Source organism: Primulina tabacum, chromosome 17 (assembly GCF_025594145.1).
Source record: "Primulina tabacum isolate GXHZ01 chromosome 17, ASM2559414v2, whole genome shotgun sequence".
NCBI classification, from domain to species: domain Eukaryota; kingdom Viridiplantae; phylum Streptophyta; class Magnoliopsida; order Lamiales; family Gesneriaceae; genus Primulina; species Primulina tabacum.
Genome location: NC_134566.1, coordinates 28,816,593 through 28,887,441, shown reverse-complemented (window position 1 = coordinate 28,887,441; position 70,849 = coordinate 28,816,593). Strand labels below are relative to the sequence as shown.

Sequence of the window (70,849 nt, the reverse complement as noted above, 5' to 3'; positions counted from 1 at the left end):
ATATATATATACATATTGTAATTAACAAAAAAATCAAAGAAAATTATAAAATAAAAAATATTTAACCATTAAATTCTATTTTGCTTGTAATCAATAAATAATGTAATGCAATTATAGTATAAAACTAAATTTTTATAGATTTCCAGTTGTATTAATTTAAATGTTAATAAAATAAATTAATTTTAATAATATACATTAGTAAATTTCTATTTATTTTTAAATTAATCTAAAAATATGTTATAATTTGATCTTTCAAATCGTGTATGTAATTGTTAATACATGATTACTTAGTTGCTCTCTTGCAATCAACCCGTTTGTGAAAATTACGACATCTGAATTCAGTTGAAACGATGAATTTCAGTTTGGTTTGTACGGTGATTTGGTGATAATCATTCAGTTTAGATAATCAAGTTCACCATTTATGCAGTAAATTTACACGTATGCATGCAAAGGCACACGCTTAGAAAACGCTGGGATGCACTATGCAGATAGAAAGAACATTATTCCTTATTGAGATAAGAAGAAATCAGAGATTGAATCTTATGGCCAAAAAGTTGGCGGCACGCTGATTTTGTTGAGAGTGTGAGACTGTAATTTCCAAGTATTTTGACAGTTCTAGAAGATGGGCAAATTCTGCTTAGTTCCTCTACCTCTAGTTAAACTGAAATAATTGAACTTATCTTTAGTCCTGCGGTAGAGCTAGCAATCTCATCCTTGGATCTTGAAGTGGTCCTACTCTTCCATCATTATTAAGGCCGCTAAGTTCTTATAACAATGATGCTACAAATATTGTGAGAGTAGGTATCCGGCAAGTCAACTTGTGGCACGCTGATTTTGTTTTGTTTTTAAATGTATATGACTATGATTAGATTTTAAAATTTCTGCTTTAGGTCATCACCAAGACCTGGAAGCATCACAAAATGTTCAAATTTCTGCTAGAAACTGAATAGGCTATTTGCCACGGTAGTTAATTTGGATGAAGCTGCAGATCGTCAAGGTGTTCTTGGAACGCATGGACAGCCGGCTTTTTCATTGTGACCTTTGTGGTCACAGGCAGATGTTTTACACAATAATTTGTAATGGAATCACATTTAATTTCCTTAAAAATGCCCAGGTCATGGAGTTTGTAGTATGGTAACGATGAGTGAGGAATGGAATGTAGATGATGATCATGAATTACCCGCAGGTCTCTTGTTGTTAGACTGATGCGATCCTAGTGAAATGGATGAGCAGGATCGGGTGCTCCACCGGATAGAATCAATAATGTTGTTTAAGAAAATGAGCAAGGTAGATGGCTTCGATCGTGACCTGCAAACAATAAAAGGAACTCGTGAACGGGCTGCCGGAGGGGTGTCCGACGTGGCCATTCCGATGCTTAAGTCAGCAAGTTGAAGATGAACACAAGCGAATATATGTGAGAATATATGTGAGTGCTCGAGAGTTCAAAGAATTCAGAATCCTTTAAATGAGATGCATACCAGCTATATATAGGAAGGAAAATCAAGGATTACCTCGATTTGCGCGTACACCTACCACTCATAGCCTTTGATGTTGACTTCCTATCAAGCCACCCTACCTCTGATAGCTTTTCTGACACGCCAAACCCCTATAGTTCTGACAGATAAGATAGCACTCGAGTGCGGCACTTTTATCGAGGTAGCCCGGGTAAAATGCCTCCCGGAAGCTTATATGAGAGCCTGGGCTTCTGGTTGCCCGGAGAGTTGAGCCTGAGCTTGCACCTGCCCGGCTTCAGAAGAATCCATCATGCATAATGACCCTGATTTGGGAATCCATTTGTTATCCAGGGTCATCCATGACCCGGGCTCTTATGAGGGTATCATCACCCATCCTTTAAATAGTCGGGCTAGAGTCATACTCGCTGTCCCGATCAGTCATGCTTGGATTCCCAAAGAGATAATCAATCTTGTTTTATAAAAGCATCGGGGGCTTCATGTCTCCCACAGATGGGATGAGGTGTCGGAGCCTCATGTCTCATGGAATTGAGATAATATACTGGGGCCTCGTGTCTCCCGGAATTAAATAATGTGTCGGGGCCTCCTGTCTCCCGGACTTTAGATAATATGTCGGGGCCTCATATCTTCCGGACTTTGAATAATGTGCCGGGGCCTCATGTCTCCCGGACTTTAGATAATATGCCGGGGCCTCATATCTCCCGGACTTTGAATAATGTGCCGAGGCCTCGTGTCTCCCGGAATTGAATAATGTGCCGGGGCCTCCTGTCTCCCGGGCTTGGGAATGGTCGAGGTGTGGTTCCCCGAGCCAGGCTGTAGTGCCCTGCGCTTATCAATAACCGAGGTGCGGAGCCTTGGGTTGGGGAGCATGTCCCGGGACTTGGGAATGGTCGAGATGTGGAGCCCCGAGCCAGGGTGTAGTGTCCTGGACTTATCAATAACCAAGGTGCTGAGCCTTGGGCCGGGGAGCATGTCCCGGGACTTGGGAATGGTCGAGGTGTGGCGCCCCGAGCCAGAGTGTAGTGCCCTGGGCTTATCAATAACCAAGGTACGGAGCCTTGGGCCGGGAAGCATGTCACGGGACTTGGGAATGGTCGAGGTGTAGTGCCCTGAGCTAGGGTGTAGTGGCCTGAGCTTAGATAATGGTCGAGGTGCGAATCCCCGAGCCAGGATGCGGAGCCATGGACTTATCAATAACCAAGGTGCGGAGCCTTGGGCCGGGGAGCATGTCCCGGGACTTGGGAATGGTCGAGGTGTGGTGCCCCGAGCCAGGCTGTAGTGCCCTGGGCTTAGATAATGGTCGAGGTGCGGAGCCCCGAGCCAGGGTACGGAGCCCTGGACTTATCAATAACCAAGGTGCGGAGCCTTGGGCTGGGGAGCATGTCCCGGGACTTGGGAATGGTTGAGATGTGGTGCCCCGAGCCAGGGTGTAGTGCCCTCGGCTTATCAATAACTAAGGTGCGGAGCCATGGGCCGGGGAGCATGTCCCGGGACCTGGGAATGGTCGAGGTGTGGTGCCCCGAGCCAAGGTGTAGTGCCCTGGGCTTATCCATAACCAAGGTGCGGAGCCTTGGGCCGGGGAGCATGTCCTGGGACTTGGGAATGGTCGAGGTGTGGTACCCCGAGCTAGGGAGTAGTGCCCTGAGCTTAGATAATGGTCGAGGTAGGGAGCTTCGAGCCAGGGTGCGGAGCCCTGGACTTATCAGTAACCAAGGCGCGGAGCCTTGGGCCGGGGAGCATGTCCCGGACTTGGGAATGGTCGAGGTGTGGTGCCACGAGCCAGGGTGTAGTAACCTGGGCTTAGATAATGGTCGAGTTGCGGAACCCCGAGCCAGGGTACGGAGCCCTGGACTTATCAATAACCAAGGTGCGGAGCCTTGGGCCGGGGAGCATGTCTCGGGACTTGGGAATGGTCGAGGTGTGGTGCCCCCAGCCAGAGTGTAGTGCCCTGGGCTTAGATAATGGTCGAGGTGCGGAGCCCCGTGCCAGGGTACGGAGCTCTGGACTTAACAATAACCAAGGTGCGGAGCCTTGTGCCAGGGAGCATGTCCAGGGACTTGGGAATGGTCAAGGTGTGGTGCCCCGAGCCAAGGTGTAGTGCCCAGGGCTTAGATTGGTCGAGGTGCGGAGCTTCGAGCAAGGGTGCGGAGCCCTGGACTTAGATTGGTCGAGGTGCGGAGCCCCGAGCCCTGGACTTAGATAATGATCGAGGTGCGGAGCCCCGAGCCAGGGTACGGAGCCCTGGACTTAGAATATGGTGTCGGGGCCTCATATCTCCCGGACTTTCAAGAATGTGCCGGGGCCTCATGTCTCCCGAGCTTTAAAGAATGTGCCGGGGCCTCGTGTCTCCCGGACTTTAAATAATGTGCCGGAGCCTCATACCTCCCGGGCTTAAGATAATGTGTCGGGGTCTCGTATCTCCCGGACTTTCAATATGATGTCGGGGCCTCGTACCTCCCGGGTTTTAAAGAATGTGCCGGGGCCTCATACCTCCCGGGCTTAAGATAATGTGACGAGGCCTCATATCTCCCGGACTTTAAATATGATGACGGGGCCTCGTACCTCCCGGGCTTTAAAGAATGTGCCGGGGCCTCATACCTCCCGGGCTTAAGATAATGTGCCGGTGCCTCCTACCTCCCGGGCTTTTAATCTTTTTGCTCCTCCTGCTATATTAGTTTTATTAAAAACCAAATAACTAACCTGAAAATATTGAATCCGAATTCATTTTCGGTAGAGTGAAACTTTTCTTGTTGAGCTAAATTAGGTGACTAATATAGCAGTATGCTATTGAGTGCATAGCAAATGCTCTTCCACGCCACTCCGAGATAGCTGTTTTGAATGAAAACCATATCTACGTCTTGAGCTCAAGTTCCCACAGACGGCGCCAATGATGCAATCAAAAAAATCATACCCAATAAAATACCTTGAAACGATTATCACGAACCAATTTCTTCAACAAACCGAATCAAACCGCTTCAGAAAGATAACTGTGTATCAAAGAAAAAAGGTGAGATGATACCCTCATAAGATCCCGGGTCATGGATGAACCGGGATAACAAATGGATTCCCAAATCAGGGTCATTATGCATGATGGATTCTTCTGAAGCCGGGCAGGTGCAAGCTCGGGCTCAACTCTCTGGGCAACCAGAAGCCCGGAATCTCATATAAGCTCCCAGGAGGCATTCTACCCAGGCTACCTCGATAACAATGCCGTACTCGAGTGCTATCTTATCTATCAGAACTACAGGGATTTGACGTGTCAGAAAAGCTATCAGAGGTAGGGTGGCTTGACAGGAAGTCAACATCAAAGGCTATGAGTGGTAGGTGTACGCGCAAATCGAGGTAATCCTTGATTTTCTTTCTTATAAATAGCAGGTATGCATCTCATTTAAAAGATTCTGAATTCTTTGAACTCTCGAGCACTCACATATATTCTCACATATATTCGCTTGTGTTCATCTTCAACTTGCTGACTTAAGCATTGAAGTGGTCACGTCGGACACCCCTTCGACGCTCATTCACGAGTTCCTTTTATTGTTTGCAGGTCACGATCGAAGCCATCTACCTTGCTCATTTTCCTAAACAATATTATTGATTCGATCCGGTGGAGCACCAGACCCTGCTCATCCATTTCACTAGGATCTAGACAATTTTTTGTTAAATGAGGACCTTTATGTTTAATTTACCAATCAATTTTTGTCCTCCACCTTTTGTTTGTGAAAAGGTTCATATATCAATACATGTGACCTTTTGTTGTGCTAGTGTCATTGACTAAAGGTAGATTAGGACGTAATATTTTGACTCACTTGTTATAAGTTCTTGAGAGGACTATATAATATAGTTCAGTCGGGAATAATTTTCTATTATGGCGTCAAATTTGAATTTGCAAACAATTATGTGAATGTGTCGTACAAAAGTGGAAGAGTAATATGTCTTCAATGTGTTGAAAGGCAAAAACCAGAAGATTTATGTTTGCATCAGTTCCTGAATATTTTTCGGTATGCAAACAGAGGTGCCACTGAAGCAATCAGTGCCGAGTACTCTGTTAACTGATTCCGTAGGATGATAGCCATCCCAGAAAAAGTGTTGGTCTGGATCGGGACACGCGGGAAGCCCTGGAATGCATGCTGATGTCCCATTCATCAAAGCTATGCAGCATGGGTTACTTGTATCTTTCAAACCTAAAAGTTAGACAAGATAATTAGTGGATGGTTGATTGGCTATACTCACTTTCTTGGACCCATCCCTGTGGACATGCTTTGTACATATAATATGAGTAGATTTGAATTTAGTTACCGTATTGAGATGGGTTGAGGATCGCATCATATCCTAGCCGGTGACCCTGGCCAAGAATAAAAGATGAGCCTTGGAGTGTAGATGTTAGATTTTGAAGCAAGGAGGCTAACTGAAGATTAAACATGATTGCCATCTGATTCAACTTCTCAACGCAGGGTCCACTGTGTTTGTATTGCCTAATAATGTGTGGAATGCACCCAAGAGGGCCGAGCTCGAACATCACCACCTTCCTTGCTCCCAACTTGTACAACCTCTGCAATGAGAAAGTTCAGTAGTTTGTGTATTTTCTTGATTATTTGTACGAGGAACATACACATAACCAGAGGAGGACTCATGTTTTCTGATGAGCATTGACAGAGTATTATTCGATGTTACCTGGAGGTGTAGGGAGAGTTTATTTATAAGAATTTTAGCGAATGATTGAGGACTTGTGGTGGAGTCATATTCTAGTGGGGAGACAATATCTAGGACCGAATTCGTGATACTTCGAGGATCGATCAAAATGTTGCTTGATTCATTACTGTATTGAGCTGCAAAGTAACCGAGGTAGTCATTGCTCCCAATCGTGATCACAAATAATGACTTTGATAAATAGTTTGAAAGCTCCTCTGGATTGTTGTAGTATTTAGGCAAATCCATTTCAACTGTTCGTTGAAATAAGTTGATTTGGTCACTTAGACTCAGGCACTTTCCCTGCAGACAACCACAGTTTACATGTTAAGAAAATTAGTGAGATGAATGGATATACACTAATGTAAGAATAGACATTCCCACGTATCTATATCTTGAGACGGATTGATTTGACTCATAATCGCTAATGAAAAGTAATATTTTTAAAATAAAAAATATATATTTTCATGGAACGAATCGGTTTAAAGAACGGTACCGCTTCATAGGAGTTTTGTGGTAATTATAAAATCGGGCAAGAGTTTTTTTGGAAGTAATGATATGTTTTATTTTTAGAAAAAAATGTAATTTTGCTCTTATACATTTGTCTCTTTGCGATTTTGGTTATCTATGTTGTCAAATTTTAGTTTTAGTCTTCTGTCTTTTTTTTCTTGCAATTTTAGTTCTTTCTCTAGCATTGCGTTGATATGGTAGTGATATATACTTTGTCACACTAGCACCCCGTGCAAAAAATACTAAAATCGCCAAAAACTGAAAAGAAATTCAACAATATAGAAAATCAAAACCCTACATATTCAAACAAATAGGACCGAAATTGAAATGTTGGCTTATTTTTGTTCTTGTTCCTACTTGTTTGGAAATTATTTTTTCATTTTTGCTTCACGATTGTTGAAATAAACTAAAAAGAATATTAATGTTAATATTTTTCTTTTTTATTTGCAAAAAGCATAGTAAATGTAGTGGTTAATACAAATTTAAATAGTAAAAATTGTATTCATAATTAAAAAGAAATATATAATCATATATTACATAAATGTAATAAATATGATATTCACAAATTTATAAAAAGGTGTATCGAGGCACTATAATATATTGATTTCGTTAATATAAAAGTAGTTTCGATACATTTGGATACTTGAAATAATTAGCAAAAATCTATATATATATATATATAATTATTGAAATGGAAAATAATTAGTTGTTGAAAAAATTTACCCAATCGCGTCCAGTTTGAGGAAGAATTCCACATGATCCAGAGGCAAAATTCAGTCCTCTCAATTCCAATTCACCTCTTACATTTAGCAAGCCAATTTGTTCAGCCAACTTCAAGCATTTTCCCTGAAAAAGTCAACCCCACGTTACAAAAATAATTATTTAAAAGAATATCGACTATTTTACATAGGCAATCAATTTTTTTAATTATATTTATATATATATATATATTTCAAAAAATTAGTAAAATAGTAAATTTATAATCATAAATATATAAACAAACTTTTATTTACCCCGTTTTCGATTCCAGGAAGATTAACGGCACACGGCCCTGTTAATCCGTCAACCAAGCTCACATATGGAGGAGGAAATGGCAATCCAAGAAACTCAGCTGCCAAAACAAATTAAAATTCATTTTACTAATCAAATACTTATAATTTACTTCATTAATTTTTAGCAGCAAGATTTATAGCTACTAAACAATCGAGATATCGATTTTTTTTTTTTACATAAGAGGATTGTTGATCGAAAAGACATTCGTTTTGTTAAAATTACCTATAAAATCGACGGTGGTTTTGCCGTTGGTGAATCTTCCGGTGGGTCCTCTCTCGAAGTTCATACCATAGGGGGGATAATTCACCTTGGATAAAGTTGGCAACAGATTATTATTGCCACTGTCGAACAGAGAATCGCCGAAGGCATACAATGCAGGTGCTGAAGGAGATTTCTCTGCCCTTCCGAGACCAAAAACAAGAAATGCGATCAACATTGTAGATATCAAATATTTATTCATTTTACTCTAAAGTTTCATGAACAAGAAAAATGAAATTTGAGTTTTGGAGACTTTCTTGAAATGAGTTATCAACGCATAAAGACGGGGAAATCATGTGCTACCTAGTTGGAATAATATGTGAATTTATAAATGAGTAGATCACGAATCTTTATACGTGAGACGGGTCAACCCTACCGATATTCACAATAAAAAGTAATATTCTTAGCATAAAAAGTAATAATTTTTCATGGATGACCCAAATAAAATATTCGTCTCACAAAATACGACTCGTGAGACCGTCTCACGTAAGTTTTTGCTTATATATATATATATATATATATATGTATAGAGAGAGAGAGAAGGTACTTTTTAAATGGATAAATCTTAACAAAAAAATGTTATAGTATGTACTTTTTAAATGGATAAATCTGAACAAAAAAATGTTATAGTAAGAGGTAGTTGTGTCCTAATCCTTCAATTTGACTTTAGCATTAGGACAATGGCTAGCACTTCGAGGATTCTGAAAATATTCTTGCGATATTGAGTTTTCACCGGTTTATTTCATCCTACCTATGTGGGCATTGGCCCATGATAGGATGAACGGCCAAGATTTGTCCATGTATATATAAGGACCCACTTTTTTTTTGAAATTGTATGTGTGACAAGATTTTATCCGTTGAAATTGAAGTGAGGGTAATGCCCACATAGGTAGGATCTCATTAACCGTTTTCACCCACACCTCTTTTCCAACGGTACAATAGCACGTAGCAGCTTCATGTTATATCGTTGACAGATTACTTGTTATTTTCCTCCACCGATATTGGTGGATCCAATATATATTTATATCGACTAAGGAATTTATTCAATTCGAAGGGGGGAAATAACAACAAAAAATTTATATGTCAACTTGCTCTCGATTATATTGGCTCTTTATCTTTGTTTTTACAAAAACTTATGTGAGACTAGTCTCACGGATCAATATAGAAAAACTGATCTCTTATCCGACACATATCATGAAAAAGACCAAAAGTATTATTTTTCACTATAAATATGAAACGGGTCAGCTCATCTTACATATATAGATTCGTGAAACCGTCCTATAAGAAGTTTGCTCCTTAGTTTTAAAGGGTACTTTTAGGTTAAATTTTTTGTAATAATCTCGAAAAACGACTAATTTAATTTATTAACTTTATACAATTTACAAAAGTGATTAATATAATAACACAGAAATACCAAAATAAGACTCTGATATCCCAAAATTGACGATACGGTATTCATGTTCATATATAAAACAGAAATTATGTGTATTAATCCATTCAAAATGCGATGATAATGATTGATGCTCTTCCAAATTAGGCCGATACGTGTATGAGGTTATTCAAAATACACTGATAATCAAACATGCGAATTGTGTCGGGGGCGGTGCTATGAGAGGACCGGGGCATAGAAATGTTTGATGGTCGAGTTAAGTACAACAAAGGATTTTTTTTTCTTCGCCAAACCTCCCTTATAAAACATCGAAAATGCACACTAAATAGGCATTCTAGATTTTATCATTTTATAAAAGTTGCATGAACAACTCTCTGCACCATCTGAGATCATGCGAACTGAAATATTTTGATGATATATTATACAATAATGATCAAAATGACCAGCGAACAAAACGATTAGAAATAAGATTTAATTTTCTACGAGTCATATTTAAGGTTCACTAGACTAGTTCGGTTGTTACCTATGCTAACAGAACGCTGCAAGATCGAGCTGGATTACACATATACAACAATTGGCAGCATCCGGTTAACATATATAACATCCGAAGTAGTCTAGCCAGCCTGAATATGACTTGTAGCAAATTGAGTTTTCTTTCTAACTTTTTGTCCGCCGTTCATTTTGATCATTATATTCTATGAGATATTATCAAAATATTTCAGCTCTCAAATTTTCATGTAATGTAAGGGATATTCGTGCAACTTTTATAAAAAAAATTAAGGTATAGAATTCTTATTTAATTTTCAAACGAGAGAAGTAAGCATTTTCAATATTTCACGGGAGAGTTTGGTGCAAATAACTTGACGGAAAATAAGAATGGAAAACAACTAGTTTAAAAAAAGTTTTTATACCTAAGTATTTATTGGTAATTGGTATAGAAAGTAGTTTATTTTCTTAGTATGGATCCCGATATATTTTTTCCTTATCCACAAGTTTTTATTTGCGTCACAGGGATTTTCCTAGTGTGGCAACAATGTTATTTTTTCTTATCACACAAATTATACATATATTTTGGATGTATAATATAATGCTCCCGTTTTTCATGCGGAAAAACTATTGTCATTATCTTAATTACCAATGATATTGTCAACTCTTTGATTTTGTGATTTTCTAATGAAAAGTTCAACTTTTTATGTAAAGAAATTGTTTGGCGTATGGTACGAGATAATCAAAGCAACCCATTATATAGCTAAATATTGATCTTGATGATGCAACGGATGGGACAGTTATGCAAATAAAGGAATGATGGTATCCTAATCTTGCTAAGTCATTATATTTTACTAATAATTTTTTCGTCTTATATTGTGACATCGTAAATCTCACGTTAAACTATATGTGGCCATGAGGAGCTACACCACATGGGTGTCAATGAGTTAGACTTTTAAGCGGCGTGTAGACCATCTCACTTATGAGCGTCTAGAAGAATTTATGAGTGAGATGACATAGACTCCAACAATTTTGTTTTTTAATATTTATTATTGTTTCTATTTAGTTATATATTATTATATTTCGGCTAAGGTCATTTAATGCGGGAAGAGTTTTTTTGTGGCGCAGGGGAAATATTATTTCCAATTTTAATTGATATATTTTATTGACTTAAGTTATTTCTCTAATATTATGTTTTCTTGTTAAATTAATTGAGTTTCATATTTAATACGATTTTGCCTTTCTTAGATAATGAGATAATCATTTAAATAGATTCGGAGATGTGATATTTGCGATAATGAATTGATGAGATATGGTAGTAGTGTTTAAAAAGAGTTTATTCCTAATAAAACTCTTATATTTCCTTGTGAAATAGGTTTTCTTATGGAATGAAACTCCACATCTATAAATGAGAGACCAAGACATCATTGAGTTTCTTCTTCTTATCGGTCAATATTCACTCACGTGTGCACGTTCAGGAATTCAGAGAAAACCTTATTCAAGAGACGTGCTGTGAAGAGTGTGATAGAGTGTTGCTGTGAATGTTGAGAACATCTGCGGACAACATCTGGGAAGAAGTTGGCCGAAGATTGCTTCTCGTGGATCTACTTTTTAGCAACACGTTTTTGCTTTCTTGTCTTAGTTTTATTCTGGTTATTTGTTTTCTCAACTTGTTGAGGAAATTTATTTTTGTCATAATCACTAGTGTTTGGTTTTGTAAACAATTGATTTTTCTAGTGATTATTTTTTGTCATAAGACACCGCACAAGTATTTATATTTGTGCAAATTTGATCTCGTCTATCTATTTATTTAAATTCAATTTGTGTTATAAAATATAATATTCCGCTGCATGTTGTTCGAGATGTTGTAACATCTGGAACAACATTTAATTCTGACAAAACACAAATTCTCTGTTTTACATCCTATAATGATATTTTTATTATTTGTGGTATCTGTCGAACAACACGAGTTCTTACAAGTGGTATCAGAGCCTACTCTTGATATACTAAGTGTTGATTCTGGTTTCTGTTTTGTTTGACAGTGAATAAATCAAATGGACACTTCATTTGCAAGTGCAGCACTTCGACCACCAGTCCTAGATGGTACCAATTACAGCCTATGGAAGGTCAAAATAAGATACTACATAAAATCTATAGATGAACGGGCATGGCAGCGCGTCATCAATGGATGGACTCCACCAGTCACACTAGATCAAGAGGGTGACAACTTGCCAAAGCCTGAAACTGACTGGACTGCTGATGAAGTGCAAAATTCCAACTACAACTCAAATGCCTTGAATGCTATATTTACTTCGGTTGACATGAACATGTTCACTTTAATCACAAACTGTACTTCTGCTAAAAGTGCATGAGATACTCTCCAAAGACACTGTGAAGGCTCTGAGAGTGTGCGACGAACCAGATTAAGGATGCTCACTTCCAAATTCGAGATGATGAGGATGGAAGAATCTGAGAACATACTCGATTACGATTGTCGCCTACGGGAAATTGCTAATGAAGCATTCAGTATTGGAAACTCTATCTCCAATGAGCGTCTAGTTAGCAAGGTCCTCCGTTCTCTGCCCGAAAGATTTAACATAAAAATTTGCTCAATAGATGAGGCTAAGGACACCTCTCAGATGGCATTGGAAGATCTTATCAGTTCACTACGCACTTTTGAGATGAACCTGGACATGCAGAAGAAGGACAAAGGGAAGACAATTGAACTCCAAGCTTCAAATGACTTCTACAATGAACTCCTTCAAATATCTCAAGAAGTCAATAATTCTGATCTCTGCGAGGATTCTATCTCCTTTATCACTAAGAAATTCGGTGATTACTTGAAAAGAATCAGAGATAAAAAGAAGGATGCACAACCATTTAAACCTCCAAGTTTTCCTGCACCTGAAAGGTCACAAAAGAACCCTGCCAAGCAACAATTTCAACCAAGGAATGAAGGCAAGAGACAATACAATTCAAAAAGATATGATTCGGTGCAGTGTAGAGAGTGCAAGGGATTTGGACATTATGCCAATGAATGTGCTAACAGATTGCGAAAAAACAAAGGCTACAATGTGTCTCTAAGCGATGAAGAATCCGATGCTGAGGAGAAATCCACTGATGAAGAAAATCAAACCTCCTTGACTGCGATATTGACAGAAAATCGCAGACTGCAGGTGAACCCTTTAGGTGTTGCACTAGGTGTTGGCACACCTGGCCGCAACATCTGCAAAAATTCAGTATGCTTGAAATCCATAACTTCTGGAAATTTGAGTGGATATGATGAATCAGAAGATGATGATGAAGGAATCACTCTTGAGGGTGTGCAGAAGCTTTATGAAGAGCTGTTTGAAGATTGGACCAAAAGAAACAAGTTGAACTCAAGTCTTATGAAGGAGAACGTTGAACTAAAAGCTGTAGTTGCCAAACTTGAGGTAATCTTGAGCAAAAAGGATTTGGAACTTGGAAAGACCAAAGAAGAACTTCAAAAGGCAACTGAAACCTTGTCCAAGTATAATTCAAGCACATCCAAGCTTGATTCCATACTTTTGATGGGAAGAGATGATAAAAAGGGCCTAGGTTTCAAAGACAGTGTGTTTGAAATTGGTGAATCTTCCAAGTCAACTATTTTTGTAAAAGGAAAGGCCGATACATCCACACAACCACAATCCATGTCGCCTATCAAAAGCTCTCCACCAAAAAGACAAACTGGGACATCCATTCCTAGGAAAAGAAAACGAAGGTACGTATGTCATTACTGCTTTAAGCCTGGTCATATAAGGCCCTACTGTTTTAAACTCAGGGATGATCGCATGAATCAAAAGTCAAGTCGGATGTTGCCCCGAATGTTGTCCAACATTTCCCGCAACACCTCCCATCATCAACCTACAGTAAGACAGGTTTGGGTACCAAAGGTAAAAATTCACTGCAATGTTGTTTATACTTCATTAAAAACTAACACTGCAGGTCATTGGTACTTTGATAGTGGAAGCTCACGTCACATGACAGGATCAAGAGAACATCTCATCGATTATGTTGAACAAAATTGTGGTAGAGTGACATATGGAGGGGGAGCTAAAGGAAATATTGTGGGAAAGGGCACATTGAATGTTGAAGGACTACCAAAGCTCCACAATGTGCTTCATGTTGAAGGACTAAATTCAAATTTGATAAGCATAAGTCAATTGTGTGATGATAATTTGCTTGTTAAGTTTGATAAACATACTTGTGAAGTTTTTGATGAAACTAATTTGTGCATTATGACAGGTACAAGGTCTTCAGATAATTGCTATCAAATAAGTGAAGAATCATCATGCAAGCATGTGCAAATCACCGAACTTGACCTTTGGCATCAAAAAATCGGACATGCAAAGAATTTGAAAATTCTTTATTCTCATCCTTTTGTGACAAGAAGGGAATCTCACATGAATTCTCGGCACCAAAAACCCCACAACAAAATGGCATTGCCGAACGTAAGAACATGACTTTGCAAGAAATGGCAAGGGTGATGCTAGCTTCAAAGAATATCTCAAAGCGTTTTTGGGCAGAAGCTCTTAATACAGCGTGCCATATTTCAAATAGGGTCTATTTAAGAAGTGGTTCAACCATGACTTCTTATGAGATCATCATGGGAAAGAAGCCTAATCTTAAATATTTTCATGTGTTTGGCTGTGTTTGTTACACTTTGAATGACAGGGACCAACTTGCAAAGTTTGATGCAAAGAGTGATAAGTGTTTGTTTTTGGGATATGCCACTAATAGTCGAGCTTATCGCATGTTTAATTTAAGAACTAGGACTATTATGGAATCCATTAATGTTATATTTGATGATTGTGCAGATCTCAAAAAGAAAACTACTGAAGATGACGTTGAAGACCTTCTGGACAATCCAATTTCACTGGAAAATGCAGATGTTGTCCCAGATGTTGCAACATCTAGCACAACACGTGAAACTAAAGTCACTGAACCTGAAGAAAATCATAGTGATGATGATGCAGTAGATGATGGATCATATATTCCGAGCAAAATTCAGAAGGATCATCCATCATCCCAAATAATTGGAAGCGCACAAGGTGATGTCCAAACTCGAAAGAAAGAGAAAGTCGATTACCGAAAAATGGTTGGACTTGTATGCATGAGTTCGGCTTACTCACAGGTTAGATTTTCATGCTTTGTGTCCCAAATTGAACCTAAAAATGTCGACGAAGCTTTAAAAGATGAGTTTTGGATTAATGCTATGCATGATGAGCTTGAAGAGTTCGTTCGGAATGATGTTTGGGATTTAGTTTCACCTCCTGACCATGGCAATATAATTGGAACAAAGTGGGTTTTTAAAAATAAAACTGATGAATCAGGGAACATCATTCGAAACAAAGCAAGGTTGGTTGCTCAAGGATACACACAGGTTGAAGGGATTGATTTTGATGAGACCTTTGCACCTGTTGCCCGCATTGAGTCAATCCGACTTTTGCTAGCTATTGCATGCTTTATGAAAATCAAATTGTTTCAAATGGATGTTAAAAGTGCATTTTTGAATGGTTTTTTGAGTGAGGAAGTACATGTTAGACAGCCTAAAGGATTCAAAGATCCACACAATCCGAATCATGTGTACAAGTTGAAAAAGGTCCTCTATGGGTTGAAGCAAGCACCACGTGCTTTGTATGGCAGACTGACTGATTACCTACTTGACATTGAATTTAAACGAGGTGAGGTAGATAAAACGCTCTTTATTCAAAAATCTAAAGGTGAGATTCTTATATGTCAAATCTATGTCGATGATATCATTTTTGGCTCCTCATCCCAAAATCATGCTAATGACTTTGTTGAATGCATGTTTACTACATTTGAAATGAGCATGGTTGGTGAATTACACTTCTTTCTTGGTATGCAAATCAAACAAATGCATGATGACATCTTCCTGTGCCAAAGTAAGTATGCTAAGAATCTAGTCAAGGAATTTGCAAATGAAAACACCAAACACACGAAGACACCTATGGGCTCAAATGAAAAATTATCTAAAGATGTTGCGGCCAAAGATGTTGACAACACCCTTTACCGCAGCATCATAGGAAGCCTTCTGTACTTGACTGCTAGAGGCCCAGACTTAATGTTTAGTGTTTGCTTGTGTGCTAGATACCAATCTAATCCTAAGATTTCTCACTTAAGAGCCGTAAAACGTATCTTACGATACATAGCCGGAACCATTGACTTAGGATTATGGTATATGCACGAAACCAACTCAAATCTAGTAGGGTTCTCAGACGCTGATTGGGCTGGGGATTTATGCGATAGAAAAATTACTTCGGGTGGCTGTTTTTTTCTTGGAAATAACTTGATCTCATGGCATAGTAGAAAACAAAATTGTGTATCACTTTCAACAGCTGAATCCGAATATGTAGCAGCTGGAAGTGGTTGCACTCAAATTTTGTGGATGAACCAAATGATAACAGACTATGAGCTTAAGAGTGAACCCTTACTGGTGTACTGTAACAATTCTAGTGCAATAAATATTTCAAAAAATCCAATACAACACTCTCGAACCAAACACATTGACATTCGTCATCACTTTATTCGAGATCTAGTAGAGAAGGATTGATTCGGATGGAATTTGTTGATACAAATAATCAACTGGCCGACATATCCACCAAAGAATTAGACTTTGAGAGGTTCTCCAATCTTAGGAAATCTCTCAGCATGTGTTCTGTCTGATCATACATAGATGTTGTCTCAGATGTTACAACATCTCGGACAACATCTAACATGCATGTGCATTTCTAGGTTTCAGACATATTGCATTTTCATGCATTCTATGATATGATGTGTTGAAATGATGTTGCTTAATCTTCTGTTACACTTACAATTCCTTATTCTATCTTAATTGACACACTTGGATATGGTTAACAATCTGATTAAATCACAAAGTAGTTGAAAAATGTTCATGTACTCCATGACATTGTCCCATACGAAAAGTGACTTGAAAAGATTGAATAAAAAGCAAAATCAATCATGAATATGCTCTGTATCAGAAGAAAAGATGGAAAAAGCTACCTAAAAGAGTCAAATGAAGACTGTGCTTTTAGTGTGGAGCTACCTCTTCTGAATTCAATATAGAAAGGAAAATAGAAGAAAATGGAAAAAGCTACCTAGAATAGTTCAAAAGAAGACCGTTCTTCTAGTGTGGGAGCTACCACTTCTATGGTCAGAAAAATAATAAATCTCTAAGTGTGCAGTACAATCAAAATTATTTTCTGGAATTGGACGTGTTGTCAGAAGATGCTGCCAACATTTGTGACAACACCTCATCTGTATATATATCTCATACTTGTTTCATGTTCTTAATTTTGTTACATTCTGTTATAGGCATAAATAGGTCATGCATAAACATATCATCGTGAATATTGCTGTGTCAAATGGACATGGGTATTTTAACAAAGTAAAATTCGGTGAAAATCCAGATTTTGCGACAATCTTTAATTTATGTGAGCATTGATGTCCAGTGGGGCTAAAGGTCGATGTGGAGTTATTTCTGGATATTTTGAACAGTTTTTTTTAAATTGCCTCAGTATTTTTTTTATGTTAAAGATCCTAAACAATGCTGTTATTTTCTTATCGTTGGAGAAATTATGTGGAGTGAATCATATTTATCGTTTGCGTTAATTTGATTGTTTGATTTTGTTACCGTTGCACTGATCATTCATACTTATCTCATATATTTACACCGCCTAATCCATCATTATCTGCCGAATTATCTCTCGAATTTCCGTACCATCTTCGCACAATTTCTTTCTGCAAAACTTTTTCCCCAAAATTGTCGATTCTTCTCTTTGCTTGAAACTTATCTCGTGACAATGGCAGGAAAGGGCTTTGATCCACACGATATCCTAAGCGAAATGGGCCATACAGAGGATGTTTCCTCACCTCCCGCAACACATGCTGCAACACCTTTTGTCCAGAACCTGCAGATCATTCCTGCTGCTCTTATGCCCGAGCCTCTGGAAGTTATTGCTCCCGGCGAACCTGGGAATGCTTTTGATGTTGATAATCCACCGATAATCCAGGTGTTCGATCCTCCGCGCCAGCAAGTGCTTCGCTCCAAAAGACAGGCAGGGTATAACCCTGATTTGACCACCTCCAAACGATTTTGTCGAAAGGGTGAGGGGACGAGCCGACCTTCACTTGCTGACCCTGAGCACACCTCAGGTGATGACTCTGCCGATGAAGATTTTGAACTTGTGGCCCGTACAAAGAGGGTTCCTCCGTCCTCAGCCAGTAGTGATTCCTCCGGTGACTCCACTCCTTCTGCTATGGACGTCCCGCCTCATCCTCCGCCAATGTCCTCACCACCTCGTGATGAGGAAATTACGTTGGCCCAATTTATGGCCAACCTCAAAAGCCAACAAGCTGCTCGATCATCTGGCCCAAATGTTTCTGAAGACTCCAGTGCCTCTGCTAATACCGTACCGGTAGATGCTCCTGCTCCTACGGGTGTTGTTTCAGATGATGAGACCTCCTCGGACATCATAAATGAGATACCAAGACATCATTGAGTCATCAGTCAATGGTACACATGTACGTTGATGTACCTTGTGAAATAGGTTTCCTTATGGAATGAAACTTCACTTCTATAAATGAGATACCAAGACATCATTGAGTTTCTTCTTCTTATCGGTCAATATTCACTCACGTGTGCACGTTCAGGAATTCAGAGAAAACCTTATTCAAGAGACGTGCTGTGAAGAGTGTGATAGAGTGTTGCTATGAATGTTGAGAACATCTGCGGACAACATCTGGGAAGAAGTTGGCCGAAGATTGCTTCTCGTGGATCTACTTTTTAGCAACACGTTTTTGCTTTCTTGTCTTAGTTTTATTCTGGTTATTTGTTTTTAGAAAGTATTTGTTTTCTCAACTTGTTGAGGAAATTGATTTTTGTCATAATCACTAGTGTTTGGTTTTGTAAACAATTGATTTTTCTAGTGATTAATTTTTGCCATAAGGCACCGCACAAGTATTTATATTTGTGCAAATTTGATCTCGTCTATCTATTTACTTAAAGTCAATTTGTGTTATAAAATATAATATTCCGCTGCATGTTGTCCGAGATGTTGTAACATCTGGAACAACATTTAATTCTGACAAAACACAAATTTTCTGTTTTACATCCTATACTGATATTTTTATTATTTTTGGTATCTGTCGAACAACACGAGTTCTTACACAGACAAAGAAGGCAGGCTTTGTTGAATAGGTCAGCAGACTTTGTTGATTAATTGTGAGGAAAAACAAGTCGTATTTTGCATGCCCTGCAGATGGAAGGAAACTTCCTATAAACGATTCACACTCTGATTTTCGACTATAAATAGAGCTCTCCCCCTCATTCTGAAATCACCTCTTCTTCGAGTTTTCTCTCATTCCTATTAGTTCTATAATATTTGTGAGGTGTTTTGTTCTCCTGTATTAAGAGAGTGCATGTTCTCTTTGGAAACACAGTGAGTGAGTTGTACACCGTAAAATATTATAGTGGAATTCTTTTCATCTTACCCGTGGTTTTTACCCTAATAATTTTTAGGGGTTTTCCACGTAAATCTCGGTGTCCAGTTTATTCTTTATTTTCGGATTTTATTATCTCAAATTCCGCACGTAGGACCAATAAGTGGTATCAGAGCCTTGGTTTAAAATTTCTTAAAATTCTGAGTATGCTCTGTGGTTGCAGCCTAGACTGATCTTCCACATCAGAAAAGATTTTTTGAGATTTTTTATTTAAGGTGGGATTATTTTTTTCAGTCGACTAAAATTGTTGTAGACATAATGGCGGGAAGGTATGAGATAGTAAAGTTCAACGGAAGCAATTTTATGCTGTGAAAAATAAAGATACAAGCAGTTTTAAGAAAGGAGAATTGCTTGGCGGCTATTGGAGATAGACCGGTGGAAATTACAGACGATGGAAAGTGGAATGAGATGAACGATATTGATGTTGTCAATTTACACTTGGCTATAGCAGACGAAGTTTTTTCAAGTATCTCTGAGATAAAAACAGCCAAAGTTATCTGGGATACTCTGACAAAGATGTACGAGGTCAAGTCATTACACAACATGATTTTCCTAAAGAGAAGACTTTATACTCTTCGGATGGCGGAATCCTCATCGATAACCGACCATATCAACACACTAAATACCCTATTTGCCCAATTCACTTTCATGGGACATAAAATAGGGGAAAATGAACGTGCGGAGCTTCTACTTCAAAGTCTACCAGATTCATATGATCAACTTATCATCAACATTACCAACAATATTCTTTTGGGCTTTCTAAGATTCGACGATGTCTTAACTGTGGTTCTCGGAGAAGAAATCAGGCGCAAGAATAAGGAAGATAGGTTGGTAACTTCGAAGCAGGCAGAGGCTTTACCGATAATAAGAGGAAGATTTATGGACCGTGACTCCAGTGGGAGCCAAAGACGAGGTAGATCAAAGTCAAGAAGTAAGAAAAAATATATTTACTGCTTTAAATGTGGCGGTAAAGGACACTTCAAGAAAGAGTGTACGAGTATCGAGAAGAGTTCTCAAGGAAATGTGGCCAGTACTTCAGGCAGTGGTGAAATATTATTCAGTGAAGCGGCAACAGTTGCAGAAGGCAGACACAAATTTTGTGACACATGGATTATGGATTCAGGAACGACGTGGCACATGACGTCTCGGAGATAATGATTTGATCGTTATGAACCAGTCTCAGGAGGATCTGTATAAATGGAAAATGATCATTCCTTGGAAATCGCTGGAGTCGGTACTGTCAAAATTAAAATGTTTGATGACACCATTCGCACCATACAGGAGGTACGACATGTGAAAGGACTGACGAAGAATCTTTTGTCCTTGGGGCAATTGGATGATATCAGGTGCAAAACTCGTATCGAGAACGGGATCATGAAAATTGTGAAAGACACGCTTGTGGTTATGAAGGCGGAAAAGGTTGCTACAAGTCTGTATGTACTTTTGGGAGAAACACACAAAGAGGCCGAACTAGCTGTTGCATCAATTGGTTCAGGAGAAGAATTAACAGTGTTATGACATAGAAAGCTCGGGCATATGTCAAAACGGGGATTGAAAATTCTCTCAGAACGGAAGCTGCTTACAAAAGTGTCACTACCCTTTTGTGAGTACTGTGTTACCAGTAAATAAACAGATTAAAGTTTGGCACTTCTACTGCCAGAAGCAAAAGTATATTGGAGCTGATTCATTCAGATGTTTGGCAAGCACCGGTAGTATCCCTAGGAGGAGCGAGATACTTTGTCTCGTTCATTGATGATTTCTCTAGGAGATGTTGGGTGTATCCAATCAAGAAGAAATCAGATGTATTCCAGATCTTCAAAGATTTCAAAGCGCGGGTTGAACTTGATTCTGAAAAGAAAATCAAGTGTTTGAGGACTGACAATTGAGGAGAATATATCAGTGACGAGTTTGATGAATTTTGTCAACATGAGGGCATCAAAAGACAGTTCACGACGGCTTACACACCTCAACAGAATGGAGTGGCAGAGCGGATGAATAGGACCTTGTTGGACAGAACAAGAGCTATGTTAAGGACTGCAGGTCTAGACAAGTCATTCTGGGCAGAAGCAGTTAAAACCGCTTGTTATATTATCAATAGTTCTCCTTCAGTGGCGATTGATCTGAAGACTCTGATGGAGATGTGGACTGGGAAGCCGACAGATTATTCTCATTTGCATGCATTTGAAACTCATGTGTACGTTCTGTACAATGAGTAAGAAAGATCGAAGTTGGATTCGAAATCCAGAAAATGTATCTTCTTGGGTTATGCTGATGGAGTAAAGGGGTTTCGCTTGTGGGATCCTACTGTTCACAAGCTTGTCAACAGCAGGGATGTTATCTTCGAGGAAGATAAAGTAAAGGGAGACAAAGGCACACCGAATTCAGAAACTACTATATTTCAGGTGAAAAATAAGACGGACGAAGGTCGGGTTTCTTGTGAAGCAGTACCAGAGCACGAAGAACAAGAGCATGTTGAGTCTGAGGTTTCCAATGTGAGGCAGTCAACTCGAGACAGAAGACCACCAGGTTGGCTTTCAGATTATGTCACTGAAAGCAACATTGCATATTGTCTATTATCAGAGGATGATGAGCCATCAAGTTTCCACGAGACTACTCAAAGCTCAGATGTATCCTTGTGGATGATAGCAATGCAAGAAGAATTGGAGGCATTGGACAAGAATAAAACTTGGGATCTTGTTACACTACCACGAGGGAGGAAAGGCATTGGAAACAGATGGGTCTATAAGATCAAGCGTGATGGCAATAACCAAGTGGAGCGGTATCGTGCCAGATTGGTGGTAAAAGGGTATGCTCAGAAAGAAGACATTGACTTCAATGAGATATTTTCTCCTGTGGTTCGGCTTACAACAGTCAGAGTGGTGCTGATATTATGTGCGGTGTTTGACCTACATCTAGAACAGCTAGATGTAAAAACAGCATTTCTTCATGGAGATCTTGAAGAAGAAATCTATATGCTCCAGCCAGAAGGTTTTGCGAAAATAGGCAAAGAGAACTTGTACGGTCTCAAACAGGTGCCGAGGTGTTGGTACAAGATATTTGATTCCTATATCATGAGCCTTGAATACAACAAACTGAGTGCAGACCCTTGTACATATATCAAGAGGTCCGGTGATGATTATATCATTTTGTTGTTGTATGTAGATGACATGTTGGTAGCAATCCCCAACAAAGATCAGGTCCAAGGATTGAAGGCACAGTTGGCTAGGGAATTTGATATGAAGGACTTGAGACCAGCAAACAAGATTCTAGGGATGCAAGTTCACCGAGATAGAAGTAACAGAAAGATTTGGCTTTCCCAGAAAAATTATTTGAAGAAAGTCTTGCAATGCTTCAACATGCAAGATAGTAAGCCAATATCGACCTCTCTTCCTGTTAACTTCAATTTATCCTCCGAGATGTGTCCTAGCAGTGAAGCAGAGAGGATGAAGATGTCTCGAGTACCATATGCATCAGCAGTGGGAAGTTTGATGTTAGCCATGATCTGTACAAGAACAGACATTGCTCAAGCAGTGGTAGCAGTTAGTCGGTATATGGCGAATCCTGGACGAGAGCATTGGAGCACTGTTAAGAGGATCCTTAGATACATTAAGAGTACCTCGAATGCTGCATTATTTTATGGAGGATCGGATTTTACACTCAGGAGTTATGTCGATTCAGATTATGCAGGTGATCCTGATAAGAGGAAATCTACTACTGATTATGTGTTTACACTTGCAGGGGGAGCAGTAAGCTGGGTTTCAAAACTGCAGACAATTGTGGTGTTATCTACAACAGAGGCAGAATACATGGCAGCTACTCAAGCTTGCAAGGAGGCAATATGGATTAAAAGGTTATTGGAGGAGATCGGACACAAACAAGATAATGTTCCTTTGTTTAGTGACAGTCAGAGTGCCTTGCACATCGCAAGGAATCCAGCCTTTCATTCCAGGACGAAACACATTGGAGTACAATTTCACTTTGTGCGGGAAGTGGTAGAAGAAGGAAGCGTGGATATGCAAAAGATCCATACAAATGATAACATGGCTGATTTTTTGACCAAGCAGTGAACACTGGAAAGTTTGAGTGGTGTAGATCCTCAAGTGGTCTAGCGGAAACGTAAGCAGCAGGGAATGACAAAATTGAAAGGATGTGTGGAGATGTGTTTGATTCTCAATCAAATCTCCAAGTGGAAGAAATGTCGGCTAAGGTCATTTAATGCGGGAAGAATTTTTTTGTGGCAGACAAAGAAGGCAGGCTTTGTTGAATAGGTCAGCAGGCTTTGTTGATTAATTGTGAGGAAAAACAAGTCGTATTTTGCATGCCCTGCAGATGGAAGGAAACTTCCTATAAACGATTCACACTCTGATTTTCGACTATAAACAGAGCTCTCCCCTTCATTCTGAAATCACCCCTTCTTCGAGTTTTCTCTCACCCTATTAGTTCTATAATATTTGTGAGGTGTTTGTTCTCCTGTATAAGAGAGTGTGTGTTCTCTTTGGAAACACAGTGAGTGAGTTGTACACCGTAAAATGTTATAGTGGAATTCTTTTCATCTTACCCGTGGTTTTTACCCTAACAATTTTTAGGGGTTTTCCACGTAAATTTCGGTGTTCAATTTATTCTTTATTTTCGAGTTTTATTATCTCAAATTCCGCACGTGAGACCAACATTATAGATGTATATAATTAAGGACAATTTTGTCAAAAGGAAAACATCGAGGTGTGTTTCCTTTGTTGGCATGGAAGAGTTCTTTTTTCTTTCTAAATAAATAATACTCGATAATAGTAGTAGTAGACCGTAAGAGCCCATTTATATTCTGTCCAGTCCATTACAGGAAGGCCCAATAGAATAGTACAAAGCCCACTTTTAGCATTCTATTAAAAAGTATACCGCGCACGTTAGAGCACGTCCCCCACCAAAATTTTCTAAACTGAATGCGGTTGCCTAGGGCTCCTCAAAATCTCTCGTACAGCAAATATTCTTTCAGTTTACATAGTACTCCATAGTTTCCTTGTATGCAAACACGTACATTGCTCGAGAATTTGAATCTCAAATGGTAAGAATTGCGAGCCATGTTGAAGACGAAGAAGCTCCCGATTGCTCTTCTTCGATAGGTATACAAGCATGCTTGTTTGTGTGTGTATAGGTATCTACTCGGGGAATTCATGTATGCTCGCGTTTATTTGTGTGATTTGAGTTGCGGAATTTTGAAATTTGAACAGAGAGGGTGAGAGTTGATCATAAGGTGGATGCTTCTCGGTCGAAGCATTCGGAGACGGAGCAACGTAGGAGGAGCAAAATTAATGAGAGGTAACTGTGATTCTTTTCATTATTGTTGTTGATTTATAGCTGTTTTGTGATTTTTAGAAATTTTTTTATTTAAGTTTATGGTTCATTTGGTCGCTAGTAATATGTTGGGCTTGTGGACATTAGACTTTGGTGTGAAATGTTCGAATTCTCGTGTTTCATTTGTACATTAAATTATTTTTCGGTTAGGAGTTGGAAGCCTGGATTCGGACTATTATAGTATATGAATTACTGCTTAATTTGGGATGGAGACAACCATTTTCATTGTGAGACCTCCATTTTTATTTCACAGTCATCATACGTATCTTCTTGGGTGGAGATCATTGTAAATTTTATTCATTGTAGATTTCAGATTTTGAGGGATTTAATCCCTGAAAGTGAACAGAAGAAAGATAAAGCTTCATTACTGCTAGAGGTCTGTTATCCGCTTTTCAGTTAAATTTTTGAATGATTTCTTACTTCTGGTACGAATGCTAATAAGCTTTATCTATACAGGTTATACAGTACATCCAATTTTTACAGGAGAAGTTACAAATGTATGAGGGAACATATCAAGGTTGGAGTCCAGAGCCCACGAAGTTGGCTCCATGGGTAAAATATACATGCTCTTTGATTTCCTTTTGATGCTGCACAAGTGAGGCTTTTTCTATTTTTTTGGCTCTTACTATTGGCTTCATGTAATTTTCACCTACAATCTCTGCGAAGTGATGCAGACATCAAAAGTTTGAGCAGAATGCAGTTCTTTCTCATTCATGTATATTGGGTTGTCTGCATCAAGTTGTGTTATGATATTCTATCCATGTGGGAAGTACCATTGTTGGGGATGGCATGACTGCTGCTTTGTGTATCATATAGTAATTATAACAGGCGCTGTAATCTTTTGAATTGTTTAGTCAAAATTTTTGTCCATTACTTATGGTTGACACTTTACAGAAAATCAATTCTGGACCAGTTGAAAGCTTCCTTGACCAAACTCAGCTTCAGAGGCATATATATGGGAGCGAAGACAACGGTGTTCTCAACCCTTTACGTCACGTACGGAACTCACCGGAATCTGAGTTGATTGGATCTGGCTTGTATAAATCTACAGATAACGTACCTAATGCAACAAATCAACCTCTTCTTATTAACCTGCCAACTCAAGCAGCAACATTTGAGGGTATGTCTGGTCAACCTAATCAAGAAAGTTTTCCTGATGCTGAGCATTTGACCCAGCTGTCGCAATCCCAATCATGGCCAGGGAGATCATGTGTGGATGATTACTCTATTCCTATCTGCAATACAAACAAGAGTGAACTGAAGAGTGAAAGTGGGGAAGCCAGTCAGTCAAGTGTTTACTCTCAACTGTAAGCAGCCATTATGAAAAGAAAAGGAAATTGATCTATGTATATGACATATACCCAATTAGACCTGTTCATCTAATTTTATGGGAAACTGCATTTGGTGCTGTTAATTATTTGATACATGCTAATGATTGTCGCAGGTTTCGTATCTCTATAACAATGATCATAGTGGAACACACTCAAATAAATACTCTAATAACGCACCATATATCAACATTAATGCAAATATTTGATGGGTATCAGTGTACTGGTTGTTAGTGTTTGATGGGATTTATGCTTAGATATGTGATTCTTTTTTGGCAATTAAGTTGGAATTTCATTGGATTTTTACATACTAATGATACATGGATAGCAAGTCTCTTTAGGCTTTTGCGTGGTTTACAATTTTGATGTATAGATTGGGAATATAATGTAACCATTTCGTTTAAACTCGTGACTTGGAGATTGTATCTAATATCACCAATGAAAAGCTTCTAAGTAGATGATAGTAGTTACTTCTGATGTCGGTTTTTTTTTCAACATCTTTTTGTTAAAGGAGATTTTTTACTAAATATTTTTTAACCTAATCTCTGTGTTTCCCATTCATTGATAGGAGATTTTAATGAAAATAGTTACATATTTCTGGGGTTAATGCTTATTTTGTTGACAGGATATTGAGTTCTTTGAAGAATGCTCTACAATCATCTGGAGTGGATTTATCTCAGGCCAGCATTTCGGTGCAACTTGATGTTGGCAAACAAATAAATGACAGAAGTACCATGGCAAAGTTTAGAATGAAGGTTCTTCCATCTTATTACGAAGCTATAACTTTGACTCCCCTGTGCTTATCTGTGTCTGCTTGCTACTTTCTCAAACTATTCTCAAGTAACTGCCTAAAGATCTCCGGCAACTTCAATAGTATTCTGATATATTCCAAATTCATATCACGTAATCTCTTCGAGTGCATGTTGGCTCCTACAATTGACTGGGAAAAGGGGAAAGCAAGAAGAAGAAACTAGTAGAAACAGGAAATAAAAAACGGGGAATCCAGAATAGTCGAAGCCCCGGAGAGAACTTATCAAATTTTATTGCCTGTACAAAATAACCATCTGGCATATTTATTCCCATTTGACCAATTGATTTCTAATTACAATAACTTTGTCAAACAGAGAATTAACTTATACATTATCATCTGTATTAATGTATGTTCCCAATGTTAAGATCGTACCATATTAAAAGATCAATTAACGTTTAAACTTGAAATGTACTCCTTGAGATGCAAACTCTACATGTGTTGGAAAATTTTTCAGTTATTAGTCATGGACTGCACAAATCAGAATTATGAGGAAAAGTTCTTATGAATGACTGCATGCTTGTGATGTTCAGTACTTGGACATTTTCTCTGTCCGAGGAAACTGTGCACAATCTATTACGATCCAGTTGGATTACATTATGTGATTCATCTATGTAACTTCGATTTTAGTTTTTCCAAATCGGATCTACTTTTATGTGCTTCGTCTCTTACATTTTTCCTACTGATTTAGGATAATCAGAATCCACCTGGTCTTGCTTCTGTGGCTTCTGGGAATGAACATCCTCATAAACGGTTCAGAGTCGATGAAAGCTAGTGCAGTGCTCCCAGACGAATGTACATACATGCTCATGCTCTTCCGAAAGGAATTGTCATCAGGTTTTAGCATATTATGTAATTTTTTTTCAATTTTGGCAGGCTTCCCTTTCTTTATAACGAGGTTTTCCGTAAGGTGGCAATTGCATTAGCTTAACTTGGGTAGCTACTTAGTTGTCGATCACTCCGAATATTACATATTCAGGCTATATCGAGCATTTGCCCTATTGCTGCACCTTTTAGCCTATACTTTATCTCAGACTATTAACTATAATTATGAAAATGTGGATAAATGAAGGTTATAAGATGGGTGAAGTTGCATTTATTGGGCGGAATGCCTTAGAATAGAAGAGCTGTTTCCCTAAAAACTCCATTTAATAAATAAATAACAATGGGTTTTATTTGTGAGAAATTATCAGTTCAAATTTGAGCCTTCTGTGTTCATTACCAATTAATCTCGATCAGCCAAGCTAACTCTCATGTAGCCCAAAAACAGGTGAATAAAGTAATATAGTGCGAGTTGATTTGAAATAAAAATTTCACAATTTATCACATTTTCTTTTTGAGCATATAAGTTTAGGACAGCCCGATGAGCCCATATGAGGCCCGCATAGGACTTATTTGGATACACGGTTTCCTTGATGAAATTGGGTTGATAAAAACATAAAATGATGGAAAAGATGTTTGTTTATAGGGATGGCAATTTTCTCCGCTGTTTCGGGGCTCCGCGGGGAAAACCCGAAATGAGACGGGTTCGGGGATATGTTAATGAGTTTGGTTTCGGGTTCGGGGATTTTTAAAAATCGCCGAAATATATTGGGACGGGTTTGGGAATCCTATCCCCATACCAAACCCTTCCAAACCCGTCCCGATAATATATATATGTATACTGTAATATATAAATAAAAAGTATATATATATAAATACAATAATATATTCGGGTATTTCAAACGGGTTCGGGGACGGGAACGGGGATTTTATCCCCACGGGTTTGGGGACGGGGATTCCCCGATTAGATAGATCCGGGGATGGGTGCGGAGATGAGAGCGGGGATATAATTAGGGGATGGGGATGGGGATGGCAAACCCGCATCCGTCCCGTCACATTGCCATCCCTATTTGTTTATTGAGAACCAATAGAAACAAAAAGATTTCTTTCACAATTTCTACGGAAAAAAAACAACAAATAATAATTTATATATTTTGGAAAAATTGAGATATCTAAAATTGAAAATCTTGAAATACTATTGTGTTAGTGAGGTAATATGGTACAAGAAAAACCAAGGGATAAACTACGATCCAAAAAATTTCTCCATTTGCATAAATGCTCTGCAAATACCTTAGATGAGAGAAGAAAAAGTCAAGAAGAACAAAAGGTGAAGTATTTCCAGAAAAAAGAAGACGAAGGAGGTGCAAAAAAAGAGAGAGAGGGGTGAATAACGGATGGGGAAAAATAGTTAAAAACTTAAAAATAATTCTTTTACCATGTTTAAAATTGTCCATTTACATAAAAATAATAATTAAAAGAATCATCGTATTAATACATCAAACCAAACACCTCAATAATTATCACATCATTTTTTATCTATCAAAATTCAACAATTTATCATTCTATAAATAATCACTTTGTAATCCAATCACTCCAACTTTTCAATCCCCGAAATGTATGCATATGCATGTGAAATTTCCGTAAGTTTAGAAAAAGGGGTTTCTTGAAATCTTCTTCAAATTCCCACCATCCTTGTGGTATGCATATGAATAGAGAATATGATCGATGGATCACAAGCTTCTTAGCGTTTTATCCAACGGTGGCAAGCATTCTTCTGGGTTGTCATAAAAATTCTTCTTCCTTGGGTCTATTCTCTATGGCAACACGCTTCTCCCGACTCCCTGTTCTGTCTTCCAAATGAGCTGAGAACTCATCCCAACTCAATGATCCATCATTGTATCTATCGATTAAACCTACCAAAACTCGCATGTTCAATAGAATCGTCTTCTTGAAACCTAGATATATGGTTTGTTTCAACAGATGACACAACCTTCATTAATCCAAACGTAATGAATCAATCATAAATGAGACGAGAGTTAAATAGCAACACGAGACTATAAGAGATACAGATCCAAGAATGCATAAGAGAACAAACCTGCGGTGGCCTTCAACAAGTTTAGCCATATTGCCGTCATAAGTTGGAACAAATACATCACTTTCCAAAGATACAAAATAACCCAGAGCAGCCATTTGAGACGAATGGTTCTTGAAAAACTTCAAGTCTGATGGTTCCAACAATGCCTCCTTGTTAACCTATTGCACAAAACTCAGTACTTGTTCAATGTGCTTTAAAATTAGACTTAGGGATGGACCCAGAACGGAATCAACTGAGGCCGACAGTAGTTTACCTCTAAAACATCACTAAGTAGCCCCTTAACAAATTTTCTTAATCCATCCCTATCGAGAGCTCAAGCTTGACTCTTTTACTCACAAGATTCGGAAATGCCGCCTTCAAACTTCTCAATCTCCTTGTTCCACCACATCTCTCCAGAAGCAATATACACTTGAGTGTTACTATCAATACCGAGTGCAATTAGTACTAGAGAAGTTTCTTCTGGTGTCAAAGGACATAGACCTTCCTTTCTTTTTGAGTACGGGATCTATTACTTTCTCCTTCCACCAAGAGTTAGCAAATCTGGTCGTAGATTGTTTCTACAGTCAGTATGCTAAAACGAATTGCTGCTTTTAAGTCAAAATAGGAACATTTTTTTACCTCATTGTAGTGAGTTCGTTCATCTCCTCGGTGTTGCAACCTTGAGTACAGCCAGAAAAAGACAACCTATCCATTTCATATCTCAGACGCAGGACAAGGAAAGGGCCATTTAGCCTTCTAAGAATTTTTCTTCCCAATTCCTCAATTTGGGAAGTAAATCTTAGAGAATGGAAATTTACTTTACATCTCAGCTTTTGAATCTCGAGTGGTAGCCTCTTGTTAGCTAGCCGAGACTACAAAAAAACGGTTGGATTAGCGACGGTTATAGGATAAACTGTCGCTTTTACGAGCGACGGTTTTGAATAAAACAGTCGCCTACTAAAGTAAGCGACAGTTTATCAAAAACCGTCGCTAACCGTCGCTATAATAGATTATAGCGACGGTTTATCCTATAACCGTCGCTATTTTGCGACTGTTCGAATAAACACTTGTAGGCTTCAATGAGTAACACAGATAGAAGTTGGATGTATCGTAGGTTGGAGAATGAGTTCTTAAGTAGTGAATTTTGTGTTGGTGTTAGAGACATTTGTATCATTTGCACTAAGTCATCCTGAGTGTTTATTGGATGGGAAATTTTCAACAAAACCGTCGCTAAAAACGTCGTCTTACCCTTTAGGCGACGGTTTTACCGACGGTTAAAACCGTTGCTAGTCTATTTTTTTTGTAGTGCGAGCATCAGTTCTGTTCAGATGCATTACTTGTTAGAAAAAAATGAGTTTTATCCTCGTTCATAATCGATAGAATAATTCGAACGAGCTACGTAGCGAACTGAATTATTTCTTGATTACTAATTAGGGTGAATGATAAATTAATTAAGTTCAAATTTTATGAGTGAAAAGATTGAATCGAAAGGATTATATATAAATATATATATATATATATTATAATATATAATATAATAATAAGAGTATATTATTATATTATAATATCATATATTTATATTTAAAAAAAATTTAAATCACAAAGGCCATGTGATTTTTATGAAGAGGTGGCTATGAAATGGTGTACTATTTCATGAAGAGGTGTGTTTTTTGATTCAAGGTTTTTCATTTTTTATAAATAAGACTCCTACTCATTTACATTCAACGCATCATTCTCGTCTCCTCCTTTCTCTCTAATTTAATTCTATATGCGAATTTTTAAGTATTAGCACGTCTAAAGTTCAAATTTTCAAGATATAAAATCTTGAGTTTGGATTTTCTAAGCTTATACGCTTAAATTCGAACTTTGGAATTAATTTGAGAGTTGTCTTCTAGTTTTAAGTTTTTTAAGCATTTGCGCTTAAATCGATGTTTTGCAAGATTTAAACTCTTGGAATTGGAATTTCAACGCTTAGAATTCGAAATTCAGAAAGTTTATGTATCATCTTGATAGTGTTCTAAACATTTCAAGTTCGTGTTGCTTTAAAATTTATATTGCCACTATTTTAATGCCGTAGTCGTTGTATCTTGATAATCAAATTGCCAACAACCATGAGCACCGAGGTGGAGTAATATCGTTTTAAGGAAAAAGAATCAAACTGTTGCTTCGACTATTTTTTCCTAGCCATTTGGTTCACTCATTTCTATCCTGAGACTTCCCCAAAACAAAAGAATATCATACCAACACTACTTTATATGCTTTAAGAAGCGGAAGAATCTGTCAACAAGTATAAAACTTTCCTAGTTCAACTCTACTTTTAAGTTTTGAAGGAAGCTCTTTGAGTATCTGGACCTCATCCCTCAAAGATTTGATGAAATGGTCAACATTGAATATATCCTTAAAATCACTGCAAAGCAAGTAAAAATATTAGTAACAAATAAAAATCGTGATTTGAAGTTGGTGAAAAAGTATGCTAAGTCATTAAAATTATATTTTATTCAATCAATTCTATGAATATAATATACATAGATTCTTGAGGAGGTTTTGTGTGAAAAGTTTTCACAAATTTTTATCCGTGAGATGGGATGAGTCGAACCATAATTATAATTAAAAATAATATTTTTAGCATAAAACACAATGAGTTGAGTTAGATATATGTCTCACAAATTGAACAATTACAAAAGTTTTTGCGTAGATTATTAGTAAAAGTCAATGTATTAATTATTGACGAAGACAAATAATTATAGGCAAAAACTTGTGTGAGACGGTCTCACGAGTCGTATTTGTGAGACGGATCTCTTATTAGGGTTATCCATGAAAAAATATTTTTTTTATGCTAAGAGTATTACTTTTTATTGCGAATATGGGTAGGGTTGACTCGTCTCACAGATTAGTATCCGTGAGACGGTCTCACATGAGACCCTCTCATAATTATAATGTGGGTTTACTAAGAAAACGGATTAATTGATAGATAATAATTTATATGAAGTGATTTTCCCTGGAACTATACGATCAATTTACCTATTAACTTTCATTTATATTAAATAAGATAGATACAAACACTAATTTTTCATTTTTTGCCCTCCATATGTTTTTCCTTTTATTTGAATTTTGTTTTAAATATTTTTTTTTGCTAATGATGTGATCCTGATGAAATGAGTGAGCAGGTTCGGATGCTCCACCGGATCTGCTATCAAAATGATGAAGGAAATAAGAGCAATGTAGATATCTGAACCAGAAGCTTCTTTCCCGGGCGGAGAGGATTTCCTGCACTCAATAAGGTAACCACGTGAATGGGCGCCGGAGGGGTATCAGGCGTGACCACTCTGATACCTAAGTCAGTTAATGACTCAAGCCAAGAACCAATGTAACCAAATGATGGTTGTGATATTGGTGTGAATGAATGTAAATGTAAAGAGAGAACCTGGTATTTATAGTAGGAGAAGTAATGATGACCTCGTTCTCCGTACTACCTACTAATTTATAGTAGGACGGCTGAGCACACCCTATATTCTGACATGTCAAATCTCATACTGATCACATCCAGCCCATCTGATTTTGTCAACCCATCGACTTGGTGTCAGAGGTGGGACAGTCGTCCACATCCTATTCTGCTAGTATACTCGAGTGCGGTGCTCATATCGAGGTGGCCTGAGTAGAAAGTTCTCGGGAGGTTGAACGAGAGCCCGGGTGTCTGGTGGCCCGGGGAGGAGACGTCCCGGGCATTCACCCGCCCGGCTTCTGATGAACCCTACCTGTCGACTTGTCCTGATTCTGGCCATCCATCCAGTATCCTGGGTCGTCCATGCCCCGGGCACAAGAATCGTCCATGACTCGGGCACAACCCGGGTTATCCCGAGGGTATCAACTAACAATAATTTAAAATCAAAATTATTAACATCATTTATTTTTTCCCGAGTTTCAATCGCAAAAACTCGTAAAATTTAAATTATATTTATTAAAATTATTAACATCTTTTATTTTATTTTATCAACACACATACATAAAAAAAGTAATATATATTAAAATTTAAAAGAATAATATGAAATAAAAATGTTAATATATATCCAGATTCCTATTTAATATCTATGCCTCTGGATTTAAGCCCAGAAGTATTGGGCTTAAACTTTCATAAAAGCCCAAACGGGCATTTATATTTCAGTTTCTGTTGTTTAACCCAAATTTCTAGGTTTTAGTTTGTGGTGATTTCATCCGAATCTCCACAGCCTAAATCGATTATACACAGTTACAAAGCAAGAGGAGATGAGGAAGCTGAAGTTTCATGAGAAGAAACTCTTGAAAAAAGTTGATTTTTTGGAATGGAAGAGAGAAGGCGGGCACAGAGAGAACCAGGTTATGCATCGGTATCACCTCACGGGCAGAGACGACTATAAAAAGTATTTCTCACGATTTCATTTCGAATTTATGTTGCGGGACTACTAAATTTTCTGGATATTGGTGGAATACTTGGTGTATGAATTTTTTTGTTTAATTTTTCTGAAAATTAATGTATCTTCTGGACTGGACTGGACTGGACTGGACTGGACTTTTTAGTTATTGACGGTTGATGAACTGTTTTCTTATCTCTCATTGTTTTTTAGGTATTCGAGTTTGTGTAGAATGGTGCAGAAGCTTGTGAATATTTTGAAACAGATGGATCCGAGAGACCCTTTTCGGATTGAGGTGACTGATGCCCTTCTTGAGAAGCTGTAAGATTTACTCGTCAAGTCTGACTTTTAATGTTTCGTAGTAGTTAACATGTGCTCGTCTGGATTCAAGAAAATATTTGTTAATTACTATGACGTTAACGACCAAAATTTAGGTGACAATAGTTAATTGTCTTGTAGATTCTTTATTTCGAACAGAGCATGTAACCGTCTGTGACTAGTTTGGGTCTTGTGGTGGACCTGTAGGGGTGGAATGACTCAATTTTCCTTGTAATTTGTTGGACATAGGACTTCATGCCTCTTAATTTCCCTGTTTTCAAAAAGTTGTGTGAGGTATTTCTATATATACACAACATGCATCGATTGCAGTTGAATCACGCGAGACTTAATATCGCTTGGACCTGCATAATCTCTTGGCATTGAATGTGCCTAGTATGGTCTTATCTTGTAAATATTTAATCTTGAAATATATGTCTTGTACTCAATTTTCAAAAATTTTGATCGCGTTTTTATCTTGTAAATTTTTTACCTTGAAATATATGTATGGACCAGTGTACACAAAAAATCGAAATCTATGTACTCGTGTAGTTGAAGCTTCGAATCTCCCATATAAAATCTCATACAAACTTATCCGGTACAAATTTCGAGTATTAAAAAAAATAAATACCGAGTTTGAAAATTTGCGGGTTTTACATGATAAATAATAAGAGGGGAGAAATATATATTTGATTATTTTTGATTTACATCAATTCAGTTACAGAATGGGTGTGATACCATCTCGGAAAAGCTTGGCTTTGTGTGAACGCTTGTCAGTATCAGCTTTTTGCCGGTAAGAAGTCTGTACCATGTAGTTTATCGCTATGATTTAAACAATGATAGGCAGGTGATGTTGGTGCTATTTTCTTTTTGTACACGTGCTTGCTTCAGGCGCAGGCTTGCAACTGTCATGGTGCAGTTGAAGTTCGCAGAGCACTTAAAAGAAGCAGTGACATATATTGAGCAAGGCCATATTCGTGTGGGACCAGATACTGTTACGGACCCTGCATTCCTTGTCACAAGGAATATGGAAGATTTCGTTACATGGGTCGATACGTCAAAGATAAGGAGGAAGGTCTTGGAATACAATGATAAGCTGGATGACTTTGATGCTATGAACTGAGAACTCCTTCACAAGTTGATTTCTTGCATCAGATAATGGTTGATATGTGATTAGGTACTATGGCACACTGTAAGCTTCGTTTGTCTTTGGTTGAAATTTGTAGTGTTGACGTTATGGTAAGAGTGACAGATCTAAGAATTAAGCTTAAGGCTCTTTTTAAAATATCCTGGGAGTGGAAAAACCCTTTGATTTTTCAGAATCGATATGTATGAAATTTCAAATTTGAGTTTAAAATGTGTTAATTTTAGCTTGAGCTTTTGAAGATTGACGAACTCAACTCCACAACACGCTCCTCTCTGATAGTACAGATGAGCAGATGGAACATACAAATCAATATAAAACTATGTGAAGACTATACAAATCACCATCAAATTTAACTTTTTTATTGAAGAGAATTGCATCTTTAAATTCATTATGCAAAAGTAGAAGAAACTACAGTCACCATTCTAGGAAAGCCATTAATCTGTTTGAAAGGGAATGGAGGGAATGAGATCGGCAACAAGTTGCTTTGCTGATCATTTACCTTTATTATCTGCTACTTGGGATGGTTTTACGGCAGCTTCTTTCTTGGGGGGCAAAAATGGGATTCCAGGCAGTGGTGGCAGACGTGGAAGCAGCGGTATAGGTGGCAACCTAGGAAGCAACGGCAGTGTAGGAAGGTAGGGCCCAAGTGTTGGTTGTTCAGGCGGTGTTGGATCTTGAATTGGAGGCAAAAACGCTGGATCGTTAGGATTCGAAATGGAGGATTTTTGAACTTTCCGGTTCTTGAAATTCTTGATGCCTGGTCTCTCATCACACATTTCTGGTTCCTTCATTGGCTTCAACGTAAGAAACCCATCTGAGAAAATGTTTCTTCCTTGTTTTCCTGATCGGAAATGGTGACTTGCTGATGCAGCAACAGTGCAGTAGGGATGGCTGCTGCTGAGTAAGTTTACGGAACAGCCCTTGATTTTTCTGACATGTTTGCTTATATAGGAAGGGAGATGAATTTTGAATTCTCCATTGTCGTTTGTTTTCACTTCCTGTCTGAAACTGATTTTTGCTGAACTTGTGTCCTTGCACTCCACTGCAACAGACGCACCTAAGACACATGACAGTATTTATTTTTTTGTTAAAATATATAAAAAATAAAGATCAAGGGCAACCCTTCACTTGAAATATAAAGAAAGAGTTATTTAAGATGAAAAGAACCTGAAAAGAAGCGTCTGATCTGTGGAAATTTATGTTGGAAGCATGTATCACAGTACGCAGTTCCGTAAACAACGGCAAGAGATGGAAGCTTTTTCACATATTTAGCCTCAGAAAGGTTACCATATGTGAAAAATAATAAGATTACTGAAAATAATAAGATTACTGCCGAAAACAAAGACATGGTTTGGATCATAAGTACCCAATATCACATGTATCTGCGGGGTTCGATTCTGAAAATGAAGATCTATCAATCAACCAACTATCAAATTCATTCACAAAATCAAATTTATGTCCTTGTTGATTTGGAATTCTTGATTGCTTAAACATTTTGTAGTGTGAGAAAAGGCATGGCTTTTATGTCATTCATGCAGAAACTGTTGGTCTCATGTGCGGAATTTGAGATAATAAAACCCGAAAATAAATAATAAACTGGACACCGAGATTTACGTGGAAAACCCCTAAAAATTATTAGGGTAAAAACCACGGACAAGATGAAAAGAATTCCACTATAATATTTTGTGGTGTACAACTCACTCACTGTGTTTCCAAAGAGAACACACACTCTCTTAATACAGGAGAACAAACACCTCACAAATATTATAGAACTAAGCACTCAAATGCTTATAGGATGAGAGAAAACTCGAAGAAAGGATGATTTCATAATGAAGGGAGGAGCTCTATTTATAGAGCCCCTTGACCGTGTGAATACACATCTCGGAGGATAACTTGAAGTTAACAGGAAGAGGGGTCGATATTGGCTTACTTTCTTGCATGTTGAAGCGTTGCAAGACTTTCTTTAAATAATTTCTCTGTGAAAGCCAAATCTTTCTGTTACTTCTATCTCGGTGAACTTGCATCCCTAGAATCTTGTTTGCTGGTCCCAAGTCCTTCATATCAAATTCCCTAGCCAACTGTGCCTTCAATCCTTGGACCTGATCTTTGTTGGGGCCTGCCACCAACATGTCGTCCACATAGAACAGCAAAATAATATAATCATCATCCAGACCTCTTGAAATATGTACAAGGGTCTGCACTCAGTCTGTTGTATCCAAGGCTCATGATATAGGAATCAAATCTCTTGTACCAACACCTCGGCGCCTGTTTGAGACCGTACAGAGATTTGTTCAACCTGCAAACCAAGTTCTCTTTGTCTTTTTCCGCAAAACCTTCTGGCTGGAGCATATAGATTTTTTCTTCAAGATCTCCATGAAGAAACGCCGTTTTCACATCTAGCTGTTCTAGATGTAGGTCAAACACCGCACACAATGCCAACACCACTCTGACTGTTGTAAGCCGAACCACAGGAGAAAATATTTCATTGAAGTCAATGCCTTCTTTCTAAGCATATCCTTTTACCACCAACCTAGCACGATACCGCTCCACTTGGTTATTGCCATCACGTTTGATCTTATAGACCCATCTGTTTCCAATGGCTTTCCTCCCTCATGGTAGTGTAACAAGATCCCAAGTTTTATTCATGTCTAATGCCTCCAACTCTTCTTGCATTGCTATCATCCACAAGGATACATCCGAGCTTTGAGTAGCCTCGTGGAAACTTGATGGCTCACCATCCTCTGATAATAGACAATATGCAATATGCTTTCAGATATTGCTTTCAGTGACATAATCTAAAAGCCAACCTGGTGGTCTTCTGTCTCGAGTTGACTGCCTCACATTGGAAACCTCAGACTCAACATGTTCTTGTTCTTCGTGCTCTGGTACTGCTTCACAAGAAACTTGACCTTCGTCCGTCTTATTTTCCACCTGAAAAATAGTAGTTTCTGAATTCGGTGTGCCTTTGTCTCCCTCTACTTTATCTTCCTCGAAGATAACATCCCTGCTGATGACAAGCTTGTGAACAGTAGGATCCCACAAGCGAAACCCCTTTACTCCATCAGCATAACCCAAGAAGATACATTTTCTGGATTTCGAATCCAACTTTGATCTTTCTTGCTCATTGTACAGAACGTACACCGGACTTCCAAATGTATGCAAATGAGAATAATCTGTCGGCTTCCCGGTCCACATCTCCATCGGAGTCTTCAGATCAATCGTCCACTGAAGGAGAACGATTGATAATATAACAAGCGGTTTTGACTGCTTCCACCCAAAATGACTTTTCTAGACCTGCAGTCCTCAACATAGCTCTTGTTCTGTCTAACAAGGTTCTGTTCATCCGCTCCGCCACTCCATTCTGTTGAGGTGTGTAAGCCGTCGTGAATTGTCTTTTGATGCCCTCATGTTGACAATATGCATCAAACTCGTCACTGGTATATTCTCCTCCATTGTCAGTCCTCAAACACTTGATTTTCTTTTCAAAATCAAGTTCAACTCGCGCTTTGAATTCTTTGAAGATCTGGAAAACATCTGATTTCTTCTTGATTGGATACACCCAACATCTCCTAGAGAAATCATCAATAAACGAGACAAAGTATCTCGCTCCTCCTAGGGATACAACCGGTGCTTGCCAAACATCTGAATGAATCAGCTCCAATATGCTTTTGCTCCTGGCAGTAGAAGTGCCAAACTTTAATCTGTGTTGTTCACTGGTAACACAGTGCTCACAAAAGGGTAGTGACACTTTTGTAAGTCCCGGCAGCAGCTTCCGTTCTGAGAGAATTTTCAACCCCCGTTCTGACATATGCCCGAGCTTTCTATGCCATAACACTGTTAATTCTTCTCCTGAACCAATTGATGCAACAGCTAGTTCTGCCTCTTTGTGTGTTTCTCCCAAAAGTACATACAGATTTGCAGCAACCTTTTCCGCCTTCATAACCACAAGCGCGCCCTTCACAATTTTCATGATCCCGTTCTCGATAGGAGTTTTGCACCCGATGTCATCCAATTGCCCCAAGAACAAAAGATTTTTCGTCAGTCCTTTCACATGTCGTACTTCCTGTATGGTGCGAATGGTGCCATCAAACATTTTAATTTTGATAGTACCGACCCCAGCGATTTCCAAGACATGGTCATTTCCCATGAATAAAGATCCTCCTGAGACTGATTCATAATGATCAAACCATTCTCTCCGAGACGTCATGTGCCACGTCGCATCCTGAATCCATTATCCATGTGTCACAAAATTTGTGTCTGCCTTCTGCAACTGTTGCCGCTTCGCTGAATAATATTTCACCACTGCCTGAAGTACTGGCCACATTTCCTTGAGAACTTTTATCGATACTCGTACACTCTCTCTTGAAGTGCCCTTTACCGCCACATTTAAAGCAGTAAATATTTTTCTTCTTACTTCTCGACTTTGATTTACCTCGCCTTTGACTCCCACTGGAATCACGGTCCATAAATCTTCCTCTTATCATCGGTAACGCCTCTGCCTGCTTCGAGGTTACCAACCTATCTTCTTTATTCTTGTGCCGGCTTTCTTCTCCGAGAACCGCAGTTAAGACATCGTCGAATCTTAGAAAGCCCATAAGAATATTGTTGGTAATGTTGATGATAAGTTGATCATATGAATCTGGTAGACTTTGAAGTAGAAGCTCCGCACGTTCATTTTCCCCTATTTTATGCCCCATGGAAGTGAGTTGGGCAAATAGACTATTTAGTGTGTTGATATGGTCGGTCATCGATGAGGATTCCGCCATCCGAAGAGTATAAAGCCTTCTCTTTAGGAAAATCATATTGTGTAGGGACTTGACCTCGTACATCTTTGTCAGAGTATCCCAGATAAATTTGGCTGTTTTTATCTCAGAGATACTTGACAAAACTTCGTCAGCTATAGCCAAGTGTAAATTGACAACAACATTATCATTCATCTCATTCCACTTTCCATCATCTGTAATCTCCACCGATCTATTTTCAATAGTCGCCAAGCAATTCACCTTTCTTAAAACTGCTTGTATCTTTATTTTTCACAGCATAAAATTGCTTCCATTGAACTTTGCTATCTCGTACCTTCCCGCCATTATGTCTACAACAATTTAGTAAACTGGACAAAATAATCCCGCCTTAAATAAAAAATCTCAAAAAATCTTTTCTGATGTGGAAGATCAGTCCAGGCTGTAACCACAGAGCATACTCAGAATTTTAAAAAATTTTAAACCAAGGCTCTGATACCACTTGTTGGTCCCATGTGCGGAATTTGAGATAATAAAACCCGAAAATAAAGAATAAACTGGACACCGAGATTTACGTGGAAAACCCCTAAAAATTATTAGGGTAAAAACCACGGGCAAGATGAAAAGAATTCCACTATAATATTTTGTGGTGTACAACTCACTCACTGTGTTTCCAAAGAGAACACACACTCTCTTAATACAGGAGAACAAACACCTCACAAATATTATAGAACTAAGCACTCAAATGCTTATAGGATGAGAGAAAACTCGAAGAAATGATGATTTCAGAATGAAGGGAGAAGCTCTATTTATAGAGCCCCTTGACCGTGTGAATACGCGTTAAAACGCGTATTCAAACATTCCACGAAATTTCCGCAGTATCCCACGTTTTTATTCCCCTCAATTATTGTATCAAATTTGGCAACTCATTTGCTGATTATGCCCATTTGACTATTCTACCGACAGAAACCAGTGAACTGCAAACTAGCAAAAGTTATTTCATCGGTATTATAGCGGTCAGTAGACAGGACAAATATAAGATTTTAACTTTAGAATGAATTTGGTTTGGTTATGGTTGAGAATTGGATGAATGGGCAGTTGGGATTCTTAGTTGTTCACGAGAACTTGCTAGCTGCCACATAATTCATGGGCCTTCTTAGGCTGAGTTCTTGTGTCATTCCGACTATGAATTCTTTGAATACACAAGGGTTACACTGTTTGCCTTCAACTTTGCTTTTAGACATTGAAACTAATCGCGACACACAGAGTTATGAGCATTGAATTCCCGTCTTCTAACATCTTGGGCTAGAATTTCCAAAGAATTAACTAATTTCCTTTCAGTCATTGTTTCATCCGAGTACTTGTTTATTTATCATAAAATGCCAGAAGCTGCTTCGCATCATTCACTGGCTTTTACGCACATGTTCCTCTACAGGTAGTGACAAATCCATTGAAGACACAATTCAGGTTCAAAATACGAAGCGCTTGACCCCAGTAAGGACCATTTGCCCTCTATGAGGGTCTGCTCAGAAAGGAAATGACATTTTAGAAAACAGTATAGTAAAAATAATCATGAATTTTCACTCATTGGATTCACAAAGTCGTCAACTGCATGTGCAGTATGGTAATGAATCTATACGAACTCGCATAGTCCTTTTCATGTCATTTTCACCCTAAGTTCCGCAACATTCATTTCCCAAAAAAAAAAAAAAAACAATTGTAACATCGTTATTAATCGAAATTATCCCAAGAATTCCTTTTGTCGAATAATTTCACTAGTTTGGCAGAGAGAAAATTATTGTTCGATTCCAAGATTTAGGAATACTACAGGTCTGCTTGAACTTTCTTTGTGATTCGTCGGGTTTTCCTATATTAATACATTTGTATAGCCCTTGTGATATTTTATAATATATGTTCGATTTTAGAGTAAATATTTTTTGTGTTTTTGGTGTAACATTTTTAAGTTAGAAAAACACCTAAATCAAATTACAAAAATATTCAACCTATTTTAATAAATTTGTAAATTGTTTATAACTAACATATCTTATTCACTTTCAAAAATCTTTTAAATTTCTAAGAGTTTTATTTATTTTTATCTGTATTTTAAAATTTTTAGATGATTATATAATCTATTTGCACTAAATATATTTAGATTAGGTCTCTTGTGAGACGGTCATACATATCTTTTCTCGTGAGACGAATTAACACTACTCATGTTTACAATAAAAAAAATAATCACTACAAAAAAAAACAGTTGGATTAGCGACGGTTATAGGATAAACCGTCACTATTATAGCGATGGTTTTAGTTAAACCGTCGCTTTAGTAGCGACGGTTTATCAAAAACCGTCGCTAATATTGCGACTGTTCGAACAAACTCGTCACCATTTTGTGTGACGGGTTTTTTTGACCGTCGCATTTGGCGACGTTTATATTTAAGTCTGTCGTCGTATTAGGCGACGGGTATTTGTGCGACGGGTTAATACAAGACCGTCGCAATATTCAGCGACGGTTTTTGTATAGCGACGGTTTTCGACCACCGTCGCCAATAGCGACGGTTGTACCCAAACCGTCGCTATGATTCTATATATACCGAGGTTCGCGAACATTTTAATCGTCGCTATGATTCTATATATACCGAGGTTCGCGAACATTTTCTTCAGATATACTCAATTCTGTAATAAGAAATGTAAATTATACCTCAGAAATACCTAGACCTATTGTAACGACCCATTACAGGCCCAGTGGACCGCCCATACGGCCCACTGCTCCGATCGACCCAAGGTTATCCCGATCTTGGGCTCCCTTAAAGAGGCCTTTTTCCTCACGGGCTTTCCATAGGCGTCGTACGGGTTACTCATAGGATCTCCCCCTCCCTACCAAGGGGTTTCTTTCGCCTCCCCAGGACTCGATCCCATGACCTATAGGATAAGTACATTGATATCAAAAGTCGCGCCTTTTATTGTAACGACCCATTACAGGCCCAGTGGACCGCCCATACGGCCCACTGCCCCGATCGACCCAAGGCTATCCCGATCTTTTCCCTCACGGGCTTTCCATAGGCGTCGTACGGGTTGCTCATAGGACTCTCCACACCAGGTTGGTGGAGTGATACCTCCCCAAGTCTCGAACTCATGACCTCTTGGCATAAGTATATTGTTCAAAGAGACTTGGTACCAGTTGAGCTAGTGTGGAGAGTCCTATGAGTAACCCGTACGACGCCTATGGAAAGCCCGTGAGGGAAAAGGCCCCTTTGAGGGAGCCCAAGATCGGGATAGTCTTGGGTCGATCGGGGCAGTGGGCCGTATGGGCGGTCCACTGGGCCTGTAATGGGTCGTTACACCTATATATACCAAAAATAGGATAGGAAGACAATTAAATATTCCAGAACAACAATTTGAATCAGAATAAGATCCAACTAGTCCAATTTTTTCCTCAATAACAGAAAATATAATTAATGAACTAAATGTTATAGAAAAAGAATTTCAAATAGATAAAAACTTTCTACATAAGGATTTTTATGCTATACATAATAAAGAGAAGAGATTATGATTTTTTGAAAAATTTATGGAAACCAGAAAAGATATTCATCAAATAGATAAAAACTTTCTACATAAGGATTTTTATGCTATACATAATAAAGATAAAAGATTATGGTTTTTTGAAAAATTTATGGAAACCTTAAAAGATATTCAACAAAAATTCTATGAATTTATAAATAAATATAAAATTCACATTTTATTCTTCGATTGGTTTGAATTATACTCCTCTCAAAATTCCTTAAAATACCCATTTTCAAACTATGTAAATCCTATTACAATAAGAAATAAATCACCAGAATGGGAAACCATTACTGATTCTAGAAAAACTCAATCTAATCATCCTCCTTTACAAAGAATTAAAATACTATACAAAATCAACAAATTGAAGCAATTCCTATAAAAAAAATCCAGGAGATAATGATAAAATTAAAATAAAAAACATCATAACAAAAAATAATTTCACAAATACAAATTTAAATACCATAGGAAAACAATTAGATAGGATAGAAAAATAAATAAAAAAACAACCCACAAATAAAATAGAAACTTCGAATACAGATAGTAAACTCAAAAACCAAAATTTTAAACCATATATCAAATAACTGAAAATAGTGTTAAAAATATTAAAGAAAATAATTCTGAATTTATAAAAATAATACAAGATAAATTAAGTAAAATGGTAACAACAGCCGGTAGTTCAAATCAATCCATAGATCAAACTGCTCCTGAAACACCAACATCTAATCTTAGAATAAATACATTAAATCATGATTCAGATATTAGTGAGGCTTTTGAAAAATTCCAAAATCCTACAAATAAAATCAATAAAATAGATTGGAATCAATCTTCACAAAAGTTACAAATTATTCCTGCTCCAGATTTAGGAATAATAAAACTCATAACACAATCTCGTTTTAATGCTTCTTCCGTTTATGATTGAAACATAGATGGAATGACTGCATATAATATTCTTAGTATTTTACAACAAATGACTATGGCAGCAAATGCCTATAAAACTCAAACAAATACACAAGATAGAACCATAGCCGAACTCCTTGTAGCTGGTTTTTCTGGCCACATTAAGGGTTGGTGGGATTATTATCTTATAAATCAACCACAAGAAGACATTCTAAATTCTGTAAAAACTGATGAAGATGGGATACCAATTTTAGATGAAGATGAAAATCCCCAACAAGATGTGTAGCTACTTTAATCCTAACAATCTCTTTACACTTTATAAGTGATCTTTCACATTTAAAAGATAAAAATGCTGAATTATTATCAAATCTTAAATGTAAAAATTTAAGTGATCTTCAATGGTATAAAAATACTTTTCTAACCAGAGTCATGCTTAGGGAAGACTCTAATAAACCATTTTGGAAAGAAAAATTCCTAGCAGGATTACCAACTCTTTTAGGAGAAAAGGTTAGAAATAAAATTAGGGAATCATGTGGAAAACAAAAAAAACGGTTGGATTAGCGACGATTATAGGATAAACCGTTGATTTGGTAGCGACGATTTTTGTAGACCGTCGCTATTAGCGACGGTTTTTGACAACCGTCGCCAATAGCGACGGTTTGTGCACAAACCGTCGCTATTGGCGAAGGTTTAACTCAAAATTGTCGCTATGATTCTATATATACCGAGGTTCGCGAACATTTTCATCAGCGATTTTCGCCTTTCTTCTCTGGTAGTAGCGAAACTCTATCAATTTTTTCGCAGTTTCGGTTTTTTAACTTTGTACTAACATTTTTTCGTATTCATTTCGTAGATTTTCTCGTCGGTGTGATCTTTCAGTGTTACGTGGATCTGCATACTTCACGCACGCCAAGTTTTTAAAATGTTTTCTTTACAGAAAATTTAATATTTAATTTTAATTTTTGCATAGTAGTTTATTTATGAATTTTAGCGTAGTATTTTATTTATGAATTTGAGCGTAGTAGATTATTTATTTTGTAAATCATGCATGAGTTTTTTTTACTAGATAATTAAGTTAAAATCGTCGCTTCATTAAGCTACGGTTGATTAAAAACCGTCGCTTCATTAAGCTACGGTTTTGTCAAAAACCGTCGCTTAATATAGCGACGGTTTTATTACGCTGAATGAAAGCGACGGTTTGTATATAACCGTCGCTAAATGCGGTATTTTTCAACAAAACCGTCGCTAATTTGTAACGGTTATTGAGAAACCGTCGCTAATAGAAGGCGACACGACCTTCGGTTACGGACCACCAAACCGTCACTAAAACCGTCGCTTAACCCTTTAGGTGACTGTTTTAGCGACGGTTAAAACCGTCGCACTACAAGAATAAATGCTTATGGTGACATTCATAAATGTCATCATATTCAACATTTAGTGACATTTAAGTTTTAGTGACACCTCCAACAAATATCATCTATTCCAATGTCATCTTAAACTTACTGACATTTTTTAATGTCATTATAAGATGTTAATGACAACTTCATACGTGTTACTAATTATTCATATAATGACAATTTTAAATGTCAGGAAAACTCATGTTTAAATACATTTATAGATGCCTTGTTATTATAGTAATAATGAAAAATTTATATGTCAGTTAAAATCATTTATAATGACAACTAAAAGTGTCGCGTATGTTATTTATAGTGACAATAACAAATGTGAGAATATTTGGGTTGGATAAATATAGGAGGAGGGAAAATTAGATAAAATAAATGTGAGAATAAAAAAACATATTAAATTAGTTATGCTGACATTTTTAATTGATGTCCTTTTTTATATGGAGGGAGACAATTATTTTTCATCCTCCAATATTTATCTAACCCAAATATTCTCACACTTATTTATAGTGAAATTTTTAAGTTTTTTAATGATTTTTTACAATGTGGGAAAAGTAATTGTTCTCCTCCATATAAAAGATGACATCAATTAAAAATGTCATGATAACTAATCTAATATGTTTTTTTATTTTACACATTATTAATTTTTTACAAGTGTCATTATTAAGTATTTATAACAACATTTAATTAAAAGTGTCTACACAAAATTGTCACAATAGTCATTTATTGTTGTAGTGTCGCTAGCCTCTTTTTTTTGTAGTGAATATTTTTAGCATGAAAAGTAATTTTTTATAGATAACTTAACCGTCGCTAGCCTCTTTTTTTGTAGTTAATATTTTTAGCACGAAAAGTAATTTTTTATAGATAACTTAAATATGATATATGTCTCACGAAATTGGCTCCTGGAATCATCTGATGAGAGTTTTTGTGTTATATTTAAGCCCAATTCGTTATCACGTCTAAGCCGATTTCAGTCATTTAGTGGGGATAAAGACTCGTGTTGGTGTTGTATATTATTAAATTAATATAAATAAGTTAGCTATAAAACTACTTAAAAACTAAAAATAAATAAAGATTCATTCATTATATTTTCAAGGAATTATTATAAAAAAAAATTTAATTATTAAAATATAATATTTTCTGTTAAATTCAGAAAGCGTTAATATCTAAATTTAGGGTATTAATGCATTAAAATTTAGTTTTTTCATCACTAATGGTATTTAAAGAAAATGAAAAGAAAAAAATTGAAATATATAAATTAAGAAAATAAAGGACTAAAATAAGGGAATTTAGTTGTACTAATACATTTTTTTTATGGTAAACTTGTAACTTTATTGAAAAGTAGTAAGATCGTTCATTACAAGGTCTACCAACCAAAAAGAAAAATTCCCAGGAACCCAAACAAAAGGGGATTGAAAACAAATAGCAAAAGAAGCAAGGTTGTGTGCAACAACATTCTCCGATCGACGAACATGACTCAGATTGATTTTATGTTGGCCGTCCAGGAGCCTCTTGATATCCAATGCAATTGCACCTATATAACTGAAATCCTCAGCTGGGTTGGCGACTGCTTGCACCGTCAAAAAGAATCAGTTGTGATCTCATGTATCTCGTTCTTGGATCACCGTAATCCTTCTCGAATAGCCATCAATTCCCCATGGACCACCGATAATGGCTTGGAAATTTTTCTCCCAAAGGCTATCAGCAAGTGTCCCGTGTGGTCTCGCACTATCCCACCGATTGAGTAATTACCAGTAGCCTCATTAACCGCATCATCCACTTCCAATCGTCGTTGATCCATCTGCGGTCTCTTCCAACGTGCAGGTGGAGTTATCAGGTTTCGCTTATTGTCTGTATTCAGTGCTTCTCGAGCTGACTTGTGATCTCAAAGCAACGTTTCACTCCATTCAACATCCAATCGATCTGTCCTGGAGCCCTTGTCATGGAGAAGACGAGTTCTGGCTTGCCAAACAGCCCATGTTCTCATCACAAAGGTCTGAAGATTGGTTTTATTAAGCACGTCTTTCATCCGCAAGAAAATGTCAATAAGGTCCAAACTTTGAAAATGCTTCAGAGTCGTCATGAACACCGAAGCCTTCCAACTTCTTTTTACCACCGGACACCAGAAGAGAGCATGGCAAGTGGAGTCCATATGGTGGTGGCATAGTTGACAGGAACCCGAGACATGAACATGGTGCGCCATCAAATTCGCTTGTGTCGGAATGATATTTGAGATAGCTCGCCACCAAAAGATACGGACTTTAGACGGCACTGACATGGACCAGAGAAATTTCCACCACTTCTTTGATTGGAAAACCGAGCTGTGAATGGGGGGTTTATAGAGCCCAATGTCGAGTTTATACCCATCTCTCACCGAATACTTCCCTTTTGCATCGTAAAACCAGTATCTCGAGTCCTTAGTCGACCCTTGTGCTATTGGGAGTGCCAAGACATCTCATACCTTATAGGAAGGTATAACCTTATGCAGTAGGGGTTCATTCCAGGAGCCATTCAATATAAGAGTGTTGACAGTTTCAAGGTCCCCCTGGTAACCCGGATGGCGTCTCAGGGACTGAATTCCTGGGATCCAGTGATCCTGGAATGTTGAGATGTCCTCCCCAGTATTAACCCGCCAGCGAAGCCCCTCCTTCAAGAGATTCCTGCTCCACAAAAGTGATCTCCAGGTATACGATGGATTGGTTCCAAGGGAAGCATGCATAATGTCCTGATACTTGAAATATCTTTCCTTGAGAACACGCGCCACTAAAGATTCTGGATCGCTGATTATTCTCCATAGCTGTTTTGCTAGTAGAGCTTTATTGAAAGACTCCAGATGCCTAAATCCCATGCCACCCATACACTTTGGGACACATAATGTTTGCCAGGTTTTCCAATGCATATTCTTCTTCCCTTCCTGCTTACCCCACCAAAAGTTTGCGCATTCCCTCTCAATTGCCTCACTGATGGCCTTCGGTAAGTGAAAGCAAGACATAGCATATGTGGGAATTGACTGGAGCACAGACTTGATTAAAGTTTCTTTGCCACCGGCTGAGAAAGTTTTATGACCCCACCCTTGCAATCTGGTAACCACTCTCTCAATAAGGTATCGAAATTGTAACTTCTTGCTTCTCAGGGAGAACGTCGGGAGGCCCAAATATATCTCATGCCCTTGAGTAATAGAGATGGTAAGCCTTTGTTTTATCATCTGTGTCAATGCCTCGTCTATATTAGGGCTGAAAGATAATGAGGATTTCTCGAAGTTAATGAGCTGTCCGGAAGCCTTTTCATATAACGAAAGACACTGACGGATACCATCACACTCCTCAATAGTTGCCTTAAAGAATATAAGGCTATCATCTGCAAAAAATAAGTGAGAGATTGGAGGGCAAGATGCAGCAATACGAATACCTGTTATCATTTTACGAGTTTCCCATGACTTCAGGATCGAAGACAGGCCCTGGGTACATAGAACAAATAGGAATGGAGAAAGCGGATCACCTTGACGCAACCCTCTCCCCCGATTCAAACTGCCAATGATCTAACCATTAAGCGCAAAAGAGTATTTGACCGAGCGGACGCACCACATCATTTTTTCAACCCATGCTTGAGCAAAACCGAGTTTTGTCATAATCTGTTCCAAGAAGCTCCACTCAATGCAATCATATGCCTTACTCATGTCAAGTTTCAAGGCCGCAAATCCTTTCTTCCCCTTTTTCCTGCTACGTACCCAATGCAGAGCCTCAAATCCTAGAATTATATTATCGGTGATCAATCGTCCCGGAACAAAGGAACTTTGGAACTCGTCGACTACACTATTCATAAGAGTGCGGAGCCCATTTGTCAGGGCTCGAGCAACAATTTTATAACACACATTACACAAGCTAATTGGACGGAAGTCTTTCATGGTCATGGGGTTCTTTATTTTTGGGATGAGAGTGACTATGGTCTCATTCCAGTTTGCAAACTGCCTACCTCCATTAAGAACTTCCAAGACCGCCATCGATACTTCTCTGCCAATTTCATGCCATTATTTTTGGAAAAAGAAAGCCGACATACCATCCGGTCCGAGAGCTTTGTCCGGGTGCATGTCAAACAAAGCTTTCCTAACCTCCTCAGTCGAGAATTTCGCACATAAAGTCGCGTTCATATCTTCATTCAGCTTCGGTACAATGTGTTCAATGGCTTGGGACGTGACGTGGCTCGAAGGGTTTGTCGACATGAACAAGTTGGAGAAGTAATCCAGAACTATCTCAGCCATGCTGCTTTTATCTGTACACCAATCCCTATGTGAGGATACCAGCCCAGAAATCAAGTTCCTAGCTCTTCGACGTGATGCACATGCATGGAAGTACTTCGAGTTTTGATCTCCATACGCCATCCAGTTAGCTTTACTCCGCTGTTTCCAGTATATTTCCTCATTGGATGAGAGGAGCTCTACCTCTTTCTCTAGCCTCTGAATATCAATCGCAGAGTCTTGCCACTTGTCATGAGTTTTCAGGCTATTAAGTATGTCCCTTTTTTGTTTGATTTGTCGCGGGAGGCAACGGAATCGGTCACCTGCCCAAGCCATGAGGGCTTTTTTACATTGTGAGATGCGATCTGATAGCATTATAGAAGCATCCAAAGTGCACCAGCCCCTGGCAATAACATCCGAGCACTCATCCTCAGTGGCCCAATGTGTTTCAAAGCGAAACGTGGATTTATGGGGGTTAAAGCTGTGTGGCTGTTGCTCCAAGTTCCATGAGAATTGGCCTGTGGTCGGAATGATAAAATTCTAGAGATTGAGCTCTTGCTGTAGGGTATAAAATTCTCCACTCAAAGGTTCCTACATAACGATCAAGGCGCTCAAATATAAGATCCCTTCAGGGCGTCTGTTAACCAATGTAAAAAATTCACCACTTCCATGCAGGTCTTGAAGGGAACATGTATCAAGGTATCTCGAAAAGCCTGAGTCTGATGTAGAGGCCGTATATTCCCTCCAATTTTCTCTGTATCATAGCAAACTTCATTAAAATCTCCTCCCACTATCCATGGTATACCCGAATATTCTGGCATCCCATGGAGTCGTAGTAAGAGGTCCCACGACAGATATCTTTTGTTTGACTCGGGGTTGCCATAGAAACCAGTAAATCTCCAGAATTTCTCAGAGTGTCTCACTGTGCAGTCAATGTGACCCATTGTATACGACATAATTCTTACGCCAAACGGTTCTTTCCACATAAGCATCAGACCCCCGCTTCTGCCGAGACAGTTAACAATAAACATACCAGAAAATCCTAGGACATTCTTCCACCATTGGCATTGATTGTCCCTCAATTTTGTTTCAGAAAGGAATAGGAGGGACGGGTTCTTTTCAGCGACAAGTCGCTTAAGTTCCCGGAATGCCCGCTGATTCCCAAGCCCTCGGGCATTCCAAACGATACAACTCATAACTGTCGGCGGGGTTGCTTAGCAACCGCCGTCGGTGATGTATTGGCAATGTTTTCTTCTGATTCCTCAAAAGCCCTCTTCTTCGAGTACCCATCAGGGACCTTTCTCAAGTTCCTGGGAACAGCCACAGTATCATTAGTAGGACTATTTGGATTATGGTGTGCAGCGGATATGAAACCCTTTTCTCTAGCACGACGTTTCCATTTCTTCTGATCTTGCAAAATCAAATGTTTATCATTGCCCATAGAATTGCAATGTTCGTCCTGGCCAACCTCATTCATCTGTGCCTCTTTTTCTTGCTGATTTAGAATCGTTTCAGGTTGAAGATGAGATGCATGTTGGTCAAGTAAGCCTAAATTGTTTAGATCAAAAGCCATCTCCACACCCCCAGCAGCCGAATGACTGCCCCCTCTTGGTTGATTCCCCACCGACTTGATAGTATCAATTGCCACCTTCTCAGAATGTAAAACAAGATTCACTGAATTGCTGCCCTCCTGCTGCTCTTCTTCTTTGGAACGGCTAGTGTTAGACAAATTCCTGTAGCTTCCGGATGACTTCGTCGGGGAGGTCTGCCTTGGCTTTATGGAATTCATTCCTCGTGGGGTCACTTTAAGCCAAGCACCATAACATAACTTATCGTCCTCCTCATGCTCTATATCACAATCACGAAAGGTGTGCCCCATACGGCCACAACGATAGCAAAAGTCTGGCAACCGTTCGTAGGCCAAAATCACAAAGACTTCACCATCTTCCATGTTCATAGAAAGTCGAATATGTTGCTTAAGAGGTTTAGTTATGTCAATACATACCTTTAAGCGAGCGTAGCTGCCCATGGCAAAACCGTTATCTCTCGTATCAATCTCCTCAATATGCCCTAGATGCTTGCCCAATTTTTCCAGGATATCCTTGTACATGCAGATTATCGGAAGGTTATAGCATTGGATCCATATCGATATTTCCGAGAACGACAGAATGCTAGGGGTTTGTAATCCTCGAGGCTCCCTGAATATGATAAGGTTTCGAAAGATATTCCATGGCCCGCTTTCGATCTTGTAGAGACTTGAAATCCAGAAGAAACGTGTTGTCTCCCAAGGCGCCAATCTCAATATGTTTATTGGCTTGTAATATACGAGTGATCTGGGCGAAGAAAGCTTCGCGGTTGATCGCCTTGGAAGAGAATACTTTGGCCACTAAACAATTACCAATATGTTGCTCATCGACCGATAAAGTTTCCGCCTCAATCAAAAGCGGTGGATTGTCGGAAGGAGGACGTGAGATCTTAAGTTCGTTGACAAGGCGCGCAACAACATTGGGGTCCATTGTGAAAGACGGTTGAAGCTTGACTGAGATCAACGATTTATTTGTACAATATTGCCAAACAAAACCTACACTAGGGTAGCGAGGAGGCTCTCACTATCGGTTTCACCAGGAAACCCTAGGAGAGAAAGAAGACTAAACTTTTACTAAATCTAAAAACGGCCAGATAACTTTTAGTCTATAGTTGTACTAATACATTTAAAACAGAATAGTTAGTAAAATAACTTTGATCAAACATTTTTTTAAAAAAAAATGATTGGTGTGTTTTTGGAAACACTAAGATACACTTGGAAAGTGTCATTTTTTAAAAATAAAATTTTATCAAAGTTATTCCCCAAATATCCCATTTAAAACCTCTATTTTTAAAAACGACCTTACTTAAAATTTTATAATATAGTCTTACATCATTTAAAAACTATAAAATAGCCTTATTACCATTTTCTCTATCTTAATTTAATTTTGGGTTTGACGTATAAAATTTTGTCATCATAAAATTGGTCAATTTACTATAATTATTAAAGTCAGATATTTCTCATGATATGATTTTTACAATTTGATTTTTTTTATAAATATTTATTTATATTATATGATAGTATATTAATAAATTATGAATGTTTTAAGTATAAATTGGTGCAATATTTGGTCAATTTAATATGAACAAATTAAATTCATTATATTATAATGATGAACAAAAAAGACGCCAATTTTTTACCTTTTATTTGACTACTAATCTTGGTGGAAGATTCAATGTTCTATTTCTAGATGTTTTTTTTTTCATATATGCATAAACTTTCAAACTTTAGTCATGAAATTGTTCATTTTTTTTTCAATCCGACGCCAAAGTTTTTTTTTTATTTTTTTATTCATAGTTTTTAGTTAAGGTACGAGTTTATTAGTAATTTTGATATACATTTCTATCTTTTTCAGATTTTTTTCTCCGACTTATCTTCATTTTTTTAAATGTTCAGACTATCTCAATAAATCTTATATATTCACTTATATATAAATATCATGTGTTAATAAAATAATTTTTTTTTTACATCAAAATTATCGAACACTAAAAAATTTAATATGTGTGTCACAAAAAACTAGTATATGGTTGATTTGTACGATGTGATTTCTTTGGTCATTTTATTATAAATTTAATCACTTAATGTAAACAAATTATTATTTTCTTAAAGTTTATTTTACGTCCAAATCAAAAATTTTAATAATAAGTGTCATCCATAGTAAACGGCATGAGAGACTTGTATTGATAAATAGAGTTATTTATACAACCAGACGCAGGAAGCGCTTTTGTTTACCCCGTTTCGTCTCTCTTCTTGTTCTCTCTCCCTCTCCCCGTGTGTATATGTAATATATATATACATAGAGAGAAGACAGAGAATAAACTGCAGAAAAATATATACTTTTTGCTGTGATTTTGCGGCCCTTGTCCCTCCACAATCATCTATCCCAGGTTGCTTTGGCAGACCTTTGTTGTTTTATTGTATAATATTATTTTTTTTTTTGCTAGCTTATCTTTCTTCTGTTTCAGTCTCCCTTCTATTTAATTGATTGGAATTTATGAGAATCGCATAATCTGTCATGGGTTTTTCTTGATGAAATCAAAATTTATGTTCTCTTACAATACTGTACGATTGCTTGTGTTTCTTGACTTTAAAGAAAGAGATATATACGATGTTTCATAATTTGGGTATTTTCTTTACGAATCTGTAGGCTGCTTTTTAATTTAAAGAGAGTTATTTAATAGGTTGGTTTTTTGTTATGAAAGTCACCCAGAAAGGAATTTGTTCTAGGGGTTGATGGGTGGCGGTAAATTCCAATTATTTTTCTTGGATGGTTCATCCAATTTTGATTGTATTTTAAATCTTTTGTTATTGTAGCAGAGGTTTGTTCAGTTACTTAAGGCTGCCATATAAGGAAAGGCCTTCGGGTATTGTTTTCTGTCGAGAGAGGTGCTTGCTCGTGAAGTCGATGCGTCTTCTACGAGCTTGATTTCTTTCTCGCTGTAATTAAGTTATAATCGACCTCAAGATTTGATCTTTATTGTTTCTGCGATCATATTCTTGCTTTCACATGGTATCGGCGGGAAAGAGAGTCTCATAAGATTAAATTTTGATTATCATTTCAATCATGGGTGCTGTTTGTTGCTGCTGGAGGGATGAATGGGAAGATTTTGCAAATCCGAACAGCTCTGTGTATAGGAACTGTGTTTGCCTTCGTTGCTTTGTTCAGAACTTTTTACTTGTGGTATGATGTGGTTTCTTCTCTGTCAAATTTTATTTGAATGAATGCTTATAATCATACTTTGCTTTAAGTCCATTTCTGATTTTAGGGTGCTAGGTTCAGTGGCTATATTGTTCTCGAACTTTATTATAATTATATAATTGCATTCTGCAGTATGAATCAATATTTCACAGAGAAGGACATGCCTTGCCTTCTTCTTCTCAGGGGACAACATCTTTCAGTTCTACGGAAGCACTTGATGACTCTTTAGCTGATATGTATCATGCTCCTCCAAGACCTCTGCCTTATGATGTGAATCCAAGATATGTCCGCATCCAGCTGGATGAATCAGTCTCAAGAAGGGAGAAAGGCTCAACTCATGCAAACAATGAAATGGAACCGCTAAGAATGAGTGCATTTGAGAAAGAGTCTGATTCATTGAGTTACACAAGCAAACAGAAGGACTTTATGTGTGATGAAGGATCGAAAGAATACCATTCGAAATCTCCACTAAAGCTCTCAACAGTTAAAACCATGACAGGTTTTGCCCATATTTACCCATCTTCGGAGGATGAAGATGTTTGTCCAACATGCCTTGAAGGTACCGAATAGTAGCTGCTATAATAATGTTATGTTCTTGCAAAATTTATTTACTTAGATATGCCAAGTAAACATCTTTACATATTCACAATCAATTTACCGTGAATTGATTGTGTGGCTAAAAGTACTATCAGCGGTAGTTGCATGCTTAGGAAATAGCAACATAATAGGAACAAAACTCTCAATAAAGCTTGAATTATTTTGTAACGCTCGCATTTTATTGGTTGTGGTTTGAGTTTATCTCTAAGCAATAAATAGAACTCGTTTGTTATGAAACTGTAAGACTGTTGCATCCTCTTCTGCAGAATATACCGCTGAAAATCCCAAGATACTGACAAAATGTTCTCACCATTTCCATCTTGGTTGTTTATATGAGTGGATGGAAAGAAGTAATACCTGTCCGGTTTGTTGCAAGGTACAGACTGATCCTTCCTGGTGTTTTGCTGTCTGGTTATAATTTACAGTCGCATTTATTTGCTTGCAAGCTTTGAATTGTACTTTCTCCCCTTTATTTTTTTCTGTTATCTCAAACTTATTAAAACTCCTCGTGCTGTATGTTGTAATCTTTTGTCATCCTTTTTGCACTGGCTAAGACCAATTTTTTTCTAAAGCCCATGGTTAGTCTCGTTAATTGTGCATAGGCGGATAGTTATGTGAAGGCCTTTGCTCTTCATTCTTCATGCTCTGTCCCCTTTATTTATTGCTTTTCATTTGGAGTACTTGTAGGCTTGTTGATCAAACTTATTTTCCGTGCGGAATTCTTTTGCACTGTGCATGTTTCGTAGTCTTGTAAGCTTCTATGTACCACCTTATTCTGTATGCCCTCAAACAACAAGAGGGATGGGAAGGCATGCAACAGAACTACAAACTAGATAATTGAGTGTTGATAGGAAGTTGAATGGTTCAATGGAGACGTAAGGTGGTGAAAGGCCGCTAGGACTGGTAAACTGTAACCTCACAGTAGACTCTATATCAATGCTACATAAATCCATGTGATATGTAACTACTGCTTGACTTTTGGTAGACTCGAGTATTTCGGGGCCTCGGCTTGTCTGAGTCTGTTGTATGAGAGGACAATCTTTAACGTGTACACCTTGAGCCAGGTGCCAACATCTGAAACTTAAAAAAAAAATATTAAGCAGCAAATACATTATGAGGAGTTATGGGAGAAACAAGCTTTTTCAACTGAAACCATGCCGAGAAGTGCTGAAGTTTCAATGAAACATTGATTTGCTGTACAAATAGAGGGATATATGTTTCGCTCTCAGAGTCTGATAAATATATAATTGGTTTACAGGTGATGGCATTTGATGAAACAACTTGATTTTTCAAAGAAGCTCCAGTCGCGCATGAGTGCAGCCGCCACCGGAGAAAGAAAGCACTTCGAAGTAGACCGGGAGTGTAAAGTCATTGTAAATACCGCTTGCTAGTTGAACAAGAGTGTAAGTGTTGCCATTATACGCAGCAAGACAATATCTCACATATATAATTTCTCCCCGTGTTTCTTTGTGTATCATCCTGACATTTATTTGGTTGCAACAATTGCGGAATGTGAGCAAGTTGAATGGAGTTTGAGGCTGTGAGGTGATATTTCAGTTTCACAAGATTTGAGAGCTCCAGCTAAATTGAAGTTGGTCGTGTCTTGGAAAAAAAAGGGGGAAGTTTGGACTGAGATGATTACTTGTGAGCAATTTGAGAAAATAGAAGTTTGGCTTTTGGCTTTCCACTTTGCGAGGAATTCGATAGGGGTAGATTAGGAGAAAAACGATGTGCTGGGTTCCGAAGAGTTCGGAGAATGTTTGCGAATCTCTTAGCTGCCTAAACTGCCCGCAATATATTAAGGGCAAATTTCAAAAAAATACATCTGTACATCTTTTGTTTAAGATTCAGTACCTATATGATTTTTTTTACAAATCAATACCTGACAACTATACAAACTTAGTTTTAGCTCCCTACAAAGATAAATTTACATTTTTGCCCTTTTATTATTTAAATAAATATATAGTTTTATCCACCAAATTAATTGTGTGTGTTCCATCTACCAAAATATTAGTACCTATTATAGGGTTTCAGATATTTGATTTTGTTATTTGAATACTCCAAATGTGTAAACAAATACTATATTTTCGAAAAATAACAAGAAATTCAGTCATTGTTGGTTTTTCATTAAAAATGCATTATGATGACTTATTCATGTCATTTTATTTTTAAAAAAATATAGTTGTTCACTCATCATGAACTAAGATTAAGTACTTATTTTGACATATAAAGTATATATTTTGAAGTTTCAGATACTTGATTTGACTCTTTAAATACTCCGAATGTGTAAGAAAATACGAAGATCACCATAAATTTAGTTATTGTTTGTCTTTTCATGAAAGGTGTATTTGAATGACATATTCATCTCATTTAATATTTTTTTGTAAAAAAAATTAAATTCCAAACTAAGCATGTAAATTTTAAAATATTTAGTTTTACTTGAGAAATACCTATTTGTAAATTTTAAAATATTTAGTTTTACTTGAGAAATACCTATTTTGAGTTTGCAAATACTTGATTTCGTAAATAAGATACTCACAATATGTATTAAAATACTGGATATTCGAATAGACAACGTAAATTCACCAAGTATTGGTATTTCAATAGAAAATGCATTTGGATGACATATTTATCTAATTTAATATATTTTTTTGTTAAAAAAACAAATTTTCAAATAAGCATGAAAATTTTAAAGTACTTAGTTTTACTTGAGAAGTACCTAATTTGAGTTGGCAAATACTTGATTTCGTAAATGAGATACTCACAATATGTATTAAAATGTTATATATTTGAATAGACAACGTAGGTTCTCCAAGTGTTGGTATTTCCATGGAATACGCATTTGGATGAGAAGTATCTAATTTGAGTTTGTAAATACTTGATTTGATATAGGAGATACTCATAATATGTCATAGAATACTGGATATTCAAATATGCAACGTAAGTTCACAAAGTGTTGACTTTTCATGGAAAATGCATTTGGATGACATATTCATCTCATTTAATATATTTTTTGTAAAAAAACAAAAAACAAATTCTAAAATAAGCATGAATATTTTAAAGTACTTAGTTTTACATGCGAAGTAACTAATTTGAGTTGCAAATACTTGATTTCGTAAATGAGATACTCACTATATGTAACAAAATACTGGATATTCGTATAGGCAATGTAAATTCTCCAAGTTTTGGTATTTTCATGGAATATGCATTTGGATGAAAAGTACCTAATTTGAGTTTTCAAATACTCGATTTGGTACAGGAGATACTCATAATATGTAATAGAATACTGGATATTCGAATATCCAACGTAAGTTTACCCATTGTTTGCTTTCCACGGAAGATTCGTTTGGATGACATATTTATCTCATTTAATATATTTTTTGTAAAAAAAAAAAAAAATTCCCAAATAAGCATAAAAATTTTAAAGTACTTAGTTTTACTTGAGAAATACATAATTTCATTTTGCAAATACTTGATTTGGTACATGAGATACTCATAATATGTAATAGAATACTGGATATTCGAATATGAAACTTAAGTTCACCAAGTATTGGTCTTTCTATGGAATATGCATTTGGATGACATATTCATCTCATTTAATATTTTTTTGTAAAAAAAAAACAAATTCTCAAATAAGCATGAATGTTTAAAAGTACTTAATTTTGCTTGAGAAGTACCTAGTTTCATAATGCAAATACTTGATTTGGTACACGAGATACTCATAATATATAAATAGACTACTTGATATTCGAATATGCAAACGTAAGTTCATCAAGTATTGGTCTTTCCATTAAAATATGTATTTGGATTACATATTCATCTTATTTAATATTTTTTTGATAAAAAAATATCTCAAATATGCATGAAAATTTTAAAGTACTTAGTTTTACTTGAGAAGTATCTAATTTGAGTTTGCAAATACTTGATTTCGTAAATGAGATACTCACAATATGCATTAAAATACTGGATATTCGAATATGCAATCTTTCCTTGGAAAATTCATTATGATACTTATTCATATCATTTAAATAAATAAACATAGTTCATTATTCATCGTGGACTAATTGGAAGATGCATTATGAACATAGTTCGTAAATGAGCTTGAAGTTTGCATTTTAAGTATATCTATCGATATTTGAATTAATGATTTATAAAATACTCATCAATATTAATTGACAATACTTTTGATATTCATTGAATGACTTATTTGACAATTATTCTTATTTGACATAATACTTATTGGTAATTATTCATTATACTTATTAGTATTATTTTCTTTATACTTATGAGTATTAATTTATAATATCATTAATATTCATTCACAATACTTGTTGGTATTCATTAAATGACAAGGCAATACTTCATTTGATATCATCCACATTAGTATTCATTCATAATATTTATTGGTAATCATTCATTATATGTATCAATATTCTTTCATTATACTTATTATCAAATTTGAGTTTTTAAATGATAAAATCAATTATCAGTTGAATCTAATTATGTAATACTTTTAACAATTTAGGTATCACATTTTTATTTCACGGATCTCATCATCAAAGGTCACTTAATATTGACTTCAAATTATATATTTTGACATCATCAAATAATCGAATTTGAGTATCTAATGGTAAAATCAAGTATTTGTAGACTCGTATTAGGTATTATTTGTATTAATTTAGGTATCACATTTTTACCTAACGAATGTCATCATCAAAGACCACACAATATTAACTTCAAATTATATATTTTGACATCCCAAAATAGTTGGATATAAGTATTTAAAGAGTAAAATCAAGTATTTGCGAACTCGCATTAGATACTCTTTGTACCAATTTAGCTATCATATTTTTAACTTCACCAATTTAGATACTCTTCGTATCAATATATCTTCCATGAAAAGAACAACACTTGGTAAATTTACGTTGCCTATTCGAATATCCAGTATTTTAATACATATTGTGAGTATCTCATTCAAGATATCAATTATTTACAAACTCAAATTAAATACTTCTCAAGTAAAACTAAATATTTTAAAATTTAAATACTTAGCTGGGAATTTTTTTTGTTTTTTTACAAAAAAAAAATTAAATGACATGAATATGTCATCTAAATGCATCTTCCAATGAAAGATAAACACTTGGTGAGCTTACGTTGTATATTCGAATATCCAATATTCTATTACATATTATGAGTATCTCAAATACAAAATCAAATATTTGCAATCTCAAATTAAGTACTTCTCAAATAAAATAAGTACTTTAAAATTTACATGCTTAGTTGGGAATTTGTTTTCTTTTACAAAAAAATATTAATGAGATGAATATGTCATCCAAATGCTTATTCCATAGAAATATCAATACTTGGTGAACTTACGTTGTCTATTCAAATATCCAGTATTTTAATATATATTGGGAGTATCTCATTTACGAAATCAAGTATTTGCAAACTCAAATTAGGTACATCTCAAGTAAAAATAAGTACTTTAAAATTTTCATGTTTAGTTGAGAATTTTTTTTTTAAATATTAAATGAGATGAATATGTCATCCAAATGTATATTCTATAAAAATACCAACACTTGGTGAACTTACTTTTCTTATTCGAATATCCAGTATTTTAATACATATTGTGAGTATCTCATTTACGAAATCAAGTATTTGCAAACTCAAATTAAGTACTTCTCATTTAGGGAGAAAAATTAAGTATTGATATACTCGAATTAGATACTTTTTGTGTTAATTTAGGTATCATATTTTAACTTCACAAATGACACATCAAAAGTAACTCAATATTACTTGAAACTATATTTTTTTATATCAAAAAATAATCAAAATTGAGTCTTAAAATAGTAAATCAAGTATATGTGAAATCAAATTAGGTACTATTTGTATCAATTTAGGTAGCACGTTTTTTATTCACAAATCTCATCATCAAATAACATTCAATATTATCTTCGAACTATGTATTTTGACATACTCAATCGAATTTGAGTATTTAGAAGGTAAAATCAAGTATTTGTGGACTCGAATTATGTATTATTTGTATTAATTTAAGTATCACATTTTTACTTCACGAATTTCATCATCGATGTCACTTAATATTAAATTCAAATTATATTTTGGCATTCTCAAATAATTGGATATGAGTATTTACGGGGTAAAATCATTTATTTATAGACTCTAATTAGATACTATTTGTACCAATTTAAGCATCACATTTTAACTTCATAAATGACACCATCAAACGTCACTTAATATTACTTGAAACTTAAGTATTTTTTTACACATTTGAAGTATTCAAATAGCCAAATCAAATATTTGAAACCCCAAAATAGGTATTTATCGATCAAAATAAGTACTTTTTTCTAATTCAACAATGAGTGAGAAACTGTGTTTTTTCAAAAATTAGATAACATGAATAAGTCATCTTAATGCATTTTCAATTAAAAGACCAACAATTATTGAATTTATTGTGATAGCTCGAAGATCCAGTATTTTCTTAAACATTTGGAGTATTTATAGAGTCAAATCAAACATTTGGAACTCCAAAATAGGTATTTTGTAGGTCAAAATAAATATTTAATCTTATTTCATGATGAGTGATGACCTATGTTTTTTTTTAAAAAAATAAAATGACATGAATAAGTCATCCTAATGTATTTTTCATTAAAAGACCAACAATGACTGAATTTATGATCAATGCTCGAAAATACAGTATTTTCTTATATATTTGGAGTATTCAAAGAGCGAAATCAAGTATCCGAAACCCCATAATAGGTACTTTATATGTCAAAATAAGTATTTACTTTTATTACATAATAATTGAGAAACAATATTTTTTAAAAATTATATTTTAAATAAAAAGACACATGTATGTTTGTGAATAAAATAATATATTTATTTAAATAATATAAAGGGTAAAAATGTAAATTTTGTCTTATAAGGGTTAAAACTAAAAGTATATATTTTTCAGGTACTGATTTCTAAAAAAATATATCTAGGTACTGAATCTTAATTGAAATGTTGGCAGATGCATTTTTCTTAAATTTACCGATATATTAATTGGCAATTTTAATTGATTTGCAAACGAATGGAGCCTTTTCACGAATTTTTGAATCGCTCGATCTATATTTGATTTGTATTCGAATTCGAACAAACTCTAATATATTTGAACATTTTTTTAGCAGGGTCAAAAATATTTTTCTCGAACCTTAATATTTTATTAAAAATATAATAACATATTAAATATATATATATATATATATATATATATAATAAATTCAAGCTTTTCGGATGTCTCGAGCTTTTGAACTTCGTTCTCGAAGCTTACTATCCGAACAATGATTTGAATAGCTCATAAATAAGTTCAAAGATTTCGTGTCTTCCTGGATTTGGATATTTTCTTGTAAATTTTCTGTCAATGCTTATTCTAGTATCTTATCATCAAATCCTCGTGCTTCAATTTGCTAATAAAATATAGGGGTGATCAAATTTTTTTATTAACCGTCCGAACCGTCTGAACCGAATTGCACCGCACCGTTTTTCATAATATTTTATAAAAACCACGATTAAAAATATTAATAATAAACCGCACCGCATACGCGGTTCGGTTATTTTTTTTGCCAAGAACCGCACCGCCTAAACCGCTTGCAATAATATTGGGCCTTAAATTATAATAATTTGTAAACAACATATTCAAATAAAGAAGTCATCATTCATTATATCCCAATTATCTTCAAAATTATTATTCTTACAAATAAAACGTATCTTTTTCTTAATTATTCTTCGTATTAGTCTTTTATTAAAGTATTTATTTCTTTTGCCACAATATTTTGTTTAAAGTTTAAAAGTAAAAAAAAGATAAAATAGTGTAAATGTCATTTTTGTTGTGAATGTGTTGTGTTGTTAAATTATTAACTTAGTTTTGAATCTTGATTATTATTTTATCTATTTTGATCTTTATATGTTTTGAACTATATTTTATATTTGAAGATAATATATTGTTGTTGTTTTCAAATAAATTAGAATATATGTTCTAATAGTTTTCATTAAAAAAAACCGTAAACCGACCGTAACCGCTTGAAACCGCTTGAAATCACAAGGCTAATTTTTTATGTAAAACCGCAATTAATTTTTCAAAATATTAACCGACCGCATATGGCATTTCGGTTTGAATTTTTTTAAAAAAATCGCAAAACCGCACCGTGATCACCTCTAATAAAATATGCTGTTGGTTTTTGGAAAGTGTTGTGGCTGTCATAGAAGATAATGCAAGTTAGAGTCACAATGAGTTGTGTTACAAGAAGAGCTCTTATGCGTTGATACAAATTCACCAAATAATAACAATGAAAATGATTTCACAGTGAATGAGAGGTTGAAGAAGATTGAAGAAAGCAGAGAGCTTTCATTATTACGAAGAAGATAGAATTTTACAGTAGGTCCTCTATTTATTGCATGTGTTTTCTTGCCTATCCACAAGTCAACAAAAAAAGTAGTTTTGGGCCTAACTAACTCTCCTAACACTAGTTAGTTACATTTAGGTGGTTAAGTTCCTTTATTTACTCTTGATCACTTCACTTGTGCCTTTAAAATCTCGGCCACCACCTCAACATTCTCCACCTTGGCTAGATTTTTACATCTTCCAAATGCAGTAGCTTCACACAGTGCCTGAACTTTGTTCCTGACAAAGTCTTGGTCATCATGTCCGCAGGGTTCTCACTTGTTGATACCTTTTCTCCAACTTTACTCTTCCTTTTGCAATAATCTCTCTTACAAAATAGAATTTAATATCAATGTGCTTAGTTCTTTCATGGTAGACTTGATTCTTGGCTAGATGGATTCCACTTTGACTATCACAGAATACTCTTGGAACTACACTTTTGTTTTCCAAATCAGTGACCATTCCATTCATCCATATGGCTTCTTTGATCGCCTCTGTGACTGCGATGAATTCAGCCTCTGTGGTTGATAGTGACACTGCATGCTGCATGTTACATTTCCAGCTAACCACATTCCCATGGTATTTAAACACATATCCAGTTAGAGATCTCCTTGTATCGAGACACCCCGCGTAATCTGCATCCACGAAGCCCTTTATCGTTTCTGAGTTTCCTCCCTTCCTTTCATACAACAATCCCATTTTTGATGTTCCCCTGAGATACTTGAATATCCATTTCACAGCCTCCCAGTGTTTCCTCCCTGGTTTGCTCATGTAACGGCTTACCAAGCTTACTGCATAAGCTAGATCCGGACGTGTGCAAATCATGGCGTACATGAGGCTTCCTACAGCATTGGAGTAAGGAATCCTCTCCATATATTGCACTTCCTCTTCAGTCTCAGGTGAGTATTTATGTAATAGTTTGAAGTGTAGTGCAGATGGAGTTAATATTGACTTCGACTTGTCCATATTGAATCTCTTCAAGACTTTCTCAATATAACCACTTTGAGAGATGGAGATTCTTCCAACATATCGATTTATGTTAATTTCCATCCCTAGTATCTTACTAGCATGCCCCATATCCTTCATTTCAAACTCACTTTTCAGCAACTCTTTCACCATCTTAGTATCAGATTTGCTCTTTGATGCAACTAGAATATCGTCGACATAAAGTATTAAATAAATTTCAGTGTGCTTATCACTTCTTTTAGGATAAACGCAGTTGTCATGTTCACTTCTTTTGATGCCTGATTTTAGCATAAAAGTATCAAATCTTCGATACCATTGGCGAGGGGATTGTTTGAGTCCTATAGCGATTTCTTCAATTGACGCACTTTATCCTTTTCTCCTGGTTTTGTAAAGCCTTCAGGCTGTGTCATAAAAATTCTCTCATCGAGATCACCGTGTAAGAAAGTTGTTTTAACATTGAGTTGTTCCAACTCCAAGTCTTCTTGCACCACTAGGGACAACAGCAGCCTTATAGAACTATGTTTTACCACAGGTGAAAAAACTTCATTATAGTCCACTCCCTCGCGCTGTGAATATCCCTTAGCAATAAGCCTAGCCTTGAATCTAGCCTTCGCAACTTTTGGTATAACCTCTTTGACTTTATACACCCATTTGCAGCCTATCACCTTTTGCCCCACTGGTTTCTCAACCAAATCCCAAGTTTGGTTCTTTTCCAGAGACTTGAGTTCATCTTTCATAGCCTCTAACAACCTTTGAAAGTTAATGCTGCTCATTGCCTCTTTGAAGGTCGATGGTTCTTCACCTTCAACTTCAGTGGCTATTGTGAGGGCAAATGTCATCATTTCTGCATATCCGAATCTAGAAGGTGGTGTTATGTTCCTTCTGATTCTGTCCCTTGTTAGCCAATAATCATCTATTGCCTCAGGACTGGTTTGAATCAGAGAGTCCAATTCTTGTCTAACCAGTTCCTTTGAATCTTCAGATGATGTCTCAGATGGCTCCACCTCAATCTGAGATTTCTCATCATCGACAGATTGTTGGTAATCATTTGAACTCTGATTTTGAGGGTGATACATTTCATTTTCTCTAAATACCACATCCCTACGGATGATTATCTTGCATTTCCCCTCACTTTTGTACCACAATCTGAAACCTTTGACACCCTCCAGATAGCCTAGGAACATACACTTCAGGGCTCTAGGTTCCAACTTTCCTTGGTTAATGTGTGCATAAGCCACACATCCAAAGATTCTTAGATTGCTCAGATTTGGGGGTTGTTTTGACCATCTTTCCATAGGAGTTTTAAACTCGATTGCCGAGGATGGACTTCTGTTTATAATGTATACGGCTGTTGAAGCAGCTTCTGCCCAGAAATAGTTTGGCATGTTAGCATCTGACAACATACACCTTACTGTAATGCCTGAAGTAAATATCACAAGTTGTTGATTTAGTAATATGATATTACTAAATAATTAACGATTTTAAAAAAAAAATGAAATGTGATATATGTTGGTCATATGAAGTCCAAATGATTTGAAATTTGGATATAACATAAAAAACTCAAAAATATAGAAGTTTCATGTTTTGAGTTTTGGAAAATTTGAGTGTTTGACTGGTCCAAAAGTATATATCAGTATTAAAATGTTAAATATTATATATTATATTATTTTATTGATATAATATAATATAATATTAAAAAAAATTAAAATTGGATAAATTTGAAACTTACGAACGTGAGTTTCAACGTTTGGGCAGAAGACATTTTTCACAGTGAGAAAATCGAAAGAAGATGAGGAAATAACATTTTGAGTTTCTATTCGATCGTGCGACTTATTAGTTTATCCAATCGACGAACCGACTTTATTTCTGGGATCGTTGACACAAGGTCTTCGATTTGAGGTATAAATTTTGTAGTTTTGGTGATGTTTGAAATTCGTCGATTTCTGAAATAAATCCGATAAATTGTTAAATCATACTGAAATTGAATATTGTTGAATAGTGTATAATTTTAACGAAGTAGAGAAGATTATAGTGGTGTTATTTTGAATTATTCCTAATTTTTTTTAATTAGAGATTTTTAATCGTTGGACTGAGATTGGAGAGTTGTTTGTCAGTTGTTATTAATTCTGATTATATATTCGGAATCTACGAAGTATAGGCTACACGTTGATATAAAGTTTTCGTAAATTGACGGATGTTGTAAAATAGGCTATTATTTGATGTTAATTAATTAGGGTGTATTTGATTGTAGTATTGTGAATTAAAAACACCAGAATATTAAATTGTTGAACAATACGAATTTATAATCGAGTTTTATATTTTGTTGAATTAATTGTTGTTGGGCTATTTGATGTTATATATTGAGGTTGTTATAACTGTGTTGATACGGTGACAATGATCTGATATTGTCGTTGAATTATTTAGATACATCACAAGCCTCGGGATCAAAAAAATAGCCAGATTTTATATATACTCGATTATCAGGTACGTGTTGACGTATGAGCATATGTTGTTATTGTTTAGTATTTATGAATACTATTGCGTTGAACGATGATAAATCACCGGAATTGGGTGATTTGATATTATATTTGTTGTTGTTTATTATTGTTGATATTGTTGACTATCGTTGTTGGGAGACGTTTCGTTGATGTTGTCACGTTGATGTTGTTCGTTCAACGATATTGCTGTCGCCGGAGTTGGGGTGTGACGTATCGTTGATGTTATTCGTTCGACGATATTGTTGTCGTCGGTGTTGGGGTGCGACGTATCGTCGATGTTGTTGTTCGTTCGACGATATTGCTGTCGCCGGAGTTGGGGTGCGACGTATCGTCGATGTTATTGTTGCATTGTGATGTTGTTGAGGTTGTTGATGGCTTGATTGTCCAGAGACAGCAAAGGGGGTATTTCTGTTATCATTCAAGTTATATTTTATATTGTTGATAATATAACTGTTATGTATTTTGATGATGATTTTTGTGTATGCTCACCCTTTGAGGGCTGTTTCTGTTGGGCAGTTTACAGGACTATGCGTGAAACAAGATAGTGGTGAAGGACTAGGTGTGTCTAGTCAAACAGTCCTGTAGTTAATAGTAAATAGAGACAACATGGTTCATTGTCTTATTTGAGTTGTATGTGTGTATTTATTAAACTGTTTCTGCTATACTGACGTAGATAGTGTGGTGATGGCATTATTTTGTCGTATATGCATTATATTATTACGTCGTCGAAAAGAAAATTTTTATGCATATGACGTCACATGTTGTATGATTACGTGGCGAGGGTTGGGGCGCCAGATTTGGTGGTATCAGAGCAAATGTTAGATGTCTGGGATGGTTAGGAGTTGGGTTTGTGATGAGGGAGTTGGATGGCGATATTATTTGCGTGTATCTGTGCATTTGAGTTGGTCTTGATGATTTCTCGATATGATTGATTGTTCTTTAGTTGCGTGTGTTTTCGTGCGAAAGGTGTGATGATGATTACTGGATTGTAATTGTTAAATGTTATGATTAACAATTTGATTTCCAGTGATGGCAGCTAGAGGACAGGTACATCCCCACGAGGAAACAGAAGAGGTTGACAGTGGGTTTGGACAGATGAATCCATTGCCACCTCCTCCTATGGGACAGGCACCTGCAGATCAGCCTTTATTGCCTGGTGAGTTGACTTTGGCACAGTTCAGCAGTTATCTTCCGCCGAGATTTGATAGTTCTGAGACTGGTGAGCGAGCCGAGGAGTGGATTGAGAGGGTAGAGCAGATATTTGTGACCGCTCCGTGTGCTAGGTCTGCTTGGTTACGATTGGCTACATTTCAGCTTTCGAGGAATGTACTATTGTGGTGGCAGACGATTGAGGCCGGGTTGAGAGCTCAGAGCCGTACTATTGATTGGGATGTGTTTCGCTCTCGTTTTCTTGATAAGTATTTTTCTATAGCAGCCAGACAGAAGAAAGAGAAAGAATTCGAGGATTTGAGACAGGGCAGTATGTCTGTTGCTGAGTATGAGTCTCGGTATTCTGCATTGCTGAAATATGTGCCACATATTGCTACAAATGTTCATGCTAAGATGAGGCACTTCTTGAAAGGGTTGAAGTTAGATTTATTGATCGTGTGCAATCGAACAACCCAGTATCATTTGAGGATGCAGTGACGAGAGCCGAGATGGCTGAGTTGGTGATGCGGGAGTATTGGGCTCAGGGACGATTATCAGAGCCGACTAGGGAGTCATTGCGACCACATGGACATTCTTTTAAATATCAGAAGGGTTCATCTTCTTCTTCAGCATCATCTGGGAAGCGTCGATTTGATTCACGACGTGTTGAGAGTCGTGGGGGCAGTTCTCAGTCTGTTCAGGGGCAGAGAAGAGAGTCTAGAGCAGTGAGATGTTTTCGTTGTGGGGGACCTCATCTGATCAGACAGTGTACACAGACCGAGATCACATGTTTTGAGTGTGGCGGTGTGGGCCATATAGCCAGACAATGTCCTAGTCGTGAGGGACATCGAGAGCCCAGTAGTGATAGAGGTAGATCCTCAGGGAGAGGAGGACGACAACCTCAGCAGTTTACACCGCGACCTTCTGGAGGACAGCCACGTATGCAGGGAGCTGGTCCGCCTCAGGCACATGTGTATGCTTTGACCCGGGAGCAGGCAGAGGAGGCACTAGAGGAGATGATAGCGGGTAAGTTTTATTTATGTTCTTATCCTGCTTATATTCTTGTTGATACTGGTGCCTCGCATACATTTATATCGAAAGGGTTTGTGGTTGAGCATCATATGCGCTCGTCTCCATTGTCTATGCCTCTTTCTGTTTCGACACCCTCTGGAGTTGATATATCAGTTGTATCGAATGATATCAGAAGGTATTATTTCTTATGAAGGCTATGAGCTGAGATCTGATATGATTATTCTAGAAATGACTGATTTTGATTGTATTGTGGGAATTAATGTGCTGAGGAGATATTGTGCGACAGTTGATTGTTATCAGCGGGTGGTATATTTTTATACAGATGAGAAAGTGCGTTGGACATTTTATGGGAAGGGTTCTCGTCCCCGTGTTCCGTTGGTATATGCCATCCGGATGTCTTGGTTATTGGAGCATGGGCATGAGGGTTATCTTATTTATGCTGTAGATGTGACAGAGAAGAAGAAGGAGGTTGGAATAGAGGAGATACCTATAGTTGCTGAGTTTGCCGATGTATTTCATGATGAGATTCCAGGCTTCCCACCAGCCCGTGAGGTGGAGTTTGGGATTGAGTTGATGCCAGGTACTTCCCCTATTTACTCCTTACAGAATGGCACCAGGAGTTGAGAAAGTTGAAAGCCCAGTTGCAGGACTTGTTGGACAAGGGATGCATTCGCCCTAGTGTATCGCCTTGGTGTGCACCAATCTTATTTGTGAGAAAGAAAGACGGAACGATGCGGCTTTGTATTGACTATCGACAGCTGAATAAGGTAACGATTAAGAATAAATATCCCCTCTCTCATATTGATGATTTGTTTGATCAGTTACAGGGAACCTCGGTATATTTGAAGATTGATTTGAGGTCAGGATATCATCAGATACGAGTTAGAGAGGAGGATATTCAGAAGACAGCATTCAGGAC

At 36.9% G+C, this 70,849-nt stretch overlaps 7 protein-coding genes and 1 pseudogene across 9 annotated transcripts; 5 read left to right on the top strand and 3 right to left on the bottom strand.

The window, feature by feature from the left end:
• Positions 1–5,346: 5,346 nt before the first annotated feature.
• Positions 5,347–8,260, bottom strand: LOC142531412 (GDSL esterase/lipase 7-like). Its single transcript, XM_075637521.1, has 6 exons — positions 7,944–8,260; positions 7,682–7,779; positions 7,392–7,514; positions 6,144–6,461; positions 5,769–6,021; positions 5,347–5,653 (listed from the first exon to the last, which is right to left on the bottom strand). The coding sequence occupies exons 1-6, from the start codon at positions 8,179–8,181 to the stop codon at positions 5,439–5,441; spliced, it is 1,245 nt and encodes a 414-aa protein (XP_075493636.1). The 5' UTR covers positions 8,182–8,260; the 3' UTR covers positions 5,347–5,438.
• Positions 8,261–11,909: 3,649 nt separating this feature from the next.
• LOC142530659 (uncharacterized) lies at positions 11,910–14,154 on the top strand. Its single transcript, XM_075636478.1, has 5 exons — positions 11,910–12,204; positions 12,253–13,346; positions 13,495–13,597; positions 13,822–13,991; positions 14,122–14,154. The coding sequence occupies exons 1-5, from the start codon at positions 11,910–11,912 to the stop codon at positions 14,152–14,154; spliced, it is 1,695 nt and encodes a 564-aa protein (XP_075492593.1).
• Positions 14,155–24,308: 10,154 nt separating this feature from the next.
• LOC142531458 (transcription factor BIM2-like) lies at positions 24,309–27,940 on the top strand. 2 transcript variants are annotated; one of them, XM_075637586.1, is made up of 8 exons: positions 24,309–24,515; positions 24,624–24,711; positions 25,054–25,123; positions 25,204–25,299; positions 25,642–25,867; positions 25,949–26,054; positions 26,701–26,830; positions 27,575–27,940. In XM_075637586.1, the coding sequence occupies exons 1-8, from the start codon at positions 24,455–24,457 to the stop codon at positions 27,656–27,658; spliced, it is 861 nt and encodes a 286-aa protein (XP_075493701.1). In that variant the 5' UTR covers positions 24,309–24,454; the 3' UTR covers positions 27,659–27,940. The 2 variants fall into 2 exon arrangements, with proteins under 2 accessions (XP_075493701.1, XP_075493700.1); XM_075637585.1 differs by having other exon boundaries at positions 25,642–26,054.
• Positions 27,941–29,329: 1,389 nt separating this feature from the next.
• LOC142530657 (rhamnogalacturonan I rhamnosyltransferase 1-like) lies at positions 29,330–32,197 on the bottom strand (annotated as a pseudogene).
• Positions 32,198–33,945: 1,748 nt separating this feature from the next.
• LOC142531490 (uncharacterized) lies at positions 33,946–35,867 on the top strand. Its single transcript, XM_075637639.1, has 4 exons — positions 33,946–34,176; positions 34,381–34,488; positions 35,201–35,275; positions 35,374–35,867. The coding sequence occupies exons 1-4, from the start codon at positions 34,043–34,045 to the stop codon at positions 35,603–35,605; spliced, it is 549 nt and encodes a 182-aa protein (XP_075493754.1). The 5' UTR covers positions 33,946–34,042; the 3' UTR covers positions 35,606–35,867.
• Positions 35,868–50,257: 14,390 nt separating this feature from the next.
• LOC142530656 (uncharacterized) lies at positions 50,258–51,660 on the bottom strand. The gene is made up of 2 exons (XM_075636477.1): positions 51,127–51,660; positions 50,258–50,953 (listed from the first exon to the last, which is right to left on the bottom strand). The coding sequence occupies exons 1-2, from the start codon at positions 51,658–51,660 to the stop codon at positions 50,258–50,260; spliced, it is 1,230 nt and encodes a 409-aa protein (XP_075492592.1).
• Positions 51,661–54,254: 2,594 nt separating this feature from the next.
• Positions 54,255–57,640, top strand: LOC142531659 (E3 ubiquitin-protein ligase At3g02290-like). 2 transcript variants are annotated; one of them, XM_075637877.1, is made up of 5 exons: positions 54,255–54,436; positions 54,867–55,230; positions 55,381–55,807; positions 56,112–56,221; positions 57,104–57,640. In XM_075637877.1, the coding sequence occupies exons 2-5, from the start codon at positions 55,114–55,116 to the stop codon at positions 57,128–57,130; spliced, it is 681 nt and encodes a 226-aa protein (XP_075493992.1). In that variant the 5' UTR covers positions 54,255–54,436; positions 54,867–55,113; the 3' UTR covers positions 57,131–57,640. The 2 variants fall into 2 exon arrangements, with proteins under 2 accessions (XP_075493992.1, XP_075493993.1); XM_075637878.1 differs by having other exon boundaries at positions 54,864–55,230.
• An 11,138-nt stretch (positions 57,641–68,778) lies between these two features.
• LOC142530655 (uncharacterized) lies at positions 68,779–69,396 on the top strand. Its single transcript, XM_075636476.1, has one exon. It carries the CDS (start codon positions 68,779–68,781, stop codon positions 69,394–69,396), a length of 618 nt encoding a protein of 205 aa, XP_075492591.1.
• The last annotated feature ends 1,453 nt before the right edge of the window (positions 69,397–70,849 follow it).

What these genes read in the sequence shown, in the direction of transcription:
- LOC142531490 (XM_075637639.1), top strand. Translation starts at nt 34,043, where the DNA reads ATGAGGAAGCTGAAGTTTCATGAGAAGAAACTCTTGAAAAAAGTTGAT. An exon ending in GATGCCCTTCTTGAGAAGCT is followed by an intron (nt 34,489 to 35,200) that starts GTAAGATTTACT and finishes ACATCAATTCAG; the next exon opens with TTACAGAATGGGTGTGATAC. An exon ending in TCAGTATCAGCTTTTTGCCG is followed by an intron (nt 35,276 to 35,373) that starts GTAAGAAGTCTG and finishes TGCTTGCTTCAG; the next exon opens with GCGCAGGCTTGCAACTGTCA.
- LOC142530656 (XM_075636477.1), bottom strand. Translation starts at nt 51,660, where the DNA reads ATGAGTTGTATCGTTTGGAATGCCCGAGGGCTTGGGAATCAGCGGGCA. An exon ending in TCAAGACCTGCATGGAAGTG is followed by an intron (nt 50,954 to 51,126) that starts GTGAATTTTTTA and finishes TTGGAGCAACAG; the next exon opens with CCACACAGCTTTAACCCCCA.
- LOC142531458 (XM_075637585.1), top strand. Translation starts at nt 24,455, where the DNA reads ATGGTAAGAATTGCGAGCCATGTTGAAGACGAAGAAGCTCCCGATTGC. An exon ending in TCAAGTGTTTACTCTCAACT is followed by an intron (nt 26,055 to 26,700) that starts GTAAGCAGCCAT and finishes TTTTGTTGACAG; the next exon opens with GATATTGAGTTCTTTGAAGA. An exon ending in TGGCAAAGTTTAGAATGAAG is followed by an intron (nt 26,831 to 27,574) that starts GTTCTTCCATCT and finishes CTACTGATTTAG; the next exon opens with GATAATCAGAATCCACCTGG.
- LOC142531412 (XM_075637521.1), bottom strand. Translation starts at nt 8,181, where the DNA reads ATGAATAAATATTTGATATCTACAATGTTGATCGCATTTCTTGTTTTT. An exon ending in CTCAAACTGGACGCGATTGG is followed by an intron (nt 6,462 to 7,391) that starts GTAAATTTTTTC and finishes GGTTGTCTGCAG; the next exon opens with GGAAAGTGCCTGAGTCTAAG. An exon ending in CCTCAACCCATCTCAATACG is followed by an intron (nt 5,654 to 5,768) that starts GTAACTAAATTC and finishes TCTAACTTTTAG; the next exon opens with GTTTGAAAGATACAAGTAAC.
- LOC142530655 (XM_075636476.1), top strand. Translation starts at nt 68,779, where the DNA reads ATGGCAGCTAGAGGACAGGTACATCCCCACGAGGAAACAGAAGAGGTT.
- LOC142531659 (XM_075637877.1), top strand. Translation starts at nt 55,114, where the DNA reads ATGGGTGCTGTTTGTTGCTGCTGGAGGGATGAATGGGAAGATTTTGCA. An exon ending in TTGTCCAACATGCCTTGAAG is followed by an intron (nt 55,808 to 56,111) that starts GTACCGAATAGT and finishes CCTCTTCTGCAG; the next exon opens with AATATACCGCTGAAAATCCC. An exon ending in CCTGTCCGGTTTGTTGCAAG is followed by an intron (nt 56,222 to 57,103) that starts GTACAGACTGAT and finishes ATTGGTTTACAG; the next exon opens with GTGATGGCATTTGATGAAAC.
- LOC142530659 (XM_075636478.1), top strand. Translation starts at nt 11,910, where the DNA reads ATGGACACTTCATTTGCAAGTGCAGCACTTCGACCACCAGTCCTAGAT. An exon ending in CCAAAGAAGAACTTCAAAAG is followed by an intron (nt 13,347 to 13,494) that starts GCAACTGAAACC and finishes TTTTTGTAAAAG; the next exon opens with GAAAGGCCGATACATCCACA. An exon ending in GACTACCAAAGCTCCACAAT is followed by an intron (nt 13,992 to 14,121) that starts GTGCTTCATGTT and finishes GCATTATGACAG; the next exon opens with GTACAAGGTCTTCAGATAAT.